The sequence below is a fragment of the Platalea leucorodia genome, assembly GCF_965183815.1.
Source record: "Platalea leucorodia genome assembly, chromosome: 9".
NCBI classification, from domain to species: domain Eukaryota; kingdom Metazoa; phylum Chordata; class Aves; order Pelecaniformes; family Threskiornithidae; genus Platalea; species Platalea leucorodia.
In genome coordinates, this window is record NC_138831.1 from 32,853,811 (window position 1) to 32,925,899 (window position 72,089).

Here is a 72,089-nt window from a genome sequence, read left to right on the forward strand (position 1 = left end):
AAAGCCCCAGTGAAACTGATTCCCTCTGTTTCACTTAATAAAATGAAGAAAGCGAACCTTTAGCTAAACATGTCAAATAATGATAACATTTTACTAACAGAAGTCAATGTACTGGAAATCCAGATCATGATTATTTTTCCTAATGTAAGAAAGTACCACGTACCCCTTTTCTCAGAAATCTGACATGGCGCCGCTGTGGATCAGGCAGCCCAGAGGGGTGTTGTGCTGCTCTGTTGGGGAGGGAAGGGTTGGTGAGGAAATAGTTAGAGATATTTGTGGACATGCAGCATGGATGTGCCTTTGTAGAGAGGTGAAAGAGATACAAGGAAGATGGCTCCTTGGGATGGGAACACACAAGAGGAGTGTTTCCTGGTGCCATGAGTGCACAGGGACGTGGGACTGGGAGGCTAAAAAATGGACACGGGGCACTTACTTAAAGTTGTGTGTTACCCCCACAACCTTACATCATGTTCCCTAAATTTATTACTTGTTCATATCTATCTGAAATATCCCAGATCAGGCATCTCTTACAGGAGAAAGGAGGTATTCTTCAGGCTCCACAAATGCAGGAAGGACCTCATGGTATCACTGCAATGCGCAAGCGTGCAGACAAATTTAGAAGGGGTAGAAAAGCTTCTGTTCCCCATGAGATGCCTCTGCACAGCACTGCAGCACCTCTGCAGCTCCTCGAGTGCGCAGCCCAGACCCAGTTAACTGTGTCGTGAGTTTCCAGGACAGGAGAGAAGCTGCAGCACTGTGCAGGAGCCAGTCAGCCCCAACCCCTCACTGCAATGCAAGACCACAGGCACGGGCTGTGTCCCTGCTTTGTCACCTAGTTCAAGAAGAAACAATATCCCTCTGCCCCCATCCCATGTTAACAGAACAGCTTCATCTGTGCAGTTCTACAGGAAACATTATAACAAGCATATTCTCAAAAAGTTACACAAATGAGGTAAATGTACAAAAGAACCAGATCATGTATTATGCTGCCCCAATTAATTTTACTGAAGATTCAGGGACGTGTACCCGTATGAGCTTACATCAGCAGCATGCTCCTTTATGCATTTGTGAGTAGATGATATATTTGTGCAGGCTAGTGATTGGGGACTAAATAATTTTCTAATATTCCTGCTAGCAAAATAGAGTTTTTTCAGTTGTGCCATGTTATTCTTATGTTTGTCCGTGCTCCTGAGAAAAATGACTGTAACGCCTTTGTTCAAAACCTTCCAGAGTTGATGTGCTACAAACAATGCTGGAGAGAACCTAAACGATGCCTAGAACTGTCTCTCAAGTAAAGGGTAAGAGCAATAGACGCTTTAAAATGTTAAAACCTTGTTTAGAAGTTAGTTGCAAGATAACTATGGCAAGTAAAACTAGTATTAGAAGGGCTGCTTCTGAACTGATCCAATGAACGGGTTTCTGCGGCAATGGTGATGTTATCTGCCGGAGTCAGCTGTGGTTTATACTGTAAAAGATTTCTGAGAAAAGGGGTACTTGGTACTTTCTTACATTAGGAAAAATAATCATGATCTGGATTTCCAGATACTGTCTTTCATAGTAGTAGTCTATTATCTGCAATTGAAAGACTGCCCTTTTTCCATTGGAGCAAAATATAATGAATCTCATTAAATGCTGTTATGGATGTGTGGGAATTGGAGTGGAGACTGTCATGAACACCTTTCTCTCCTGTGCAAACTTGAAAGACACAAAAACTGTTAACACATTCCTAAATATATCATTTCAGATTTGGACAAAATTTTACCTTAGTAGATATGAATTTCAAACTCCAGTGGTGGTAGCGGGGGCATTGTACTACTTTATATACATTATTTTCTTAGTTTGTTGTAATAACTTTATATAATGGCCGTAAACTAAAGTAAAAGTGTCCAACTTAGAATCCAAGGAGATCATAGTTGCACTCAGCTAAAGACTGTCAGATATGAGGGCAAATCTGTGACCAGTGTTATGCAGTATAGTAATAAAATATAGGTCTCCATTTTCTTGATTTTTATTTTAGTTCTGTAATTAGGAAGAAAGAATCTGTTCAAATCAACTCATTCATGCTTCATGTTGAATAGTGAATTATTCTAGTACTGTATTAATTTGTCATTACAGAACAACTCAAAGGGAATACTCCGTATTTTATTCTACCTAGGAAATCACTAGGAAAAAAAAAAAAAAAAGGGGTTTTTACACAGGAAAGACAATCAGTATTCAACTCCTTCCATTCTTGGTGGCTTAGTAATATTTGTCTGGATCAGTTCTTCTGGGAGGATGTGTGAGAGCAGGGTGGGAGGATAGTGAGAGATCTGGAAATGCAGAAGCTTAGGCAAGCATGGCAGTGAGAGCAGGCAAAGCTCTAGGTCAGTGGCTGGCAGATGGCTTATGAGCTGAGGAGGCTGCTGGCAGATGGTATTGACAGTGTGGACAAGACAAAGATTTTGGCTACAGAAAGGGAGCTTTGGAAAGACACTGGAAGTCTATCTTTCCTGATAAGAACACTGTCCAATTTGGATGCACATCACATCTTGTTTTTTCTTTTTTCTTTTTTACCAGAGAAAAGGTAGAGAGGCTTTGCTGCTGCAGAAAAAGTGACTGAAACAGAGAATGTGAGGTCTGTTATTTGGTCTAGCTCCCAAATTCTGACCATTCAATAACAACAAAAAAACCTTACTATGTGTAATTGGCACGTAATTATTTGTGATTACTAGTCTGATTCCTCTGCTTCTCTCACTGTTACTGAACTAATTACGCCTCTTATGCAACATTAGCAAATTAAATCATTCCAATTATCCGCATTTATTTCCTTGTGCTTTCTCTACTGCCACAGCTCCTTCTCATCACCCTGTGTGACGGTGCCTGTCACGCTTTCATTTGCAACCTACTTTCTTCTTAGGCAATTAGTGGGTGCTTGGGCTGGGTCCGGCTGTGAGCCAGTTCTGAGCCAAGCAAGTGCCTAAAACAGCTGCCTGTGCACCCGTAACTCAGTGTGCCATGGACAAGCGAGTAACGGTGATGGGTGATGTACAAAACTAGGTATGTACCCATGAATTCAGATGGCTCAAAGGCAGAAAGCTCATAACTCTCAAAGAGACTTGGAGAAGAGGGAATCACTTCAAACAAACGAAGAACTGGCTTAAAAAGTCATTTTAGACACACACAAAAGATTGAGTCGCAGTACTCAATTACTACTCAGTTTGGTGTTTGTTCACTTTAGGATGCCAAAATATGAAGGGCAGTGAACCTTTAAGCAAGCTGAAAATACTGTAGGAAAGTGCATGATCTGCTATGGAAATGTTTGTCAACAATGAAACTCTGAACTGAGTTGGCAGAAATGAGAACTAGGGATTTTAGAAACACAGCATGCCTTCTCCCTGGGTGTGGGAGGGTACCATCACAGCTGATGCTTTGCTGATGGGAGGCAGCTCTCCATCAGGCACCTAACAGCCCTTAATTGCCCTGATGAACCTTACCTGGGGCCTTCCCACCTCCTGCCCATGGCCCCGGGGGCCATTTAGGCTCAGCCTGGAGCTTTGACTCACAGTTTGATCTTTGTTGGAGGTGTGCCTCTCTCTAGCTACAGCCACGGCTGTATACATGCCCAGTCATGGGCCCTGCTGGTCTGGACTCCTTGGAGAGTGGCTGGCCCTCACCACACTCTGATGCTTGTGTGAGAATGTGGCTTGAAGCCTAAAGTTCAGATCTGTGTCTTAGCTTCTATGGAGCTTAGTTGAGCTTTTGAGAGTGATGGCACAAAACTGGCTCTAAGTTAAAATGGCTGGGTCCAGCCCTCACTTCCTCAATGCCAGGAACTTGCACCCGCAGCGCAGGCCCAGAGCTGCACCCCCTTCTGAGGCTTGCTGAGCAGCAAATGAACTCGTTTCTCCTGGTGGTGTGCTAGCAGGTAAGTTTGCTGTCAAAGAAGAGTTTCGCTTATTGCCCAGGAATAATTCCTGCTCTCCCCTGTTCTTCCTCCTGAAAGAGGCATTACTGTAGCTATTATCTACTGCTTCACGGGTTATAAAATGTCAGCATTACTGTTTCATGGGATTTAGGCCACATTGTGTATTTAAAATATTCTACTTCTGCTATAGTGTAACTGAATGTTACAAGGTGATACAGAAACGGCAAAGCAGAGGTGTGTGCCCACTCTGCTGTCTAATGAACGGCTGTCAGTACTGGGCACGAAATTTCTGTTCATCTCTGTGGGCTGGTTGTGGGAATAACGACCTGCAGCTACTACCCGTGGCATCTTCAGTTCACGTGACTGAAGGCTGCACAGTGCAACTAAGGGCTTGGGTACCACATCTGATAGAGAAGATAACTGTGGTACCTCTGGGTGCAACTTCTGTCTTTCAGTTTTCTGTATTTAATATGCTAGATCAAGAATAATGTCTGTTTACTTAAATATTTGACTGTAAAACAGCTTTTCTCTGTGCAGTTGTAGATGATGTACAGTTGCCTGTTTAGGTCTCTGAGTTGTAAGGTGAATAGATGGATTGAATTTCTTGTTATATTTTATTTCCTGCTGTTACAGCATCTTCCTTTGTTACTATAACATCTATTTCTACTGATTTTCAGACCAAACAATTTTGAATAGCAATACAACAAAATATGTATTTTCAGCATTTAACCTCTGGAGAAGAGCATGATATACTCCCATCAGAAGGGCCTAAGTAGGAACGATAGTAGATATGAGACAGGATTACAAAATAACTTTCCAACAAGAATCCAGTGAGCACTGGGAGAGAAGTTGGTGTTCTTGCTTAGGCCTTAAACTTGGTTTCAATGTTTGAATTCTAAAGGCCATAAAAATTTAGAATGGAATACAGAGCAAGTGTCTGTCCAAGCTTGAGCATTAAAGAGTGAAGCAGGGGGATGACAAGCATGGAGCATATTTGCATGTCTCAAACTTGCCTGGATGACTTTTCCATGTGCAGAACTGAGAATGGGTGAAAAGGGTTGGTAATTAGTCACAGAAGGGTTTTGTTTCCTTTTTTAATAGATAAGGACCTTGCTTTGTAGGAGGACTAGAAGCAGACGTTTAACTTCTTTGTCTTTACGAGATTTCCTCGAGAAACAATATTAATGTTTAATGTGTGCCAACAGGGTCTAATCTGGACTTCTTAGGATAGTGCTTGACAGAACACCCGTCATTGCTAGCTTTTGTGGCAGGACCATATTGCAGAAAATCCCTAAATCCTGCAAAATTTTGTCTTCAGGAAAACCTGACCGTGTACTGCATTAGTACACGCTGCAAGTATGTGGTGTTTGTCATCATCTCTGGCCTGCCACTACAGTGCAGCAGTGTTTAGCTCTGTATTCCAGTGCAACAAGTTTAAATGAGGAGTGACTCAAGTCACGCTTGCGTGTATCATAGTAACCTTGCCTATCGGTAATAGTAAAAAGCACTGTATGTTTGTTTGTGGTGACAGGTGATATTTAGGATGGATGGACAATCTTGCAAGGATCTTTTCCAGAATTTGACATCTGCAGATATATGAATCTGCAGGCTCATGAATAGGTGAGGAGTGTTCATCAGCCAGGTTAGTTAGCTCTGCAGCAAGCCAAGGAACTTCCCAGTTCCCTGGGCTTCTTCCTAGGAGAGTGTAAATGGTACAGAAGGAATTACTTTTACATCTTCATTTCTAAACTTGCTGCTTTCTGCCCTTTTGGATGGGAGCAGCAACTGCAAGACTTAGAAATCAGAGCCACGAGAAATACTTGGAGGACTTCTGTTGAGTGTTGTAGACTTTTAATTTGATCTTAGTGGGGACTGCTTAACACTTCTGTTAATTCTGGCAACTAGAAAGTAATTAAAAGCTTGTTTTTAAACTTAAATGCAAGCTGATGATTGAGTTTTATGTGGTAATAGTCTGCATAAACAGGTGAATTTCAGTCAGTGCTCACTAGTTGTACTGTATGAGTGATGTATTCTTAATACCAGAAACTAGCGTCATACGGGGCATGTCAGTGTTATAGCAGCTGTTAGTTCCACACTTTAATTTTTACCTGTTTAACGAAACATTCTGGCAGTTATGAAATGTGCCCTGCCAGTGGTTCAGTGGTGATTTAGTACTCTGCTTTTGAAAAAGTAAAGTTTTGAAGTTCCATGCTTGTTAAATTTGCTGGCATCTTCTTGACAAGATATTCTTGGTGTTAACTGCACTTCTCAGGTACTGCAATTCTGGGCGCATGATTACAATGTTTAGTGTGATTCTGCCATCCATTATCACCAACACCACCTACTTTTGCAGAGCTGTAGCAGTGGGCGTGATGCTATCTGGTTCACATTATTGGCCTACAATTCTGTACATAGGAAGAAAATAAACTTCAGACTTGCAATAATGTGTATATACATTTTAATTTAGTTTTAGGATTAGTATCCATATTGTTAACTTAGGAATGTTTTTTTTTTCCAATGGGAAACTACTTCCACCCGGAGAAGTACAACCCTTTCTTCCCATGGCCTGTGTGGCTGCAGCAGAGCGGCAGTGTTTGGTCAGCAGGTAATACTGTTCACAGCACACCAAAACCTCTTCACCTGCTCAAGATAGCATACAAGTTGGTGCTGTGTAGACATCTGTTTGTGTCACAGCCAGCTTAATTGCTGTGACCCTAATGAATCCTCCTTTCCAGTTCAAGGCAAGATGAACCAAATAACAAAAAAAAAAAAAAAAACCAAACATGTGCCTTTCAGAATAACATAAGGGTGAAGAGCAGATGCTATCTGAGTGCAACAGCCTACCTTGTAATCTGAATGGGATATGATATAGAAAAATTGTTGTAGATCTCGGGCATAAAGAAATCTTCATCAGTCCAATCATGTTACCATACAATGTTACCGTACACACCAGAGATGATGGCAAATTCTCTGTAACTGATGCTAAAAGATGCAAATATTGGCTGTATTTTGTACACAGTGATGAAAAGTTGTGACAGGGACCAAAGACTCCTTTTATGATAGCAGCCATCTGGTAAAATAGAAAGACATAATATTTGTGCAGGATGGCTTACAACTTTAAGGTAGGCTAAAATGCTGCCAGACTTGCTCTTGTTGCTCCTTTCTGGTCAAGCCCAGTCCTTCACTGTTTTATCTGCATACCAGAATGACTGATAACCAGCCTCAGGTCACTTTTGATCTCATATTCATTAGCCAATATTTATTTTCAATTAAACTATGAGCAGACTTGGTCGAAGCCATGTAAGGTACTAGAGTGTCTGCGTTGCAGGGTTTAATTTTGCTCAAGGATTAATACATAGGTACTTGGTTTCTTCACCTCCTTGTGACCTTTAGTGCTTTTAGAAGGGATGAGGAGGAAGCTCCTGTCTCTCGGCTACTTTTTGTTCCTGAATTCCTCACAGCTCATTCAGCTTTCATTGTTCTCCCTCTAGAATCCCTGTGCCAGCCTTTCAGCCCCTCTGTCTCCATTCACTATCGCTCCTCAATAGCACTTTGCAGCCTTCCTCTTCCATAGCAGTCCAGCTTCCCTTGGTGGCACAGGTCCTTTGCTTGGCCCAAAGGTAGGAGGCCACACATACATGGTCCCAGCTGGACTAAGGTTCCCTTAATGAGGCCAGTTATTCTGTGACAGGTGCATATATAATAGTTATTACAGAGAAGACTTTAAATTACAAAACAACTTTAATTCCCTTACAGCTGACCTCAAAGGAGCATGAGCTTAAATAATCTTGGCTAGATTTTGAGCTGCATAATGTATAAATAACCTGCATAGCAATACATAAACACATGAAGCTTATATTCAAGTTCAAATAGCCTTATTTCTTGCACTGTGATTGAGGAGCAGTAAAAAGAACAGGATCTTCTAATTAGGCAATTAGTCCCTCTGGGGGAAGGGACTGTTTCTCCATGCAGGGACTAATGTGTTTACTGACTTTATATCATGTTCTGTCCACAATACCGTAATACAAAGTAAGTGGTAGTTTCCTTTGACCTACTAAAAGATGAGGATAAGATGCCCATGATGACTTAATTAGATCTGTCAGCTGTCTTTAATTCTATTAAGCATGGAACTTAGGGTGGCTGGGTGGAAACAGCAGTTTCAGGCAGACTTTCTTACACTGCCAGGTTGGGTATGGCACGAATCTTTTTACCTTTATTCCTATTAAGCACACCTGTGAAATTACTTGAAGTTGCTTTGAGATTCCGTGCTACTGATGGCTGATATTCAGCCATACAGAAAGAAGATACCAGTGTCTTTTGAAAACTAGATTGGATGAGATTGGACATGCTCAACCCTCAGCTAGAGCTGATAAAGTGCAGTAAAAAGGGAGGAAAATGGAAGCCAATATTTGCAATAGTAGTTGAGTGCTGCCAATATTGACCTGCTGAAGGAGATTATTTCCTTAATTTTTGTCCTGTGATTGTCTTTAAGCCAGGGTGGCTGTAGAATAACGACAGACCAGCTGTCACTCGAGAATGGAAATCTTACAAAGCTTGGCTGAAGGCATGTGACCTTTTACTCTCAAATGTTAACATAATTTTGCAGTTTGTTACGTCAGACTTCGATTGCAAAGTCAGGTTTGACGTGAACTTACAGGCTGATACTCTTCTCAATTCTGCCTTAGGAGTTCAGGGGCCATCTGACAGCCTGTTAGGAGAGGTCTCTGCACAACAGCTATAGCTCCAGTATTTCAAACTAGGCTAAACCAAAAAATCATGGGTAGGGTTAGCTTTGCCTATAGAATGTAGAATGACTCAAGTCAACCAAGTCTGTCTTCAAAACATTTTTCTTCAAGTAGTTGCAGCGTGAGGAAAACCATTCCCACTGGAACTCCCATGGGGCCCCTGGAAGGGCTGTCAGCAGATTATCCAGCTTAACACGTCCTCCAGACCCCATGCCACATCCCACACTTCTCCCCCAAAACCCAGACAGTGCCACTAAGGTTCTCCTGTTGTCTTTCACTGCTCTATTCAACCTGCGCAGAAACCTTGGAGTGAGTCAGCTCCCCTGGGCATGTACATACCGTTCTGATCGCAGCAGCCTGTTCAGACAGTTGCCTCTCTGCAGCTGAGAGGACGTGCAGTCCTGTTTATGGGGCTGGCACAGCACCTGCCCTCCCCTTCAGGCGGGGTTCAGCTTGCCTTTGCATAAAGGATGAGGAGGTTGTCAAGACACTTGCATAACGCCTTGCCCTAGCCTGTAGGTTTTGGCCAATCTTGTCTCTTATCTGTTATCTCAAATAGTGTGGTATGTTCTCAGTGTAGCAGCCAGACTTCTGGAGAGAAGAAGGAAGGCAGGAGACTGGTGGTGGTAATGAGAGCTTCTAGTGTGCTGCCTTTCTTCTTCCTCTATCCCAGGTTTGTCTGAAAGCACAGGGAGAGGTGCTGTTTTCATAACTTTATGATCTGACTGGGTTTAGTAGCTTCACTCGAATGTGCAAATGTAATGGCTGAAAATATGATCGTGAATGATATTGAGTATTTAATGGTATATTGGGGAGATGCTGCAATAAATGAGCGAGTGCTGAGGAAGTCAGAATCAATGTACAGAACAGATGGGAAAAGCTGAAGGATGATTTTTATTAGTTATACAAGATACCACATGGAAATTAATGGGATTGTGTAGGGTGCATCAAATGCACTTATTTTGTAAACAAACCTTGATCAGGAAATCTATTTCTGGTGATCATTTGATATGTTATTGGTGTTCACAGTGGGAAGACTGGGAGATGTTTCTGCTGTATCAGCCATGTAGTCAGACTAGGTAACAGAAGCTTCTGGTGCTGTTTGTATGTTCTTGATTATATTGGCATAACCTGGCACATTGAAACAAGCTTGAAAAGACAGATATATTCAAAAGCTTTTTAAAAGCTAAGATCCTGGGCAAAGCTGAAAGATTTCATTGCATAGCTATTTTCTAAACTAGAGTGAGAAAGGTGCTTTCCAGAACTCTTTATTTTCACTTTGGCTACTTGAACTGCAAAGACCAGCAGTAAAGAATATTTTGTAAATTGCTTTCTTTACTCAGCTCTTATAAAAGAGAAAAATGTCCATCTGAATTTAGGCCTGTTGGGCTGCTTGTGTCACAAATACTTTTTACGCTTAAAATTTTTTCAATAGACTACTCCAGATACAAGACTTATTTGAATTGCATTTTGATGTTAACTAATGTATTTGTAATCTCAAAAATAAGAGTAGTGTCATAAACTAGGGCATTAACTAGGTAACTCTTAGGAAAAACAATATACTGTTTCAGTAGCTATTTAGTGTCCTTGAAACTAGTTAAAAGAAACAAAGAAATATTTAGTCCTAATTGCAAAATTAGCACAGGCTATGTAAAGTATTCATAATAAAATTCTGCTCAGAATTCAAAAAGCTTTTCAAATTAATTCACAAATGGACCTATATTAATGGACACTTTTGCAGCAGGGCTGGTATATGAGTTTTCTAAGAAAAGAATGAAATTACTGTCTTGTGAAATAGCCAGTTCTGGGTATCAAAATGGTTCTATTTTTCAAGTGCAAGTCTCATACCAGCCACAAGAAGTAAAGCTAATGTATTTTGTAAATTCAAATTGCAATATGAGATGTCTATTTTCAAGTAATGGCAAATAAGCAAAATAGGATCACTGCAAAAGCATGTGAAATGAATTGGTGTGTACTGCAGCAGTATCTATCTCAAACAAAACTGAATTTTGCAGAGCTTTAATTACTAGTTAACTAGATTCAAGATAGATCTGTATATAAGCTAAACAATAGATACAAAAGAGCATTATGTGGAACATAACATGCCTCTAACCATTGTTTGTTCCATTTGATTTGAAGTTCCACATAACAAGATGCCATTTGGACTGGAGATTTACTGCATGCCTTACCTTTAGCAGTTATGCAGAAATTTTTTAATCATTTATAGTCATTAGTCCAATTAGAAGATAACTACTCCTAAGCTTTATTTTTTTTCTAGAAATCTTTTTTGATATATATTTCATTAGAGCAGACTGGAGTATAAACTCACGGCTTTTGGTAGCTGGAACTGAATAACTGAAGTCGCTTACTTTGAATGCCTACATGCATTATTTACCTCTAATGATTTCAGACATAGCTTCAGCTATATCTGATTTATGTATATGCACATACATACATGTTTTGTAAGTATCTTACCCTCTATATGATCTTCGAGTTAGGTTGGGCAGTTACTGGGCAGTAAGTGCATCTAAAATAATTGTAACTTCTTGGGGATGAGGACTTGAGAGTTCATTTTCAGTGTGACTTCAGCAGTGCTCAGGTAGAGGACTGTGCTTGAATGTGTGGAAAGGAATATCCCTTTGAAGTTTTTCTCTTTGATATATGGCTCGGTACCGTAAGGTGTGTGGAACAGCCCGCATGTTGGTATGCTACCTGTGGGAGGGAAGGTAAATCCCACTTGTGTGGCTTTCTGTCATCCCTTCAATAAGGAGTTCCCAACTTTGGCACGGCAAAGACACTTTTCCTTCTAGCTTCTAGATTAATAGTGGAGTATTTTGCCTGTTGTAGCAGCCAGGAGTACACCTAGGTTGGCAGTGGAGACGCTTGTTTCATGTGTGATCTCTTGCTTACAAACAGGTAACCCAAGGCTGTTTCACGGTGAGACATACTGTAAAAATTCTTACATCTGGAGAGACCATCCTTGTCACTCTACTTAACCAGCTCATAACACATGACTCTGGCAGGGTCCAAGTAATATGTAGGGAACACACTGTAGTGAATGTGAGCAAGAAACAGCAGTTCTCCACTGCTGATGGGATCCTGGGTCAGCATCATGCGAGTTATTGCTGACAATTCCCAGATGCAGTGACTTAATAAAATGGAAACTTAATTAAATCACAGCTTAAGCATCTTGTCCTTTCTTCTGAGTGTCCAGAACAAAGTAGATCTCGCAGTGTAGGTGTTGCACAGATTACAATATGGTGTCCAATATTCTTCTGCTAGTAGTCTGCTGAATTAATTCCATGCTAAGATCTAGAGGATGCATTATTTTTTAATTAAACAACTTCAGAGAAATGAGTTGTGTTTGTATCCCTGTGCAAGCAATTGTAGCAACATAATAGCATGTATAAAAGAGCCCTATTGCTTTCTGCAATCAGTGGGTGTTTATTTGTGGAACAAATGGCATTTAGAGTTCATCAGAACATAAATTTGCAATCCACATTTGAAATTCAGCAATATCTTTCATCTGTACTCGCAAATATAAATTGCCCTCTCCAGAATGGCTCACATGAATTTCTGAGAAAACTGCCAAAGGAAATGGCTACTAAGGCACATTTTTCAAGAAAGAAGGAAAATTGCTTCAGAAGAATCTGCCCCATAACATTATGGAGGAGCTGGAGCACTGCTGCTTTGATTCATCATCCCAACTTTTTCCAGCTTTTCTCTCTCCTTTCCTCATTACCTTCGCTTGCAGAGAAACAGCAGTGGCTTAGGTGATTGAGCAAGTGACACAACAAGGCAGACAAAGCAGCCAGAGTGAGGGACTAGAAAAATTTGGTAGCGAGGGTTTCAGCCCTAGACAGGGAAGCAAGAGACCTGCTAGGAAACTGTAAAGCTCTCCTGGCTGCAGAGCAGGCCAGAAAGGACACTTGTGTAAGCTATTGGAGTATGTTAAAGGTGTAAGCTGCCCCAAACCATTGCAGTGGCTTATTCTCTTCCTTGCTCTCCACATTTGTGTGTATCTGTGGTATTTCATCTCAGGTCTATGATCAGTAAAAGCAGCATGGAATAAATTTTCTTTTACTGCTGAAATTTGTGGAATAGTGCAAGTTAGCAGGTTGTCTGTTGCTTTTTTTTTTTCTGATACTGCTAGTGGGGCAGAATGAGCAGAAAAATGGCAAAATGCTTGTAGTTTTGTGCTTGTTTTAGCTTTTGTGCCCTGGTCCTCTTTGTCCAGTCCTAATGAGGATGGTTTGCTGAGTTTGGGGCAGTCTTTCACCAACAGTAATGCAAACCAGGGTTTAGGAGCTTACACTTCCATCTATTCAAGTTAGGAGTACTGAGTCACATGGTATTTCATTGTAGCCTAAAAAGTGTTTACTTTCATAACAGAATAGAAAGTAAAACAGGTTGCTTAATTGAAAGTAATCCATAAACACTTACTATGAATAAATCCAGGAATAACTGGGCTGTTAGAAGAAAGATCAAAGACTGATTTTTACATTCACCATTGGATTCATTATAAAAATGCATGATTCATTACGCTTTGAGTGTCATGGGTACCTACTGAATTTGCAAATTAAGCAGACATCAATACAAAAAGAGGATGTATTTTATTGACATAAAGTAGCAAGTTGTGCCAAATTTAGAATATGAACTAAAAAAAATCTCACGCTTGATCTGATGAAAACATAACTGTATTATAATGCTTAGGTGCATGTAAAACTACTTGGACAAATGTGTAATAAGGGTCCCTGCTTTAAGTGCTGTGCTTCCTTAGATTCTTGTACAAGAAGAGGCAGCTCTTGTTCAGCAGGTGGGGCTTGTACGGATGGTAACCCAGATCAGTCCAATTCTCTCAATACTTGTTATATGTTGGTACCTATATTGCCTGAAAGCTAGTTGTTTCAAGCCAGGCTGCAACCACTACACAGTGAGAGACCACATATTGCTGTAACTTTAAAGTCCTGACTAAGATTTATTAGCCCAGAATAGGGAACAGACGTGATCATATCATAACAGTCTGGGAAAAATTTATTTAAAAAAAAAAATCTGCCGTTTGCTTTGTTCTTTATCACCTGGCAAATCCTGTCAAGGGAAGGTCAGTGGATGCCCACCCATCAATACAAGAAGGTGATAAATTTCAGATCATGTTTTGTGCATATTTCCCTTGCAAACACTTTACCTTGATGTATGTATGTTTTGTTTTTAAGTTAGATGCATTGAAACACACAATTCCTATCCCACAGCTGCTTTCTGTGTGTCTTGAGAAATAAATGTATAGAGTTTCATGATGAGATGTCTCTATGGATGCACAACCTGAAGTGTATCAGCATGAAGGAAATAGCAGAAGGGAATATTGTCCTGCTTGTATTCAGAGCAATTTTGGCAGGCTGTAATGGCATAGCTGTGTCTAGTTGCATCAACTCAAAGGAAAAAAAAAAAAAAACAAACAAAAAACAACCTGTGCTCTTAAGGGGACTGGGGGATTTTCAGAGTGGCAATGCCTTGGTTTGGAGAAACGCAATTTGAGGCAGGCGTACCCCACTCCTCTAGGGCACTGTTGGGGGTCCAGGCCCAGAGCCTGGGCTTCAGCCTAGGGCAGCCCTCTGTGCTGCTTTGAGCTGCTGCTGGGTACTTGCTCTGTCACTGGCTTCAGGCTTCCTGGCGGACAGCCTGCCAGTACTGGATTTACTTAGCGCAGATGTATTCCTGACCACATCACGTTCTTAAGACAGTCCTTAGGCCATGTACCTGGTGCTCCAAAGATAACCATGGTGTCTATTTGCCAGTGTAAATCTGTGGCAGTTTGCTGCTGGACTGCAGTCCTGTCCTTCAACCTGAGGAGGACACAGGCAGCACCAGATGGGGCTTTCTGACTGGTACAGCCAGATTTTTGGTGAGGTGGAAAGTAATACCTTTTCCAGCAGCTGTCGATAAAGTGGTCTTGAAGGAAATGTTAGCTCTGATGGGTATAGCTCAAACCAGCAGGGAGAGAAGAACATTTTGGAAGTGCCTTATGTAAGTAGCCTCCTGCATCTACAAATAGGTAGGGTAAGGTAACTTATCCATTAATGGATAAGTTAACATGTTTGTGGGAAACTTTTAAACAGCACAGTGGGAAAGACGAGTGTCACAAGTGACTCTAGAGACAAGACACCACAGGCTGGGTTTCAAAGATATGCAGTATTTAATTACTGTGCTGATATCAACATAATCACAGTATGCAGCCAGTGGCCATGGAAAACAGTTCTGTTTTTAAGTGTATTCAGGGAGGTCTGGATCAGGATACAGTCCACACAGGTGTTCAAGTTTGCTTAACAATATTATTTTTGAGGTGTGACTAAATAAAATTAAATATTTGCATAATGTCTTTTACCTGGAAAATTCATGTAACTACTGAAAACTAATTTAAAGCAGATAGCTGCTTTGACTGATCAAAAGCCCAGAAATGTCAAAAGCTGTGTGTGTTTCTTTGTAAGCTGTTGCAAGGCATGTGGTTTTGGTGGTGAATTTTTACCTCGAAAGGAAGCTCAGGCTGGTTGTTAGGGTATCTCATTGCACTAGGTGACAGGGTGTTGTAATGGACATGGGCACATAAAACATTGAGGGAGAAAGCAGGGTGTGTGTTACGGTGCATCAGCTACTCCGCAGTACTTGCCAGAGTGCGTATTCTTACTCTGCAGAAACCCTGATGTAACAGGTTTCCTGCTGGGGGAGAGCCTGTACAAGCTACGTTCTCCAGTTACACTGGAGAGGCCCATGTGCTGTGAGTTCACACCCCAGTTTACTTTGCAATAGTTCACTTGCATACTGAGTCCTGATTGCTGGTATTTGTAACAGAAATACTTTGTGAATTTCAGAGGAAATAAATTTTGAAGATATTCAGTTACCCTGGGACAATGCTTTAAAAAAAAAAAAAAATTCTTTCAAAAGAATTAAGTACTCTATAACTTTGGGGACTGATCAGTCTGATAAATGTACTGAAAAGTGTCCATAATGTTATGGCATAGGCATGCTAATATATTTCAATGTCTTTATTTTTAATCTATTATACCTTGCTGCTGTTAGACCCTTTCCTCCCTTCCCCATGGATAGGAGCTTTGGTGTGATTGCAAACAATAAAACTAATTCTTGGAGAGAGGAAAACATTGTCCTCTTGTGAAGGATAATCTCTTCTTATGCTGACCTTTCTGCTTGTGCTCTGAGAGATTACTGGAGGGTACTGGAAGTGTAATGTCTCCAGAAGAGAATAATTTTTCAGGCTCATAGTAAGCCTGACTATTGAGGCAATACATCGTCAAGGTGCAGGTGCAATTATATGCCAAAGTTGGTAAAATGTTTTTTACATATTAGCAAATTGGTTTTAAACTTATTCCAAGGCCATTCTTCTATTTTAGTTTCATGATGGAAATCAGCTGTCTAGTCAGTACGAATTTAAAGGAACACCTTTTGGTTTGCTCTTTACTATTATGAAGCACATTAGAACCTGCTGGACTTCTAGGGCACGTATCATGTCTAGAAAAGAGTTATTTGATGTAGAAAAATCCATTAATGAGCTTGTTCATGCTATCTCTTTATTACGGGTAATCTTTCAATCACATGATGTGAACAAAAATTATAAGAATATTTCTTTCAGCTGAGGAAATTGCCAGCCACTCTGGATGAAACTTTTTCTTTGAGCAGTTTTTAAGTTAAGGATAGGCGTAACAAAGAGGAACAGTTCTATTGTCCAAATGGGACTTGATGCACAGCTCATTCAGACTCAAACCCAGTATTTTCCTGATGCCATGAGGGTAAAATGCTGGTCTTGGCTGATCTTACAATGTAGCCATTGGCAGTCAAGTTGTAACTAGCATTATGGTCCAGGACTTGATTTGTTTTGTCTTTCTGTTCCCTCTAATCCTTTCCTTTCTATATTAGATATCCTTTTTCCCCCCAATTCTCAAAATATTTGTGCCTCTGAAGTAAACAGGCAGCATAAACAACAGCACACAATTTAAGGTATTATTAGCAAGCGGAAAAAGATACTCAGAAGTACAGACAATTCCAAAGCAGCAAAACCAACATGTGCAGACCTTTGAGCAGAGAAGGTGCTGGTGACACAAACACCTGATGATCCCACCTAACTGAGCATTTGACACAACCACTGATATTCTGCGGCTTTCCATGTTAGTTATGTTGGAAAGTAGAATCGTTGCTGTGTATCCAGTGGCTCCTCTGGCTGGCAGGATGACAACTGCAACAGACTGTCAACATCATGTGCTCGGCTCTACTTTTTCCCCTTAGGGTATTGCATGTTTAGCTCAGCTGGTAAAACCCAGCACATCTATACTTGATCTCCATTTGTCCTGATAACTACATGTGCTCAGTAGTATGCTTTTGGACTAGTGCTCTCTAGCTGTATTACACCTTTTACTGCAAATACTGCTGCAGCAAGGAATGAATGTTTCATTCTAGTAGTTAGAAAAAGTTTGAGAGAACACAGGTTTTATTTTTCTTCTTGGCTGCTTGCCGGTACCGTGCCAATAGATGACATTGGGCTGTGATGCTCTCTGATTTCTCACATTTAATTTTGGGTCCTACCTGAGGGGAAAGGATTACTCTGTACTTACTAGACAGGGCAGCAGTGCTTGTTCTTCCCTAGTTTACTCACCATGTGTCCAGTTTCTAATTCACAGCTGCATGCCAAGTTGAATCTTCATCTTTCAGTCCCTTTTTGTTGGTACCCTTGCTTCTCCTAATGTCTCCCATGTAACATGATGTATTTTTGAGTTTTAATGATCTCTATTTCATATCATCACCCTGCATCATTCTGTGCTATCTTAACTTCGTGCCCTGGCAACCTTCTCCTTGCAGTACTGTATGTGGTGGGGTTTTTTTTGTAGCTGCCATTACTGCACATTGACCAACTGATTCTAGACTGTTGTTTTTTCTTTACTCTTTTCGGGTCCAAGTGTGACCCTTTAATCATGCTTAATAGATAGTCTGGTGTTTTATTGTTCATCTGCTTGGAATCTATATCTGATGGCCACCTTTGAAGTCAATGATATTATGGGAAAACGTGCAGCATATCTAATTGTTGCTTGTCTTTTAACTACTGTAGTTTTTTCTCCACTTATTCCTATAACAATTGTTAGGTCTGCTGTGGATTTTAACCTGCATAGCTAGAATAGTGTTCCTACTTTTTCAACCATGGGCTAAAATATCTTAGCTTAAAATCACATCAGATTTGTCCCTCTAACATGGACAAGGCACTTGAAGGGTCAGAGACTCCTACGCTTACTGTGTGGATTGTGAATGCTCACGAGAATGTGTTTTCATTAACATTCATGGAACACTCTCATTCTGCAAACATTTGTGTGAACAGTATTTGTCAGAATCTACTTGTTATACCTAAGCCTCCAATAGAAGTTTAACATCCTAGGCCAGTGTTTCTTTCAAGGCTGTAACAGGTTATTCATTTCATCAAGCAGGCTGTTTGCAACACTTTATGTTTAACTGTATGTCAGCCATAGAAATCATGGATAAGCTACAAGATTGGCTTCTCTATGGGAATTCATGTTGGCTTGCACACAACTTCTTTAGCTAGCTCTATCACTGTACAGTTACTATCAAGTAGATACATGTGGTGCTGACAGCTCCTGACAGGAGAATGCTTTATTACATGGAAGTTTGCAAAGAAAAAACCTGAACATTAAACATGACAATCTTTATGCCCAGAAAGCTACATATTGGACAAGAATCCACAAAATTAATATTAATTGTAATAAAGTGTGACAATCGAGAAAGAATAACAGGAGATTCTGCTCATAAGTCAAGACCTCAATAGAATGGAAGAAATAGAGCCAGCCAGAGATGGATGATGGAAGAACACTGGCACTGAATAATTCATGAAAGAACACAGTATATTGCATGTGAGGTCTGGAGCCTTTTAAAGGCCTATGAATAGATGACAAAGTTCACTCAATTCAGGTAAGTAAGAGAGGAGGAGGAGGACGGATAATGTACATGTGATGTAGCATAAACTATTAATAAGAGTTAAAAGGTCATAAACTTCCCATGTCAAATGTGAATGATCAGGAACAAAAAATGCCAAAATATAGAATCATTAAGGTTGGAAAGGACCTCTGAGATCAAGTCCAACCTGTTAAATATATGTCCAACCTATACATATATGTAATATGTAATTTTTAAGGAAACAAAAGCAGATATGACTTTCGTGACAGCTTTGATAATTTAAAGGCTTGTTAGCTGCATGCTTTTGGCATTTAAGAAAATAAACTACTCCATTTTGTGAACAACATGTGCATAAGGTATTAAAACCAAGTATGGAGCACAAAATATGTGGGAGCAGTAGGTGATAATAATATAATGAACAACAGTGTTGTATAGTTTGGGTTATAATAGGAGGTGAGCATGAGAAGAGAAATTCTGCTTGGTGTGTGAATGTTATCATCTCTAATATTGTTTCAGGAAATTATGGTCATGCTCTTTAAACAGATCTTAAAACAAGGAAGTAAGGCTATGGGGAATTGACTAGAAAAGATGTGCTGAATGAAGATTCAGCTACAGACACAAAGGAGTATATTTCTGGGGAAGACATATTTCTGTAGAGAGACCACTTGAAAGAAAAATACGACTGAGTTTTAAGGCTTGCCAACAGGATTTAATATTGAACCTTAAATTCTGCTAGCTTCCTGGAAGTCAATAAACTTTGACCATCAGCCTTGTTCAGTGATCAGCCAGGCCCGTGCTCCCTTCTGGGGTTGTGAAGAGGCATAACTGGCATTTACAAGGGTCTGATGGATGTTTCTGGGCAGTTCCTTTAATTTGCTTAAACAGAACAAATCAAGTAATTATTGCAATACATAAGTGGGAAGTGAGAGAGGTCTCGGTTATTGTTTTATCTATGCAGTTATCAGTCTACCAATTTTCTGGCCAGTGAAGCTGTTGATTTTACTCTTACCAAGGAGGCAGAAAGGAAGGAAAATCTGTGGTTAAATGTGAGAAGGGCTAAGCAAGTAAACTCTGGGCTGAAAAGCATGTCCTTGCAGTGGTGTGGAATAGCAGCCTTTGGGTCACCTAGAGATGGTGGCTCACCTTGGATGGTGGGAGTGGGCCTGCAGTGGGTAGGCAGCTCTGAGGCCGGCAGCATAAACACCGCTTCCAGCTCCGCAGCGTGGAGGCCTGTGTGAGTAACAGGCCTTTGAAGCCTCGTTTCTTTGAGATCATTGCAGGACAGTTACTTTCCAACGCGACTATTCAAGAGTGTCTGCCTCAGTGACAAACACCAAAAGCAAATGAACCCATCCTAAGAAACAGTAAGCGCATGCAGTCTGTGGAGATTGGTACAGCTCCGGCTTGGCGAGTGAGGTAATGTTGTACTGACAAAGTTGGGTTTTTTGGTACTGACTTGGTATTCTGCTGCAACTTCTCCTAGTATCATCAAAAAGAGTTTTCATGAAGTCTGAAATTTACTGATGCAGTTATGATACGTGCTCTGTCAGATATTTGGATAGTAAACTGAGTTTATTTTACGCTGTCCTCCCTTTCTTGTTTCTGATGTGACAGATTTGTGTTAATGTACATAGTTGCACAGTAGTTGTCACAGCGAAGTGAGAAGTTCTGGCAGCTGAGTAAAGGGTATTTGGGAACTATCAGTGTTGGGAGTAGTGTGGGAAATAATTTGGAAGCTGGGTATGAGCATGTTGTTTCTGCCTTCGACACTGCAGGAGCAAACAATATAGTTTCAACTTGCAATTCAACTGAAACGCGTGGATAGTTCATGCTCTGTATTACTATTGTTTTGACTTCAACAAATCCAGGAAAGTTGTGTTGAATGGGTTCTCATATAATTAGTATTTTCTTGATTAACTACAAGAATTAAGGATGAAATTTTTCCATTTTCTCATTGGGGGTTGTAGCTAAGTGGGAGCAGTGACCTGTTGGTCTGCCTGCTATAACACCTAGAAACAATAAAGCAAAATGTTCCTTTTAGCAGGAGAGCTTATCTTTGCTGAAAGAGTAAAAATAAACATTGCCATTAACAACATAGAGTTACTTTACTGGTGTACTGCACTAGCTTGGATATATGGGCAAAGTGTTTAGAAGCTGGTTGTTTTTTTTAGCAAGCATTTGTATTTGAAGAGAGTTTAGGACAAGTAGTAGATTCCTTTACTACATCATGTTCAGCATTTTGCTGTGGTTATTTCTACTAAGGAGCTGAAACTTCAAAGTATGCAGAAATAGCACATCTAGAAAACAGGGAATAACTCCCTGGCTAGGGAGTTGGGAAGGCATCCATAATTACGGCAAGGTGATCACTGAAGACGCTTACTTGCAGATGTGATTGTAAGAGCAGATGGGAAAAGGCACTTAGCTGAAGAAAATCTGTTACTGTAACTGAAGTCTGTTTCAGCAGCATACGTTAATCCCAGCTTTAGGTGGAGTTAAGCTTTTGAATAATGAATAGGAGTTGACTGGCAAGATGGTCTTTTACACGTGTATATGCTAATGTAAATGTCATAATGCAAATTTAAGCACTCAAGAACATCATGTGGATTTGGGAAAATCCCTAAAATTCTAATTCCATAAGCAAAATATTATTTTGGCAGCACATGACAGAAATAATCTTGCTCCCAGATGTTTCATACTATTGCAGTTGAGACTACTTGCATGGTCTTCTTCAAGACAGTTCTAAAATAGCACAAAATCTTCTTGGAATATGAAGCAACTCAATTATACAATGAAGCAAAGAACCATGTCTGAACTCTTAACATTGCAGAGTCTTCTGGGGAAATACAATGGGGAACAGAGTCTTCACCAAGTTTTAAAGTATGTCAATTAGAGGACAGAGTGGAAGAAAACTCTTGAAACTGAAGAAGGGAAAGGTAGTCTTCTGTAGTTTTTATATGGATGCCATGGCATACTGTAGGCCTGCATTCTGAGGCTGGGTGCCAACAACTGACCTGGCCTTTCTGTAGCTGACACAGAGAAGTCTGAGTATTCAGACTGTTTCTTGAGCATTAAGACTTCTGTATCCTTCTCAAAGGAAGAAAAGTGAAAAATAATCTTACTCCACTTGGTTATATGCCTATTTTGTCAGCAAGTTCAAATGCAGTTATCTTTTTTTTCTCTCTCTCCAAACCCTGGGTCTTAATGGAAATCACTAGGTGCTGAACAAAATACACAGAAATACTTGGGAATGTGTTGATGTATTATTGAGAGGGGTGGGTATTATCTATTGCTCGTTCTTTAGAAACTCTGGGGAACCTTTGGGTAGAGAAATACTTTTTTTTAAAGTAATAATTAAATTTAAATGTTTACTTTTATTGACCTATGTTTTAGTGTCATAAACTGAACCACGTGAGGAGTGTTCATTACTGTTCAAGGTGATTCTGTACTGTTGCTTTAGTTATTAGAAGCTAAGGTGTGTATGTTTTATTGATCTAAAGCTGTATGAAGAGAGCCTTATCCTTTCTCCATCTAGAACGTGCAGGCAATACCTTTCAGGCTCATTCTGCTGCCTTTTATCAAGCTGTAGTAAAAGCTGTGATTATTCCCTCAATGTACTTCAGAGGTGGCTTCGCAAATCCACAGCTACTGCTGCAGAACTCCGCTGTCCTCAGGAGCGGGTGCAGAAGAAAGAAATGGACTTGGTAGGCAAATATGCCAATCCTAGTAAGTAAAGAAAAGCCATGCTGCAGTAGACCATCCCGTGCCAGATCACGCCTGCACACAGCCTGTTTATGTGGAGACGTGCAAAGCACTGAATTTGACTTATTTTCCCAAGCAATTGGTAATTAATTACCAAGTACTTTGCAAAGCAAATACAAAAATGAGGTGCCAGCTAACCTGAGTAGTTCTTAAAAGCTCTAACACTAAATTATCAGGGAATTAAATACTGGGTTTTCAGTCCTCTGAAACGGTTTGTTCGTGGCCCTGCCCTGGCGGGGCGCCGCGCAGGCCTCGCGCCGGCCGGCGAGCGCTCGGTCCCCGGCGGGAGCCCTCGCCGCGGGCGCTCGGGTCGCCCCGAGCCCTCCTGGCGCAGCCCAGGCGCTCAGGGCGGCTGCTGGGGAAGCACAGCGGCGGCGGCCGCGGGGAGGCCCCTGCGCGGCGCTGGGGCCCGGCGGCCCCGGCCTCGCCGCCTCAGCGCCACCTGGCAGCGCTGTCGCGTGCCTGAGCGCTTCCCGCCGCCGAGCGGGGACCCGCCCGGGCGGGCGAGCGCCCTTCGTCCCGCGAAGGCTGGCGGCGCGATTCGCCTGGTAAATTGGTATCAATTCAGTCACCGGGCCTTACTGGGGACCGCCAGGGTCAAGTGCGAACAACTTTGCGTCTTCCAGGGAAAGGCGCCACGGCCCCTGAGGGCAGGGCAGGCCCGGGCCTGTCCGGTCCGCCCTGCGAGGAGAGGTGCCGGGTCTGCCCTGCACCTCCCGCCGGGGAGGCCTTTCCTCTCGCCTGCTGTAAGGCCTGAGCCGGTGAACCCCTGCCGGTGCCAAGGTCAGACTGCTCCTGGGCTGAGGGAACAGCTCAAAAACTGCCCCTTAGCTGAGCCCCTCAACTCCCTGACAGGACTGGTTTGTGGCTTCCTCTACTCAACAAGCTTCTCTTCTGGTACTTTGACTCTTAAATGTGGCAGCTCAATTATGTATGTGATGTCGAAGTCCATCATCACCTTGCAAAGTACTTTTATGATTATTTTAATTTATGTCACTGTAGAGGGTGAGTGGCTTCTTGACATGTACTGCTTAGAATTACGTGGCTTTTCATATTTGGTTGTGGCTCTTCTGTGGTTTCAGTAAGGTCCTGTTTAACAGCTTCATGACAATATGGCAGTTGTCCTAGGAAAATGGCAAAGTGTAACAAAGGGAGAGATGTATGCACACATGGTGATGACACCAACTGTCACCTGGACTGTCAACATCAGTGACAGACTTCAAATGAGTCGTCTTGCTTACAGCTCTCTTAAGCTACTTGCATTCCTGTAAACTATATTTTACAGTAAATACACTGTTGTCATTTTTTTTCTGTGCTGCAGGGTAAATCCTACCTGAAGTCAACTGTGCAAGTGCAAGAGGGGATTTTCTCTGTGGCAAGAATCTTGTTAAAGATAGAAATTTTCACTGCGGACCAACATGTCACACTTCCATGAGCCAATTTCTCCTGGAATGCTGAGGACTTGTGTATGGTGAGTACAGTTGTTATAAGCAAGGTATGAAAGAGCAGGGTATGGAAATAAAGCCACAGACTGGAAATGAGGAGATGTAAGAACTTTTTATAAATATTATTTTATGTAGTGTATATTTTCTGGTTTTGCTTTTCAGCAGTGTGTAATTCTAAGTATTGCAAATGCTAAAAATGATTCCATTACCCACTGGGTGGGGGAGCACGACAACTTGTTCACACTGAAGTTTAATGGTACAAAGCCTAGCAAATTCACTCTCACTTCCATCTTTTCTCCTCATTTCTTCTGCCCTGGAGTTACCCTTATTTGTTTAATGTGTATGTCATATCATAGTGCCTTGTACAAAAACTTTGCTTGGCTACCTACTTGAATGGGGGAGTGAAGGGAAGGAGGAGGATGTATCCCCCCTCCTGCATCTCAGTGTAACAGTGGAGAGCACTTGCTAGGTATGCTTTATTTTTTTGGGGCGGTGGATCATAGTTTAGAGTGTGCTACAGCTTTATAGGATTAGCAGAGGCTTGAGGAGCACAATTTATTAAGAGCGCTCTGGCAGTACTGCTGATTCTAATGTTGTTTGCTATTATGAGTATAGAGAATATCCGATATCTAAGACTGAAGAGAACTTCTTGTTTGGAATATTAGAATATTCACCAGTAATAAAATAAAAATGCAAGTTGAGGGGAGGGCGCCGCCTATAAATTGATGTTTGGTCATACAATAGCCACCATAAGGGAGGGCTTGAATATAAGGAGCTTAGAGTGAGGCTGGATCTATTCCAAATACTTTTTACACTCTTATGAAAAATTTCAGGAAATAGCATGTTGAGCACTTTCAAATTTAATTTGGGGGGGGGGGGGAAATCAGAGTGCCTGGCTGAGATGTCTTGCACTGTAACAATAACATTCTTTTCTGCATGTCTAATGTAGTATGCAGTCAAATGGGTTTTATTTTAGACAGAAGCTAGAAAATGCTAGATTTCTTTTTTGAAACATTGTTAGATAAGAAACCTGGTTTGAGTTTAATGAGATCCTATAAGGCACTTTTTCCTGTGCCCTAATGTTAAATGAAGGAAAAGAGGAAACATTTTTAAAGGTCTCTTCCAACCTAAACGATTCCATGATTCTATGACTTTATTTTCATTCTTCTCCATATGATCCCAGGGTACTCAGTAAGCACTCCCCTTGCGTACTTCCAAGATAACATACCCAAGCTATATAACCAATGCTTTTCCTATGTAGTTAAACCCCTCTAATTATGGAAAGACACTAGCCTGTCCACAGAATGGGAAACTAACTCAAGCTGTAAGCCTCGCTTTTGACCTATTACAATACTTCGCACTTCTGTAGAGCTTTCTATAAGAGGTTCTCCGCATGCCTCGCAATCATTAACAAATTTAACTTGCCAGCTGCCTTGTGAGGTAGGTGAGTACTGTGTTAGTAAGCTGCTTCTACAAATGGGGAAACTGAGAGACATCATTTCTGCTTTATTGCCTGAAAAAGCACTTTGCAGAACATACAGAAGACATGCTTGCCTGGAGGAGATTACAGCATGGACAGATATAATATAACAAATGGATACAAAAGAACAAAAGAGATTGCGGTGAATGAAAAGAGGAGGAAGGCTGCAAGACCACGTGGTCACTTTGGGAGTGATACGCAAATCTTAGTGCTGTGGCCGTGGATTTTATTTTGTAAGACTTCAGATTTCTCAGCGGTGTCATCTTTGTAGAATTAAAAACCAGGGACAGGCTTGAGAAGCATCGTGGACACAGGTAAAATGATGCTAAGCAGCATATAGTTCAAATTGGTAGGAAGAAAGCAGATTAAAATTGGTTCATCTACCACAGACAACAAAATAGAAAGGCTGGCATGCTAAGACTTGAGTGAGACTTGGGTGACTCACAGTGCTTGGGTTTAAGTGTGGGAAAAGCCAGAAGTCTTTGCCTTCCACTAGCATAGTGCTAGCTGCTTTGCTGAGGTCAGCCCAGTGGGCTTGACCCAAAAGCTCATGCCAACAGTTCACTGGAGAATAGAAGCAACCAGATACAATACCTCTACTTCAAGCTGCCTTTTTTGCATTTTCTGAGTAATCAGCCTTGGGTGATAGACACTTACTAAACAATTCTGTGGAAAAGGGAATGTTCTTTCTGTGAGATGATGATGTTAGAAAGATCTGTGGGTGTTTCTGTAATAACTTTGGAAATCCAAATCTATTTCCCAGTGTGGCAAACTCAATTTGACTTTTGTTGTGAGCCTCCCGCTATTTGTGATTGTGTTAAATAGTTAAGGAGTAATCTGTAAACATATAGTCATGGTGGCTGCAAAGCTGGAAAAGGTTACCAAGGAAGTTCTGAAGAGTTATGAAAACCCCTTAAATTTTAAAAAAGCAAGGAGGGATCCATTAAAATTCCCGTGAGCATTGGAGGCAGTGTAACTCATGCTTTTGGAATGTAAAAGTGTACCACTATTACTTTTTGTTACATAAAGGAGTGTGAAATTTTGGATGATAATAATCTAAAATATTTGCTTTGCTGCTGCTAATGCTTTTGTAAAATACATTAGGTCTTGCATTAGCAGTTGTCTTCTGTTTTGGTGCCAGCAGATACAAATGCAACCTATATTCAGCAGCTAAACAGCGTTTCTCCTCTTAGGCTATGGAAGTGGGCCCTTTCCGCTATGATTTTCCTTCTTAACTAGTTAAATGCATAGCATCTTCTATCAGAAGATAGAAAGCCTTCAACACTGCAGAGAGGGCAGTGGTATCGATGTGTATTATTCAGGGCTCTAGAAATTGCTATTACTGTGTTTAATTTTCAACTGTAATACATTTCTAGATACAAAAATAAACAGATTGGTAGGCCTTCATCCATAGGATCAGCTTTGTAAAAAGTTGCATGCAGAGAAGGGGAAAATTGAGCTTGACTGCTGTGTGCTAGAAACTATTGGCTATATTTTGATTAAAATTTGTCACTATCATCACTTAATGTCAAATGCTTATTCAGCTTATGATTTAAAGTGATACAATGCACTGCATAATTGTAAGTAGGAGACATTTGTGCATCTGGTATTTAAATGGAGTATGTGTACTTTGCATTCCAGAGCATCCCTAAACACTGCTGTTAGAATTGTCATTTTAAAAATATGTTTTGTCCTGCTTTTAGAGCACATTTAATCTTTTCCCCATTAATCTGCTTTTTCTAAACCTTTCCCTAATTCTTCTGAAGGATCCCCCACCTGCTGTGCAGGCTACACAACACAGTGAATCTAATCATGTCTGGAATTATCATTTTTATCAGTTTAATCCATATTTTTCTGTTATTTGCTTTCCAAAGCCTTAGACATTTTATGTACTGTGGTGAGTAATGCAGCAATTGTGGGGGTTAGTGTCTTTTCAAAAAAGCAGTGACAATACAGTTAAGATAATCAATTTAGATTATTTTCTGGAATGCAGCATTAGTGTTCCATGGAAGTTAAGCTTGATCCTTAGATTCATGGAATGTATTTTAAACTTCAAATTGTAGATGAGTTGAGAAATGTCCCTGTGTGTGCTAGAGCAACTGTTTTGAGTTGTCCTGATCAACACTTGCACATTCTTGATCGTATACTCGGCATTCTGCTAGCTCTCTGAATTTGTTCACATACTTTTTTCATATGAAGTCTTATATTCATATTTTCTGGAAAGTTTTTATGAAATGACTTGCAGCTAAGACAGCAACTATTTTCTTGATGCTACAATTTGCTATCATGAAGTGCAGCTTCAAACATTTGAAGAAAGCACCAGCTTAATTCAAGCAGGCACTTTTGTGAAGCTCATCTGAATTTACAGTGGTCTAAAGATGAGAATTTGATTCGGTGTTTCATTCTCTTACTCCTATTACCTGTGTTGCTTAGGGTCATTAGTCAGCTGCTGGTACTGGCACGGTCTTTGTCTAACAAAGTAGCTGCTAGCACTACCCTGTACTAGTTTGGAAGAGGATGTTTTGCCATAGATAGGTGACATGCTTAGGAACAAACTAGATGGCTTCATGTAGATGCCATAAACAAATAGCTGTGGAGGTGCCATCCTGGTTTTCGGGTTTCATCCTTCCCTTCGTATATATCAGAGCTCCTTCAGTCAGCGCTGCTTTTTCTCTTCTGCTCCTGTCCTTCACTTCTTGTTTTGCTGTGAGGCTCTGGAAAGCTTGGCAACAGCTAGCTGCTTATCTACATTAAGGTCTAGTGCTGCTACATTGGTACGGCTGTTCTGTAAAAATGTAATTTAGCAGAATTCTTGCATAAACTGTCAGACTGTAAAACATTTGCAGAGGGCTATGGTTTGTACTATTTTCATTCAAAGCAGGACATCAGGGCTCCAGCCACATTTTGTTATCCATTTGAATAACTTTTTTCAATTTAAAGCGCTCTGTCTAACCACGAGCACTAAATTAATAGTAGATTTTCTCTCTGCCTAGTGGGAACACTTAATAGATAAATAAAAATCATTGCAGGATAATTGTAGGTGCTGTGGGCTGAAAGCCAAACCAGGCCAATTCAGCCTTTGAGCCCTGTCTGTCTGTCTGCTTTTCTTTTTTCCTTGCCCATCATAATAGGGTATTCAATTATAATCTTTTCTCTGTGTGCACAGTGGAGGTTTGCATACAGTGGCCCAGAGGCATTATTAATCTCAGTGCATTTGGAGAGTGAATGAAAAGACTAAAGGTTTAGGGGGGGAAAAAAAAAAATCTCTTCCCCCCTGTAGCTGTATTCATCACTTAGGGTCTTTGTCAAAAATGTACTTTTCTTTTTCCCTCCCCCCATTCCTTGGAGCATAAGCTGGAAATGACTCTAGAAGTTAAAGGACAATGGAAGCATTAGCACGGGGATTATGGATCTTCATGTGCAAGATGGGGGTTGCGGGATGAAGGTAGAGGCCTGCTATTGGTAGGATGGAAATTTAAAATATGTGGCTAGACCAGTGCTTACCACTACATAAGAAAGAAGCAATAGTGCAATCTCTATTCATATGAAGCTTTTCAGGCCACTGAAAAAAGTATACAAGGGCTGTTTCTCTAGCTGGCAAATAAATAATTGGGTTACAAGTTTAGTGTAAGGATCTAAAGAAAACTTTTAAGAAAAATAACATGTTTTTATGTTTGTGGTTTGTGGTTTTTTTTTTTTTTTTTTTTTTTCCCAATGGAAGAATTGTCTTTGAGTAGCTTGTGACTTTCTGTAATTGATTCAAAGTCCTCTGGATAGGTTCTATGAATGATTCTTGACTGTCTTTTTTTCTGACCACTTACTTGTAATACTCCCAGGGCAACTTTAGGGTTTGGAGAAGCTGAATGTCATGGCTGTTATTGAAAGGATTTTGGTTGAATTTAGCTGGGTACATAGCTCCATAAACTTGAATCAGGTGTTCAACATTATAGATCAATTCAACATGATTTTTCAAGGCAATTTTCTGCAACATAAGTAGCTTGGATCAGCCATGGAACATGATAGAGTAAGTGGCAAAGTCAGCCAAGTTATAATGCCTCTTTGATGTGGGTTAAGCATTCATAAATTCTAGCGGTCCAGATTATCAAACCGATAAACATTGCTCCTTCCTGTGAAGACACTAGATTTTGGTGCTTTATCTTTAACTTTGGTAGTCAAGCTGATTTGAAGCATTGCAAGTTAAAGGAGCATTATTGCATTAAAGGAGCATTATTGCTTCCTCTGTGAAATTCTTCAGTGAAATTGGTTCACCTCATCTGTGGTTGTGCAAAATTACTTGCAGAGCTTTTCCTAGTCTTCCCATGCAGGTCTAGCAGATGCCCTTTCATAACTGTAGTCTTTAAAACAAAAGTAGGTGTTTACTTTGTTCCTCATGTACTACATCCTTTCCAAATGTTTAGGCACTAAAATATTGTTTGGAAAGGTTTTCAAACTCCCGGATCTGCCTGGGCATATCTAAGTAGAAATTTCAGAAAAAAATCTCATTATTATGTTACCCATTGATATTCTCAGTGATATTTATGAAAGCTGCCTTTCTTATATGCTACTAGCCTAATTGAACAAGATTATAAATTATTTTAATGGCAAATAAACAAATGGTCCTTCCTTCCCGTGCTCACCCTGCCCTTTTGATAGAACTGCTGCAATGACTACTCAAAAGGAAAAAAAAAAAAATCTAAATCTGTTAAGGTGTCTTTAAAAAAACAAACAAAAAAAAGCCCCAAACAAACCGAGCTACCAAACTTGTGTAGTTCCTCAGTGGAAGACTTCACGCCTGCCTACTAGTAAACTGGTATTTTACGGAATCTGATTTAACCTGGATAATGCTTTAACAGTGTCTCCCAGCATAAAAGCTTTAACATTTCACATCAGGACCTTGATTTACTTACCATCTGCTCAGAGGTCTGTCATCAACAGAGATGATTTCTAGCTCCCTTCAGATAACTGGCGTTTGGCAGAGTTCTCCTAAACAGTATATAACCTTGAAGACAAGGAGTATATGATAACTCATGCATATCAGTTAACCTTTAAGTGGCTTAATAGTATCTTTTCCTAAATAAAACTGCCAAATACTTCAGTTAGGTCTTGGTTGTTCCTGATTTTTCTTTCTCCTCCTTTAAGTCAGAAAATGCCAATGAGACCTTGGAGGCAGTGAAGAAATTCTGTTTTATTTTTATTCACCATTAACATCCTTAAACTTTTCTTTTTGTCTGTATTTTTTATGGCTCTTGCAAGGGTGTTTCTATCAGAAGAGTTTGTCTGGAGATGAATGTATTTGTGGCAAAATAAAAAAGCTATTTTTGCTGTGTTATTCCAGTAAAGTCAAGAAAATTATTAGGATCAGTTTGTCAGAAGTCAGGCAGTCAAAAACCAACTGACCTCAATTTTAGCTTTAATAGTAAGCTTGACATTTCAGGAAGCTAATAATACATTTCTTAGACTGTCGAGTTAATGACAGAGTTAGTCATTAAGTTTAAAGAGCAGAAGAATATTTCTGTGGAGGAATCTGCATGCTTAAGAGTTTGCTTAGACTTATATTTAGATGTTGTTAAGACAAACTTACCAGTATTTGATTCAGACCTAAGCATGTAAGGAGTAGTTAGGCCAGAGTTGCTTTTAGACCAAGCAGCCAAAAACTTTTGTAAAGTAAAAGGCTTTCTGTTAATTTAACAGATAGTTATAGAAGTTAGTGTGAAACTACATCATTCAAAATTACAGCAGTGCTTGAAGCAGCATGGATTCTGTGAACAAATAGTGTCATTTACCAGTGTGCACAGAAGAGCGGCCAGCTACCAGATGATGTCTCTTCCAATATATTGGATCAATTACAGGACACATGGGAGGTTTCTTTCTGTATGTTTTATTTTTATTTGTACTCTTTGTTCAGAATCTGCTTTTTTCTACATGGCCTTTTCAACTGATTGGGGGGAAGATTTTTAGGGTAAGCTGGCTAGTTGTTCTCTTCAGACAACTGGAAAGAGTGAGTACTCCAGTTAGTCCAAAATCAACTAGAAAGAGCTTGTGCTGTGACCAGAACACTATGTTCTACCTAGTTAAAATCCTTCTCTGGACTTCTTATATGAGGACAATTTTGATTTGCTCACTGTTCCCATTTGTAGCAATAATAAAGAAATGTAGGTCTGGGCAAAAAAATTAATGCAGGTGAGTTTGATATCTGCTCTTCTACCTGATCTTTTTCAACAGGTTTCAACCTGCAGTGCTCAAACCCCTTGGTCACTGGAGGAACAATTGCTGGAACCTTTGTCTCCTTAGAGGAATCCTTTTCACCAAGACTTCCTCATAACTTTTTTAGCCTCATCTCATTAAAAACTGTCAAAAATAGGTCAACTTTGCTTCCTCCTGTCGAAAGAAGCACCAAGCAGTTACGGAAGATTGGTGCATGAGCCACACTTCGGAACGGGGACATGCATACTAGTAGGCATGCTGCATCCAGAACAAGGCTCAATGTATTGCTCTATAGTTGAGGGCTTGCATTCATATATGGTTTTTTTATTTGGGGAGGGGGGTGTCCAGTTTGGGGTGAAAAGAGAGGTAAATTATTGGTATCGTTGCAACCTTGCCTCACTTAATTCCCCCCCACCCCCCCCAGCATTTTTCTAGCCTGGAATGTCTGTATGGCTAATGGCTTCTTTACTATACTGTTAAGAAACAAATCAGAATGGAGGGTAGCTTTGAGGAAAAGGCTGTGCGCATACCACGTCTAGGATTGTATACTACAACAGAAGCAAGCATCCATGTTTGCTTTGGTGTCCCTTTTTCTAGATGCAAGTTAGCAAGGATTTTTCCACTACCCTTTGAAATTTACATCCCACCACAGCAGCTGGTAACTTCTCACTGAACTGAGTGTCAAGTTGATGCAGCGAAGATCCGGTAGCAGATTACTTTCTCCTTTTCCATGTATTTGACCAGTTCCATATTGGTTGCTGACAGTAAGTGGACCTGTCAGGTGTGTTCAGTGTTTCAAGCAATTGAGTACATTCCAGTGCTGTCAAAGTGATGATGAACCAGTAGACACCTAGCTGTTGTTGAACTGCAAAAAAAAATGGACTGGGGCTTACTTGAGCTCCTGTTGGACATGTAACAGAAGAAAAACATAAATAATAAAAAAATCCCATCTAGGTTCATGATAAATGATTTTCAAAGGGAACACCAGACATCTCTCCTACATGAAGGGCTAGTAGGTCCACAGAGGCTCATCAAAAAGTCTTAAGTGTGTTTGCTTCGTGGCTTTTACCTGGAGAACAGTAATGGAAGAAGGCGGCTGTGAGGCTTGCTAATGTGAAGCTATATATGCATAGGGAGAAGTAGGTGAAAGGATTAAAAGCAAATTTGCTGAAGACACAAACTAGCTTTGCACGTTAGCAGCTTCCAATAAACATATGTCAAAAGAAAGAGCTTAGTCTAAATAGGACCACCATAACTGTTTTTCACATACAGAACACAGAGGTAGAGTAATTAGCTTAAAGTTATATAACAATGCCAATCTGCTTTTAGGTCTTGGGAGGCCAGTCAGGAATTGAACCATGAACTATCATTCAGTCTTTATTTCTAAAGCAGCTGAGTTGCAAAAGGAGACTTTTAATGCTTAATTCATCAAAACATTCTGCAGTAATCTCTTGGATGGCTTGGATGTCAATTTTAATGGCATTATGCCTGATGTGCTTTGTTTTTCTCTATTGAAGATGAGAAATTGAATAGCATAACTCTGAATGGTGTCCAGGTGCAGCAACACCTTTCTGTATTGCTTTTTGAATTCCTGACTATGCACTAGGACTGCAATTAATTTATAATAAGGTTTGGCACAAAACACCATAATTTGGCTCTGAAAGAGCCAAAATTAGCTTAGCCATGATTAGCCTATGAATGTTTCTATACTGCTAGTGATTGACAGGAGTCCCACGGACTTCGTACTACAAATAGATATGATTTATCTATTAATGAAAGTTGCTTTGTTTACTGCTAGGCGTGTTAAAATAAGAAAAGCCACTTTGCAAACGCATTGTTCTTGAAACCCTTAAGCTTGTTGGTTACTGCACAAGCAGTATTCACAAGGATCTGTTTGTACTGTAAACTACTGTCATCTCTGCCTATGCGCATGTTTTTTCATTTGTGGATACATATAAGAACAGGTTATGAACATCTTTTATGTGCACAAGAAGTGGCCATTTGCTATGCATGAGATGAGTTTCTGTACCCCAAAGTGTCTTGTGACAGAGATCAAACACAATATGATTTTCTGCTTGTAAGGTGTTCAATCTAAATATCTATCAAAAAGCTGGAAGGAATATATAGTTCTGCAGAAATCGTAGTTTTCTGTTCTGGCTCTATTGTAGAATGCATCAAGAATGTATTTTGACAAAGTTTGGCATGTTGGTGGGATTTTCAGAAGACTTAATATCTGTGTGGCAATGACCTACAGTGGGTGAGCTTGAATGCTTAATTCTGAAAATTGATGTAAGCTTGGAGGAAGTTGGAAAGAAAGCAGAGTATACCATGATCAAACCTGTTTCTCTTTGAGACTAGTAGTTCATTGGTACTAGAATCTTGGTGTTTTTTGTAATGTATTTTCAGCTAAATTTCTGGTTTTGTTTCCTTCCACTATTCAAATTTCTTCCTTTATATGTACATTCTATACTCTATTTTTTTATCATGCTCTGTGAAACTCAGTACTGTGTGAATCTTCAGGCAATCTCTTTATCTTACTTTGACCTTCTGCAAGGTATCTCTTCTGTGTTTCTAACCGTCACCTACACTAATACCTTACATTGCTCTGACAGCCTTCAGAGCAAGGAACATGTTACACTGAAACATCTGTAAATGTAAACCTCTTCAAGTGTTGTATTTAAAATAGGAAATCTCCCTTATGTTAAAGAACTAAGGCTTCCAGATGTAAGGCTGGGTTAGTTGCCACATTATCAACCCCTCTGAGCTGGTGAAGTAGCACCAATGATGAGATTTTTCGTCTGCAAATGGCTGAGAGAAAGAAAGAATGAATTGTGAGTGGACAGAAATCAATTTCTGCTTGCTGATCCTCCTCTGGCCTGTGATTCTTTAAGTCATTCACGGATGGCATAAATTAAAGCAACCTAAAGGAGCCAGAATAAATTAGGGCAACCTGTCTCAGAAGTAAGGAGCTGTAACTAGATATGTGACACCACTCCCTTTTCCCATTTCCATGCTGAGTGGAGCTCTGGCACAGAGGGAGGGTCTTGCCTGTTCTCTTATTTTGTTCAAACAATTTTAGGTGCCAGAGATACAACAGCATAATTATTTCTTCAGCACTTGATATTCTTTTGATACACTCTTTGTATTTAATTTCCTAAATAGCTAGTCTTTTTATCAAATGTCCTGGGTATGTTTCCCTGATTTACTTGCTCATTTAAGACTCTAATGATCTTTGGAGCTGCCAGTAGTATTAGATGATTTTGTTAAACATTTGGAAACTGTCCCAGTTTCTGCTTCACCTTCAGAGGAGGTGATCTTCTGTTTAAAGTCCTCTATTGATCTTTTCTCTTTTAAAACCTCTCCAAAATGCATGAGAGCAGACTGAAAACGTAAATCAGGCTTATAGAAAATGTATTCTGGTATCCTTACTAAAAGTAGGTAAGTAGAAGGTAATGCAGTCTGGTCATGAACTACCAGCTAAATGAAAGGGACTGGATCTTCTGTCATCCTGTCTGTTACTCTAGATCCAAAATCTCACAGCTCCACTCACAGCATGGTTTCTGTCTGGAGGTTTACTCTTGGAGCAAGCATATATACTAAATTTGTGTTAATTGAATTCAGTTGGATTCTTTATTAAATAGATATTCATTCTGTCTTTCTTTTCAAGTAATTCTTGCAGATCTTTTGCGTTATTTTCAACTTCTGGGAAGCCATTTCTATATAACAAATATTTAAAGGTTTTTAATATTACACAAGCTTTGGAAAAACCATCTTCATTCAGAAAGTATATTAAATTCTGCAAGACACTTTTTTGACTCAGAAGTGGGCCAATCTTCCTAGGACTATTTTGAATATTTGGATGGTTTTCCATGTTGTTTTATGTATTTCCAGTGTGATCAAAGTCTAGCTAGAATAGCTAGTACCATCCTACCAAAAATCTACTCTTTAATTACATTTTGCATTAGATATTCATACTATGGTGGTAAATGCAAGCCATGTCTTCCTCTTCAGAGAAAGATTAGGTAAGGGAATCTCTGCGCTGCTTCTGGTTAAGAAACTTCAGTGCAAATCTCTGAGTGCCTTACGGATGACAGGAGAAAAGATTTCAAATAATGTTGATTCTTGATCAAACTTGATTTTAATGAAAGTCCCTTCTCAAAAAGAGTATGTAATTGACCTGTCTTTGTTCAGCCTAATGTGATTGAGAGGCGAATTAAATAATAACCGAGACACATCACTTTTTTAAGCATACAGAAACAGCTACTGTCAAATATGCAAACATAGAAAGGAAGAAAAAGCCTCAGACTGCTCTTTAGTTTCAGCTGAGATGAATTACATCAATAGATCTCCACCAATTCTGAATCTGTTTCAAATAATGTCTTCAGTATAATAAAAATATACTTTCTTATTACAATTCTGAATGTCAGGAGTGGCTGGGAACAAGTCTGACTAGAATAACAAATTGTCACTAGTCAACTTTCTAGTGGGTGTCAGTGGGCACCAAGCCTATTATGCTGCAGGAAATTTTCACTGTAAATGTGTTAAGAGGCCCTTTGAGTCCCCCTGGCTTGCTGAGTCTCCCTTGCTATATGCATTAGAGTGCTATACTTTACAAAAAGGACCCTGTCACACAGAACTGAAGATCTAAACAAGATGAAATACAGGCTAAGGATCAAGAAAACAAATTTTGAGGTAGATGTCTTGCTGCAATCATCTGTTTGTTGCTTTATCAAATATTGAAAAATACTGAGAATGTGTTATAATTATTTAGAAGGCATGCAGGCAGGAGAGTTCTGTTCATAAAACAGGGAACCAGACCCAGAAGAAATAAGTTTTGGAGCACCTTGTAGGAAATGGCCTGGCATTCTGGGGACAAGAAGCTGCAAATAGGAACCAGTGCTGGAAAAAGCCTGTGGTGAACTTGGAGAGGCTAACTGCTAATCACAGATTCAGGTCTGCTGAAGATGAGGCCCAACTCTGCCCTGCTAATACAACACAACTCTATAAATCATTAGTTTCGATTAATATTCTCAATATAGCTAATATATGTATTTCTTAATTAGCCTTACAGTTCTGGAGAAATGGTGCCTTGTTGTGTTTAACAGAACAAATAATAATAATGCTAAATAATTTGATAGCCAGAAGATGCTAAAAACCTGTCTGGGACAATAAATATTAGCTCTGGATTCATTAAGTGAAAACTGCTTGAGTTGAGCAATACTTAGTTTATAGCAGTAAATGAAGAATTAGCTGGATTATCAAAGTAAATGTGAAAGGTAGTTTAGATCTGTAAGGGGTGGAATAAGCCTTCTGCTGTATTAAGTGCAATTAAGTATTTATCTTGGTAAACAATAGAGAGTCTAGAAAATAATCAAAAACCTGTAGTCTGAAGTGCATATAGCAAGCAATCAAAAACATGGCTAATAAAACACAGAAATCAGTACTTCAAGTGAAATAGCCCACCATAAAATCAATTTTAACACCATGAGCTGCCAGAAAGTGGGTTTTTTTTTCAGCTTCAATTTTAAAAAGATAAACCCCATTCATCCTGGGAGGTGTAGAGTGGTAGGTCTTCAGAGCCTGTAGTTGCCGTATTTTGCTTCACGCAGCTTTTATGCAATGCTGGGTAAAGAAAGGATGTGGTCTATACTATATAGTACAGAATTTCTGTAAGGATTCAACTAGTTAGTTCCAGTTAAACATGACAGCTAAAAGGCAGTGACCATGATTTGTGCCATAAGTAAACAGAGCAATTTTATAATCAATTCATTGACTTTGTTGCAACTGATGGAAAGGCTTTACAATCAGCACAATATGTTCAAATCATCCCTTTCTCACAAAAAAACAGAGCAGCAGGCTGTGCCTGCTGGAGACTGTGCAGAGCCCTGTTGTGCAAGCCAGTCAATAAAGAATTACAGTAATCTAATCCTGAAGAAAGACAAAAGTGTAAATAGCCTTTTCAAAGGCTTCCTGAGATGGAAATGACAACTACTTGGCAATAGCCTTTTCAAATGATCCAGAGGTGATGATGTAGTGGAGATGAAATACTTCTCTGTGGTCTAACGTGATTCTCAAATGTTTCCATCTCCCAAAGAAAGCACTTGATTGCAAACTGCAAAAATATGTGGTGGAGGAATAACCTCCTTTGCGCTTCACAGCCAAGAGGCAGCATGACTGCCTTGTTCAAGGGAGGTTTGACACAGGGGATTGAATATCCACCAAAAATGCTACTGCTGATGTTATTCGGTCTGCGTTTGTAGGAATTACGTGAATACTGCCTAGTGAGAGAATCATCCCTCTTTGGGCCACAGTGTGACATATATACCCTGTCCCTAACGTGGAACTTTTTTCTTCTTTAGGGTGCAGAAGGGACTCGCTGAATCTTTTACAGTGAGCAAGATTAGGTTGCGGTCTTTGCTCCATACAGGGCTTTGAGCTGCACTTTTGGACAACTTAAACCTATCATTGCTGATTTTTAAAAGGCTTGAGAGAGTTTCTCTTAATGTCATCTTTGAAAAGACATTTTCCATTTCATACTCAGAGTTTTTAGGAGTCTAATGCTATCTGATGGAGCAATGAGGTATCTTGCAATCACAGTAAGAATTTGACGCTTGTAGTCCTCTGGAAGAGGAAAACCACACATTTTAAATTAACAATAGAAGGAAAAGACAAAAGTTACAAAATAAAATCCTTACTGAGGATGAGTTAATCTCTAATATATTCTATTTCTGTTGTTAAAAATTTGAGGTAGCTCTTGAAACTATACAACAAAGTCAATCTGGAGATGCATATTAACTAAAAAAAAAACCAGGACTGATTCTCTTGTAACTCCAGTTAGGGTATTCACTGCAGAAATTAACATTCTGAGTTTTCTGAGGGCTAACCCTAAATAAAGCAACTGCTTTACTCCATTATGTAATTTTAAAGGACTCTTAGTTGTAGAATCTTTCATTCTTAAAACAGATAATAATTGTAAACCTGTAAATCACACTTCCACTAGAACCATTCTGTAGCAGCCCTGAGCTCATGGGATTAGAAGGAAAAAATGTGTGCTAAGCCTTTGCTGTCTTCAGCTTGTTTGCTTCGTGCAGCTGAGATCTCCCTCTGCATAGTAGATTCCCTGGTTTGGCAATTATTCTTATCATGCATGTCTTCTGGGATTCTTCTCTGCGCTGTTCTCCATGATTTTAAGAGAGGCTCTGGAAATAGGAGCAGTGGTGCTGGAACTGTGGCCAAGCATATGGACAGAAGGAATATAGAGTGGATGGACTGAAATACTAAAATAAGCTTCAGGTGGAGACTGTCCCTTGTGAGAAGTCTCTAAAGTGGTAAGCTGGAGGATGTGTTTTGCTTTTGCCTGTAAAGAGCTTGCCTTTTTCATGGAATAAGCAGGTCTCCAGAATGTAAGACTTACATCAGAGCCTGACAGAAAGAGGTTACTTTTCCCATTATCAAATATGGGCCAAAGAATCTTATTCTTGAGCTACATCCTCCTGTGTTACTTTACGTACCTCCAGTGCTTGCTATTTGAATACAAACGGAACCTTGTAAGGGAGAACTTAGAATCTGTGAACGTGTCTAGCAACTTGCATGCTTCTACAGACATCAGAAAACAGATCAAAATGCAATTATGCAAACACTTGAATTTCATACCAACTCTTTCAGATGCTGCTTCCACTAAGCTGCGGGTTCAAGTATCCAAACAAATTGTGCTGAGATCTTGAGGAGACAAGGATGGGCCTGCTTCAAAAGGCACAAGGCAGCTATGGACTTCCTGTAATACAAGCAGTGGATGTTAGAAGTCCAGCTATATAGTATCATTTCAAGTGTTGCATTTTATGTAAGATGTATGCATTCCTGGGGTCTGCTTTTTCCTCAGCTTTACCTTATATCCTATGTCTGCCTATGTCTATTACTTTTTTTGACAGGAAGAGGAGAGCTGACTGTATTTGGAGTTTTAATCAGAATACAGTGCTCCTTTTCAAAGCCGCCTGCTTAGAGAAACAATGAAGATGGCAGGGATCAAAAGGGTGGGGAAGGGGTGCAGCTGAGTTTATGCTAGATATGTGACACAAACTCTATTGTGGAAAATAAGACAACTGTTGAAACTTCAAGGTTGAACCAGAAATAGGAGACAGGTAATAAAGCTGAGATGGAAAAAATATTTCAGGAGAATGAAATACATTAAAGATAACTGGAGAAGGAAGAAGACCAGTGAGAAATGGAGTGTCGCAAAAGAAATTATAAGAAATTGTCCTGGTTTCAGCTGGGATAGAGTTAATTTTATTCTTGGTAGCTGGTGTGGTGCTGTGTTTTGGGTTTAGGATGAGAACAATGTCGATAACAGGCTGATGCTTTGGTTCTTGCTAAGCAGTGCTAAGTAGTTGCTAAGTGGTGCTTACACTGGTCAAGGACTTTTCAGCTTCCCCTGCTCTGCCAGGTGCACAAGAAGCTGGGAGGGGGCACAGCCAGGGGGGCTGACCCAGGCTGGCCAAAGGGCTGTTCCATACCGTATGGCGTCATGCTCAGTATATAAGCTGGGGGAGTTGGGGGGGGGGGGGTTAACGATTGCTGCTTGGGGGACGTGCTGGGCATTGGTCGGTGGGTGGTGAGCAATTTGTACAGTGTATCACTTGCTTTGTATTACTATTGTATTATTGTTTATTATTATTACTATTACTACTGTTCTATTATTTACTTTACTTTCATTATTAAACTGTTCTTCTCTCAACCCATGAGTTTTCCCCTTTTGCCCTTCTGATTCTCTCCCTGATCCAGCCGGTGGGGGAGTGAGCAAGCAGCTGTGTGGTGCTTAGGTGCTAGCTGGGGTTAAACCACGAGAGAAATAAAGGCTAAACCAGAGAGACCAAAAAGTAAGACAATATATGCATCCCAGAGTCCTGAGGGAATTGGCTGATGTAGTTGCCAAGTCACTCTCCATGATATTTGAAAAGTCATGGCAGCCAGGTGAAGTCCCTGGGGACTGGAAAAAGGGAAATATTGCACCCATTTTTAAAAAGGGTAAAAAGGAGGACCCTGGGAACTACCGACCTGTCAGCCTCACCTCTGTGCCTGGGAAGATCATGGAACAGATCCTCCTAGAAGCTATGCTAAGGCCCATGGAGGACAGGGAGGTGATTCGAGACAGCCAGCATGGCTTCACCAAGCGCAAGTCCTGCCTGACCAACCTAGTGGCCTTCTGTGATGGAGTGACTGCATCAGTGGACGAGGAAAGAGCTATGGATGTCATCTATCTGGACTTCTGTAAGGCCTCTGACACGGTCCCCCACAATATCCTTCCCTCTAAATTGGAAGAGTATGGATTTGATGGGTGGACTGCTCGGTGGACAGCAAACTGGCTGCATGGTCGTGGTCGCATCCAGAGGGTAGTGGCCAATGGCTCGATGTCCAGATGGAGATCGGTGAGGAGTGGTGTCCCTCAGGGGTCCGTACTGGGGCCAGTGCTGTCCAATATCTTCATCAATGACGTAGACAGCGGGATCGAGTGCACCCTCAGCAAGTTTGCAGATGACACCAAGCTGAGCGGTGCAGTTGACACGCCTGAGGGACGGGATGCCATCCAGAGGGACCTGGACAAGCTTGAGGAGTGGGCCTGTGTGAACCTCATGAGGCTCAACAAGGCCAAGTGCAAGGTCCTGCACCTGGGCCAGGGCAATCCCTGGTCTCAATACAGGCTGTGGGGGATGAAGGGATTGAGAGCAGCCCTGAGGAGAAGGACTTGGGGATACTGATAGACGAAAAGCTGGACATGAGCCGGCAATGGGCTCTCACAGCCCAGAAAGCCAACCGTATCCTGGGCTGCATCAAAAGCAGCGTGGCCAGCAGGTCCAGGGAGGTGATTCTGCCCCTCTGCTCTGCTCTGGTGAGACCCCACCTGGAGTACTGCGTCCAGCTCTGGGGTGCTCAGTACAAGAAGGACATGGACCTGTTGGAGAGGGTCCAGAGGAGGGCCACAAAAAAGATCAGAGGAATGGAGCACCTCTGCTATGAGGAAAGGCTGAAAGAGCTGGGGTTGTTCAGCCTGGAGAAGAGAAGGCTGCGGGGAGACCTTATTGCAGCCTTTCAGTACTTAAAGGGGGCTTATAAGAAGGATGGGGACAGACTTTTTAGCAGGGCCAATAGCGATAGGACAAGGAGTAATGGTTTTAAACTAAAGGAGGGTAGATTTAGACTGAACACAAGGAAAAAATTTTTCATTATGAGAGTGGTGAAACACTGGAATGGGTTGCCCAGAGAGGTGGTAGATGCCCCATCCTTGGAAACATTCAAGGCCAGGCTGGATGGGGCTCTGAGCAACCTGATCTGGTTGAAGATGTCCCTGCCAATTGCAGGGGGGTTGGACTAGATGACCTTTAAAGGTCCCTTCCATCCCAAAGCATTCTATGATATATAGAGTGAAGTTAGTTTTATTGAAAATAACTGGAGTAATGAAGCTGTATTGAAACATGGAAGAAGCAAGGTGCTTAAGCATGAAGATTAACTAGAAAATAATTTTTAAATCCACAAATTCATTGCAATTTTCCTGGCATTTGTTCTTACTGCACTCTTCTGGTGCCTGTTTGCTTTATAGTTATATGTGCTTATGAAACTACCATTTTAGTTGAAACAGACACTGGAAAAAAGCACTGGTAATGTTGTAGAGACAATTGGTAAAAATACTAAAAAAAAAAATATGCAAAAATGATCATTTCTTTAAAGTTTGGAGACTACATGGCATGTAAGGCAGGAATTACGCTCATTGCATGATTTTTTTTTTGGTATCAGGTAGGAATATAATGGAAAAAATAGTACAGTATTGTATAATCAAAGGCTACAATATTTTCTCATGAGAGAGTAAGAGTAAACTGATGGCTTCTTATTCTGATGTTTCTTTGATTTTTTGAAAACCAATGTTCTTATACTTTGTCCTGCTTTTTTGCTTAGTTTGGGTGTTTCTGGCGTTACCACCTTATCTTTGTTATGAAAATCTGGTATGGCATTTCAGTACAACTTAACATTCATATTTGATCTCAAGGTAAACATTTGCTAAAACTGCATTTGATAAAATGAAATTTGGAGACTCCTTTTAAAATTCATACTGGAGGAGCTGCTGTAAATAAGTGTTTCTTTGTAGCATTAGCAAACCAAATACTGAACTACTAAGGACTCTGAAAAGAATGCTGACTATAAATTGTCACTGAAATTTATTATTTTTCTGAAAACCAGTTCATCTGCCTCAGTTTGCTCAGAGTAGGTTAAGTAACACCAAGCAGTATGATTTCAATGATATGGGTATGCATACAGTCAGGTCATTGTGGCATAATAAGTAAACGTAAAAAAAAAAAAACCCCACCCTTATTTAAGTTAATGTTGATATAAAATCTGTGTTAAGATGATCTCTAAATATTTAAGACACATTTAAGAAGTTTGATGTTTAAAAAAATCTGAAGAGAGTTTTAAAACAAGAAGGATGATGAAAAGTATTAATGAAAATATTTTTATAGTTGAAGATTTTCTGGGACTGCTTTCTGTAGGCCTGAATTTTGAAGTCTTTATTCATTGGTATAATGACCGAGAAGAATTTCTTAGGAGTCTAATCAGTAAAAAGTTCCTTTAGGTATTTTCTTGTCTATATTGTATGAAAATCACATGGAATTTAATTTTGCAACAGGGAATAGAAGATGAGGCTATGATAACACAGGGGGTAGGACAAATAAAATTCTTGCTATGGGTGCTCCTTAAAAATTAGAACTGAGTCTATCAGGGCTTGATCTAAAGCCAACTGTTATGTGAAGAGTCTTATAAATTTTACAGTCTGTGAAAGTAATGATTTGGAAATGTGTTTGCACGAGGAAGAAGAAACATTAATGCCTTGGGGTAAGAATGCAAGAAGTTTTGTCTTTTTCTAAAGCTCTTTGAAGAATGTCTTAGACAAGGTGTTGTGATGTTTGCACTCGAGTTTTGGGAAATACGGAAAACCTTAGTTCTTGCAGTGTATCTTTTAACTAGATGCACTCAAATAATTCTGTTTGGGACCACAGTTTTACCTCTTTTTAAAGTCAAAAGCATTTGCGTCCAAGTTTTCTCACTAAAGGACAGGATGAACTGTCCAAATTATGCAATATGTAGAAGTTTATCTGTGTGGCTTATTTATCTCTGGTTTTTGAAAGATAAAAGGAATTTAGCTTGTAGTTAAGGATAAATTAGAGGAGAACTGTCATGACCTCTGTTAATGTATATTGCATTAGTTTCCTTAAAATACTCCTGAAGTTTGAGTCTGGTGCAGGAAAATGCCTTTTTTACTTTAAAGAATTTTTCAATTCTGTAAGTACATAGTGCTTTTGTGTCCATTAACTTAATAATAGCTGGTAGTGCTTCCTTCCTTGAAGGCCTGGTCCCAGTCTCTTTTTCTACAACCAGACTGAATGTTCACAATATATCAATTGAGGATAACACTAATACAATTTCTGCTTTCCTTACACTCTTAATTGTAGTAAGAGAATTGTATGTGAATGTAGCAAGATGTCTGGGAAGTATTTCTTCTGCATTCAGTCAGGATTTAAACAAAAAGGAGAACATTAAGTCGGGACCAGGTAATCTGTATCTGCCCTAGACAGACCATGCTGTGAGTGAACGCTGGAAAATACTGGTTAAAGTCAGGCTACCAATCTAAACAGACATTTTCTGTATGAAAATGTGTTAAACCAGCTAACGAGCTTTGGAGAGGTAATAGGCTCATATCCATAATACTTAGCTTAGAAATTACCTACTGCATATGTCTAGCAGATGTTTTTACAGCAGAATATATTAAGGAAATTGAAATCTTCTTTTGAATAACTTGAAGACAAATCTTAAATTCTCAGTTTTAATATTGCTGTACGTAGCTATGAAAATCAGGTATCTTTAGACTCGCGTATTCAGTACGTCCTGCAAGTTGTTTGGCAAAACGCAGGTTCATTCTAGTCAATCTGCTAAACCCAGTTGTGGAATACAAGCTCAGATAAGAAGATGCCAATATACTATCATGTAAAAATTAAAAATTATGCATGTAAAATGACCATCTCTTCAATGCAAATGGCTTCCTATAGTGATAGTCTTTGTGTAGAATTTCCAGAAACAAAGCAAGGAGAGGGGTGATCTATAAGTTTTATGGCACACTGGCTGAAAAGAAGTGACATATTTTGAAATTTTCTTGTAATCTCTGGTTGAATTAATATTTTCTAGAGACTGTAACTCACTGTGTAGTAATGGTTTTGTAATGTTATTTGACCACTGAATAGATGATAGTGATCTTGAGGTAAACAAGCCTTTACAAATCTTAATGAACAGAACTATGAACAAAGTCACATTTTATGTTTTTGGAATAATCAGTCAGACATATTTTCACCATCTGGTGGTGTTTGTTAATTTGTAGGTTGGTAACACAACTATTCCTGGAACATCATTGCACAAAAATGCAAACAGGGCCATAATGAAACGGTGAAACTCTCAGGGAAAGTTTAATAAAGGTGAGTTCTTAGTGAAAATACCTAGTCAAGAAGCAGAACTCCAGTATGGAATAAAATAAAAAAGCCTGAGGAATATGGGCAAAGGGGTGGGGAGAGTGAAATCTGTCAGGTGTGTGTGTGCAGCAAAATAATACGTTGCAACCATGTGTCATGACTGACAGCTTTGTAACTCAACGTGGTTGTATGCGAAGCGGAGCCAAAGTCAGTTGCCTAGCTCACAGAAACAGACAATTCTGAAGTCAGTGGAAGTTTTAAGTTAGTAAGATGGGAGCTGGGGCAAGGCCTTTGTATTCTCAGTCTTTCCACCTGAAGCTTTAGGTTGAAACAATTGTGAATCACTGCCAAGACGAATGTATTTCATATGAGTCTGGGTGAAAAGAATGAATTGTCTCTTTGCCCTGGGACAAATACCCACATGTCAGCAGTTCCTTCCAGAACTTTAGCTTTGCCTAGGTAGCTGTCTTTATAGACATGCTAAACTCCACTTTCTTGCATGGTTTTCAGGTATATCAATACACCTCGTTTCTAAGAAGTTAAGCCTTTTAATTCTGTATTAGGTCAGAGAAAGGGAGAAGATTACGCAGTCTCTCTGTCTCCCACTCTGTTTCTCTTGTACCTTCCCCAATTTTGATTAAGTTTTTCCCAAGACTTCCAGTACTTGTAAATATGTGTAGTAGCTGAGCTTTTCTCATCAAGCATCTGTTGGGGTCAGAACTCAATCAGATGAGACACATCAATGGCCAAACCAGATGCATGAAATTCTTATTAAACTTCTTTTCCTCCAGGCCTGAGAACTCTGCTTACATTTGCCTAAATACAGCTATGACACAGCCTACCTTCTTATTTTGACAAGAAACTTAAAACAAGTTTTAATTAAGACTATTTGATTTTTTTAGAGTGCCTGCGATATTAATATTCTTTGTCTGACATTTCAAATACTTTTCTCATTGTAATTTCCTCAACTGAAAGAGGTTTAAAGCAGCAAAGAGCATAAATTATATCTTGTCTTATACTATAAACTTTGAAGTGTGAAAGTTCTCCCAAATGTACCTTTTAAAAACCTCTTTTGTGTATGAAAAAGTAGCATTGATACATATTTTGAGTCAGATAAAAATGCTGAATATTATACTTTTCAGCTCAGTGGTTTTCATTATCAATGGTAAATATTTAGATTTTTTTTTTTTTTTGAGTCATACCACTTGTTGTACATTCTAAAAAGAATTATTTCAGGGAGTGTTTTCTGGTGCAACTGTGTAAGACTAAGATACAATAAAAACCAGGAAAAAAAACCCAAAGACTTTCTCAAATACTACTGTGTCTGTAATTCTTATCTGAGCTTGGAGGTACACTATCTTTATAGCAATGACTGCATGGAGCACAGCCTGTTTCTCTTCTGCATATCTGTGGCAAATCTGATGTCAAGTGGTGAGTGTCACTCAACTCAAAACCAAATGCAACAGTTTAAATACCAATTGCAAGTAGACTACAATCACAGGGACATGTGATGAAATCTCATCATTATCTCATTCATGAGATGAAAGCATTTACTGGATTGAGATTGTATATGACTTATGAGGAAGTAGGCTAGAAATCTTGAGCTTTCTTAGCAGCCTCATGACAGTTCCCCCCCCCCCCCCCAAAGTAATGAGTTGAATCTGGCCCATTTTGTTTAAAAGTAGAGCTGAGCAACTAAACCAATTCAAGGGCACATCCATTAGATTTGAGCAAAACTTTCTCCACTTACTATGGGCCTCTTGAGATGGATTGAACTATGGTCAAATCAACGCTAGTTAGGTGGGTAACGTTGGGAGGATAATTTGCATCTAAACCTGGGAAGTTTCTCTGCTCTGTAGAGCTTGCCTCTGAAGGTTCTTAGCTAGGGCCAGTTCACAGTGGGGCTCTCACCGTGCTCCTCTCAGCACCTCTGCTTCCCCTGTGTATACTGCAGCCGTTTTTGTGAAATGCTGTGAGGAACAGTGTCTGCTGGCTCCCAGCTCCAGCTGAATTTTAACTTCAACAGAGGCTGGGAATATAGAAGGATGTGGAGTCCATTGCCCATCATAAAGAAGCAAGTTGTTAATTTGCTTCTGAAAAGGCACTGGCTTCCTACTCACAGTTTCTGCTTATTAAGAGTTCAGCAAGAGCTGGGAGCTCCTGGCACTCAAAGGTGTGATGGTGCCAATCAGCAAGCTTGTCTCTGTGGAAGCAATGGCTGCCCCTGAGCCATTGTAGGCATGGGAACTGCAGCCTTATGCTGCTATGGGATGGACTTTTTTGGTGTTGGGGGGCTGGGAAGGAAAAGCTGAACTGTGACATCCAAGCCAAACTGTAACCGGTTACTGCAGCTCTCTGTGCATGTTCTGGCTGCCTTCCCCCAGAGGGGCAGGTATTGGTGACAGTGATATTTGCACCTTAGTTCAGGCCACTTAAAGCAAATTCACTATGTAATCAAGTCTGTTCACTGCTTTTATAAAAGGAAACAGTTCATAGGTATGTATCTTACGGACCTGTACGTAACTACCAGGTTATAGACTCACACCATTCTCTTTCCTTCTTGTCTTCTGGGCAGTGAAGAGAGCTTCAACAACGGAAGTTGAAAGTGTATGTACTTTATGCTCTCCTGTGTAAAAGATGTGGACCTCAGGTGGAAGAGGAATTGGAGGTGTCCTAAAACTTTTGTGAGAGCTCTAACTGCTGAGCTATTAGATGAAGAAAGAGTTCTTCCCACAGCTATTTATAAAAGACAGGTGTACCCTCCGTTTTATGATAGAAAAAGCCTCAGTATTGGAAGTTCAGAGAGTGGGGGCAGCTGTCTCCCTGCAGTGAGGATTGCTCACCTGGTGCCTGCAGCCTTAAGACATCTCTGTTACTCTGTGTGAACCTCATCTCTGTCTAACCCTCCTTCTGCATTGTAGAGAAACCCTGAACACCTAACTGGGCACTGGGGATTGTATTAAGTCTAATTTGACTGTGAGTTAGACATTGTGAAGCTCAGTGTCACTGTGCTTAAGCCTTTTCGTGAATTCTGTTCCAAAGTCTCATGAGAGCTTTTGAAAATACTTAATTTTTTTTTAAGCCTGATTTTCAAAGGTGATACAGGAGCCTCTACTGAAAAGGGACTTGAACTTCATGATCTACAGCCAATCAGCACTATCCAAAAATACTTCTCAGGTTTTGCTCCAATGTAACCATTCTCAGTATTATGTGTTAGTCTATCTTGATATGACCTCTGCAAGTAGTCTTCATTCTCATCTTCCCATTTCATACATTGTACCAATGCCTTTGAGAAAAAGCCAGATAAGCCAGTAGAAAAACCTTTATTCTGAATAAATGAGACATAATTGAAACTTCTTAGAAAAATAAATGCTCAAAACATTCCCTTGAAAAACAAGAGTTTCAGGACATCTGTTGTTTTTTCTAGACTTGCATAAACCGGGGTGATATTTATGAAGATGTGTAGCTCTCCTTGATTGAAAACCTGAGTATCAAACCTCATGTGTATCTTTATCCAAACTTCGCCATACTACTATTAAGGTGTGACTTTCTACATGCATAAGGTAGCCTGTATTAAGTTGATACAAGGTCATTGACTAGAGTGTACTTTCCTAAGTTGTCTTAGTATAGCTGAGATGGATGCAGCTACTTTTATCTATGAAAAGTGATGGAAGTAAAAACTGAAAAAAGTAGCAAAATGAGTGGTTTATTATGATTACCAGAATCCAGAAAGTGCCATTTAGTTTCTTATTTATCTCTTTTTCAGTAAATCCTTTTTCTCCCTTTATGAAGACTAAAACCTGCTATTTTTCTCCCTAGAGATCTTCCTAAGGTTCCAGTACAGAATGCAGTCCCATCTGCCTCTTCTGGTTTCTTTAACGGTGCCTAGAAACTTTAACCAGGGGATGATTTTTCCTTTCTGGGAATGCTCAACAGATTAATATATGGTTGTTATTCTAGCTTGTATTTATTTATTTTATCACATCATATAAAAGACACCCGCCAGAGAAGAGGAAAAGCATCTGAATCCCTTATATGGAGAAATAAATTGAGAAAGCTGCAATTTTAGCTTGTGCAGCATAACTAAACCCACTAATGAGTTAAAGCATAAATATAGAATCAAATAACATAGAAGGCTTTATGCTCAGTATTGAAGCATCCATCGATCTATATGCCTATAGCCCTATACTTTGTTAGAACCTCTTAAAATCTAAGTATGATTCAAAATTACACTTGAAAGTCTGCAGCTGGAGCATCCTTCTAAGTGTATAAGAGATGCTTCTAAAATGTAGGAGGTAGTTGTAGCACACCAGTGGGGTAATATCCCGGCTCAGCAATTTTGCTTTGTCCCTCTGAGCACTTCAGAAGCAGAAAACTTGATGAATATCATCTCAGACACAACCCAACCTCTTAGTACAATTCCCCAGTGCAACTTCAGCTGGGCAAGCTGCAAATCACAAGTTCTAGCTCCTCTTCAGCTTGATACATCCATATACAGCACAAAAGTAATTCTAGCTGGACTGTTCTTAAGATCTAAAAGCACCTCCTTAGCTTAATGCAAAAGGCACTGGTCTGTGGGTCTGACAACAGCCAGCCTCTGATAAGGTCCTGCTGTTGTTCACAACTTGTTAGACAGCCTAGACTCGCTTCTTCAACTTGCTCTGTAAGTGCAGGTATCTAGATTGAAACTGTGTTTGCACATGTGAAAATCCTGGTGTTTGAGAAGTCTCTTTAAGATAAACCCAGCTCTGGATTTCTTACTCCTTTCCTCCATTTTCACATGATCTCAAGTGTACCCAGTTTGGGGAACATTCAGGACATAATGCAAATATAATTTTTTTATTTCTGTGTTTGAAAACAACTGTAAAATTGGAGTGAGTGGAAAAGCTGCTGGGATAACTTAACGTGCTCGCTACTGGGTTTGCGTTACGTTGCGTCTGACTACTGTGTTTTCTGAGCATGAATTTTGCTGTTTGTTAACGAGTATCAGGATCCTTCCTAGTTCATGGATGCTTCTGAGCATTTTGACTGACCAGGCAGAACACTGTCTACAGCAGGAATTTGCAGAGCATGGTCATGGAACGACATACTTGCAATTGCCTCTCTCAGGAGCAAGTGGCCTGCAATTAATTTTGCCAAATGCATTGCAGTGGCCAAGTTAATTTTGGCTGTACTCAATAGACTACTTGATCACCAAAGCTGTAGTGTATAGAAGTTCTCTCCCAGCTACCCAGGGACTTGTGTGAGGGCCTGTGTTCCAGACACTGGAGCAGTCAGTTGCTTAGAGCCTGCATTAAGGCTTGCGTGTTCCTGATTCCAGAAGAATCCCCTCCATCCCGCTAATTTGCAAGGCAGGGAGAAGATAGGGAAAAATCTATTCCAAAAGGTATGCTGACATTGGGAATGCAGTAATTCTTTATTTCTGAGGGTGTAGGGGGAAAAAACAATACTGTCTGACACACGGTTTTGGAGTGGCGTGGTTCCTAGCCTGTTGCTGATTAGGCTTTCTCTGAGTAAAAAGTGGGGGAGTCCTGCTTGCAGCACAAGACTGTGGAATTGCCTCTCATGAGCAAGCCTGAGGGCGATGGGGGAGCAGTAATCCTTTTCTTCCTAATGAAGCTACAGAGGTGTGCGCAAGTTAGTCCATCCAAAAATTGCTCTTTCTGGAGTTAAAACAGGAAGGGAGATAATGCAGAGTTTGCAGATTTTTCTTTTTGTCCTTTTTAGGAGTCTAGAAGCGTGGCTCTCAGTCCATAATTAGAAGAATTGTGAGAAACACTCTGGTAAATGATCAAATGTAAATGCACATCTTTGAATGATGCCAGTAGTATTGTGGACCCATTTAGTAATCTACAAGGCTTCTTGGGGGGAACTGCAGAAATTTACTAATTAGCTTCATCTTTTCAATGTGTGGAGAACATATTGCTATTAATGGGTTTCATAGCACTTTCCAAACTGCACTGCAATCTGATCTTTTTTTCTTTTCGGAGGGCCAGTTGCTTTAACTATTTTCTCCAGCATTTAGAGATTTTGTTTTTCAGAATGTTCATCAATAGCTGCTACTCTAGTTAGGCACAGGCAGTACAAACACAAAACTCCTAGTCTTGCTCGGCTGAGCTGGCATAGCAGTACATGAACTGCTTGCATTGGGAACCTGCTGGGATAAAGAAAGTAGCAGTGACCAAGCACTGAAATATCAGATTCTCCAGAGGCAGCGGCACTAAAATTGAAAGCATTAAGCACAATTTTGCTTAAATATAAAGTAGCTGCACACTAACCCTTTCTGTTTCCTGGGGATAATAATAATAATGTTCCAATTCAGAATGAAATTAAAATCAAACAAAACAATTTCTCTCTAACAAAAAGCGAGTCTGTGGCAGGGGTGAGTCAGGACTGAACTCTTGAAATGATAGAGAGGGTTTCATGCAGGAGCCTCTCTCCCTTTCCCTCTTACCAGGGAGGGATCATAGGCAACAGACTTACGGGGTGAGGCAGACAACTTGTTGCTGGGTAAGTCATGAACAGCTGACACTTATTCTGTATCTTGGAAGCTGTGCATGCTGTTTGGATGTGTTAGACCAACAGTAGCATGCTTTAAACTATTTTCCTAAAAAGAGTTTTTACAGATTTGGGGTAAACCACTTGCTTATTTGAGTAACAAGCTAATTCTGTTCTTTCTTCTTTCCTATAGATAAAGCACACTATTCTGTCAGCTACAATTTTAGTTCCCTCCAACAGCAGGGAAAACTTGGGTCAGATTCATCGAAAGGGATAACGGATAGTTTTCACTTATTGCATACTAATGAATAGCTGGCTCTTATTATTTATCTACCCCACAAATTTAATTAATAGCTTGAAAGCTAATTATTGAATTTCTGTATTTGTGGAGAACTGTGCTTCAGAAAGTGCAGGTCACTGACTACCACAGACAAGTTTCTGTGTGTATTCACTTAAACGTAAAGTAAATTTACTTCAACAATGCATGTCCTCATTCATTTTTCTGTTTGCCTCTAATGGCTTTCTGCCACCATTGAAGCACTTCAGAAGGTGGGCACAGTGTGAATTCAAGACAGTCACAAACCAAGGAACATCCGGATAAAATCTTGAATATATGTATTTGTAGTATCACATATCACCTTGACACATCTGGGAAAGAATCGGGATTCTGAAAAAGCTGACTGGTATCATGGTTAAATGGCTCCTGATATGACTGACTCCTCTCAATACACTGCTACAGCTGCTGGGCTTTGACAGTTCTGAGGTGGTTCTCCAAATTCTCCCAGCTGTAGGTCAAGTCCTACTTTTTGAAACCCTGAGCATGGAGATCAGAATAGCTGGAGCTATTCCCATTGGGAGTTTGTGGCTCAGGTGAGTAAGCAGCTCTTTTAAACTGGGATGTTGTTTTTTAACAGCAGAAACAGAGCAAAGCAAAAGGGAAAGAGGAGAGGGAGAAAAGATAGTGAGGTGGAAGGGCTGTGATGAACAGGTCTGTCATCCCTGAGGCTTGCCATTTCCCTGGCCTAACTTCCTCAGAAGCTCAGGCAGGTTGCTGCATCTGTGTCAGTCTGCCTGACAAGAACAGAGGGATATTATTTAACTATTTGTGGTCCTTTTGATCTCTTGCTTCCCTGTACTGGCAAAACGAGTACTGTAACTTGGCTGAAGCTGCTTCACAGCTAATACTGAAAGCATTAAATGATTCCACGTACATTTCCAGCAAGGGGCTTGTTCTGAACCACTGTGCTGTTTCTTCTGTGTTCCTGATGGTCCAGACACTAAACCACCAAGTACATGCAGCGAGCAGTCTGATTACACAGTGTGTCTATACATAGGTATATGGACATACACCATATTCCCAGATGAACGCAACAATCATATAGAGGATTGTTTTTGTCGTGGCTTCTTCTAACTCTCCTCTTGGTAATTCCATAGATCCTGTTAGGGGAACAGAAGTGGTATCATGTGACCAATCAAAAAAGGCAGTTCAGTTTTCCAACAGTGAAACAGTTCTACTGTAAAATAATATTTTTGGGGGGAAAAAGAGCAAGGTGAAATAAAGTGCAACTGTCTGACTATCTTGGTGCCACTGAGTTTCTTGAATTTGAATCAAAGCTTTAAAAATAAGGGGTATTTAAAAAGAAAAAAAAGTAGCAGACCGTATATTTTAATTTAGGCTTTTGTACTGCTCCAAAGGAAGCTTCAATAATTCAAAAATATTGTGGTTTAATAGTCCATTTTCAAATCAAGAATATTAAAGACCATATTCCTGGCATGTATGAGGTCCTAGTTCAGCAAAGCATTTAAGCATGTATCATGTAAAGCACGTGCTTAGTTTCACTCTTCATTAGCTGTATGCTTTCCCAAGCCTTACTTCTCCAAAAACTTAAATCTTTTCATAGTATAAATATGTGTAACTCCATTGACACTGAGTTTTTTGCTTTCCAGATGTTTTGCTTGCCCATAAAGTCTGAGGTATACATTTATTAATTGCGTGTAGCCAAAAGGGGCACACAGATGTCATTACCTGATACAGAAAATATGGAGCAAATGTATGGTTGTCCTATGTCTGTGTCTAGAGGGTACACAGTTTTGCTTATAAAAGGGTTGTAGAAGCATCTGCAAGCATGGCCATTTAAACAAATATTCCATCTTTGAGTATTAAAAATAATTACGGGCTTTTAAAAAAAATTCTGGAAGCTTTTTGTGATCAGTTTCAGAACTGATCCCCCCCCAATCCCTTTACTTTTGGGGGAAAGCATTTGGAGAGTTGGACTCTTACCAAAAAAAAAAAAAAAACAAAAAACCAAAAAACAAAAAACAAAAAACCAAAACAACCAAACCACAAAACCAAAAACCAAAACCAAACAAAAAACTCTCCTCCACAAACCAAAGTTTTGCAGAAAAACCTACTGTGGTAATCAGTACATTCATCTGGGGAAAAAATAGAGCTGAGCTATTTATTTATCTTTAATTATAAGTGGTTAAACAAGCAGAATAGACTTACAGTTCCTACTGAACTTAAAAAGACTGTGATTTGTGCCAGCTAAAAATTAATTAGTAAAGAATTTTTAATTCCAGCATCCTAGGCCAAGAATCTATTCCTTGATAAAGATGTCCCCATGGAATAGAGTTATGAGATCAGATTAGAAGGAACATAAACTTTGTATCGCATGAAGCTTGTACTTTGAGCACCAATGCAAAGAGCATGCCTAAAATAATTTTTTTTTTGGTGTTGGAACATAAGCTCACAGCTGACCAGACAGGGGCCCAGCATGCCAAATGAAAGAACACAAGATCCCCGAATATAACTGGAAGATTCTGAGGTGGAAAAGTATTAAGGGCTTTTTAATCCAAAGTAAGAAACTGTTCTCCTGGATTTGTTCGTAAACCTGAAATAACAGAATAGCTAATACCACCCGTTTCTGAAGAGCATTATATGCTGCTTCTCCCCTCTTGTTTACTTGAAGCAGAGGGGCATGAAGTACTTGTGATAAAAGCCATACTAAATATTTCTTATTCTTTAAACCTCTTTCCCCTAGGTTTGTTAGACTTTGGTATTTTTTGAGGTGTGGATAGAAAGTGGGGAAGACTTAAAATTTCACAGTGAAAAACAACAGTGAACAGTAGATAGAATTTTTTTTTTTTTTTTTTAAGAAATATAAATCTTTTGGCTTTCAAAATCTAAACTTGTAGATTTTAAACCTTCTCCCCTTGGACAAATTTTGTAGCACTAGGGAAAAAAAAGAGAATTTAAAGCTAGTATTTGTTATGAGTTCAGTTTTATGTTCAGACAATCAAAAATTCTTAAGTAGAGCTGCTACATTGTTTTTTGCATGTTTGTATTGATTTATGAAAAGCCACAAACATTAGTAAGGAACTTTAAAGTGAACCACTTTTTGTTCCTTTGAAAATTGTTCACTGATCTTTGCTGTTCCTTATCATAATTGAACATTACCATAAAGGTCTTAAAACTTTAAGTCTCAGTGGAGGGGAGGCACAGCAGTAGTTTTCATTGGTATATGTACCAGGAAAATATCAGTGTATTACAAAGATTATAGATAATTGGAAGAAGAGTAAAATTATATTAGTGTAAAGGTAGTGCTGTAAATATTAAATTACTTGCTTAATCTATTTAAATTGGAGGCAAACGATTGCCATCATGCTAAGGTGAGAAAAAGCATACTGTTGCCAGTAAAAATTTGTGTTGATTACTTTGAGTGACTAATGGCAGGCCTGCAGAGATGAAACATGGTGGAAGCTGCAAAAAGAAACTGGGAAAAGTCCTGTGGACACTTCATTAATGTGTCCATAGGGTAACATTCATAAAGGATGTGGAAAAAATATATTCTGTTTCATATAAGTAAGTTGATTTTCATGTTAGTTATTCACCACCTAGGATTTTACCTCATAGGTTTGTTCTGGTTTTGGTTTTTTTTAATCTTCAGTAGTTTTGCCTGAGTTGCTGCTTTATGTTATTTTCAAATGGTGGTTAGATTTCTACAATAGCAACAAGGACATGAGCCAGCAGTGTGCTCAGGTGGCCAAGAAGGCCAATGGCATCCTGGCTTGTATCAGGAATAGTGTGGCCAGCAGGACCAGGGAGGTGATAGTGCCCCTGTACTCGGCACTGGTGAGGCCGCACCTCGAGTACTGTGTTCAGTTTTGGGCCCCTCACTCCAAGAAGGACATCGAGGTGCTGGAGCGTGTCCAGAGAAGGGCAATGAAGTTGGTGAAGGGTCTAGAGCACAAGTCTTACAAGGAGGGGCTGAGGGAGCTGGGGTTGTTTAGCCTGGAGAAGAGGAGGCTGAGGGGAGACCTTATTGCTCTGTACAACTACCTGAAAGGAGGCTGTAGCGAGGTGGGGGTCGGTCTCTTCTCCCTAGTAACAAGCGATAGGACGAGAGGAAACGGCCTCAGGCTGCGTCAGGGGAAGTTTAGGTTGGATATTAGGAAATATTTCTTCACCGAAAGGGTAGTCAGGCCCTGGAACAGGCTGCCCAGGGAAGTGGTTGAGTCTCCATCCCTGGAGGTATTTAAAAGACGGGTAGACGTGGTGCTTAGGGACATGGTTTAGTGGTGGACTTGGCAGTGCTAGGTTAACGGTTGGACTCGATGATCTTAAGGGTCTTTTCCAACCTTAACAATTCTATGATTCTAAGGATCGCTGAGGTGATTTATGAAAGAATCCCATGCATTATGGAAGAGAGTAAAGATAAAAAGAAACATAACATAAAATTTGCTGTAAGTGATGAGCTCAAATGGAAGAGTACCCCAAGAGTCTATGGAGTATGGCAGATTTTATTTTTGCTTTAAACTTCAAAATAACTGTGTAGGTTATTATGAAGGCTCCCAGTCACAAGATTCAAACGTCAACTAAAACAAACTGTGTATAGCAAAGAGCTTCTTATTTTGACTATGAAACCTGCAAGGCAATTATTTTTCAAAATGAGAGAATATAGCGTGTGTAAATATATTTGTGAGAATGTTTTACATAGCCTGTTTTTGCTTTTAAAGAAAAGTAAAGAATCTTTCAAGAAGAAAAAGAGGAGAAATGCCGTACTTATTCATAGGCTTGGAAAGATTCAGCAATAGAGGGCTAAGATCTTGCATTGCTAGGCTTATTTAAGCTGGAATTTGCTATTTTTCTGTGTTCTTTGAATGAGAAGGAAAAAATCTGATGTTTTGATATATAATTTGCATCATTCAAGATGTAAATAAAAACCTCTGGCAAAAGAGTTGAAGGTAGTAGCTATTTGGCTAACAACCCTGTCCAATTTATTTAAATTAAAGATGGTTGCAAATAAACAAAATATCAAAAAATCCACCCTTGAAATAATTTTTTAGATTGGATGCCCATTTTGTATTTTCTTCCTTGACTTTACAGAGAGGGACCGAGTGTGTCAATGTGTGTTTCTTCCCTCCAACATTATCTTTGACTTTTAATTGATAAAAGTTTTGAAAATTATTCTGTAATAGGTTCTTTATGTTGCTGTTTGTAGATTGGTTAATTGTCTTGGTGGTTTGAGAGACAGAAGTTGCTTTTTTTTTTTTTTTTGTTTGTAATATGGCAATGGGCATTGCCATAAGCAGCTGTTGGTTACTGAGATTCATCCTGTGAGGGGAATGCATCCATAGCCATGGGACAAGAAGTATGTTCAGCCAAAATGATGTGAAAATAACTTGCCAGTGGTCGAAGTCCTTGTTGTGGTAGAGCTTCTTATGGCCTAACACTGACATAGGCCTCACAACACTTGTGCTAAAGTCACAAACCTGAGTATGAAAGCCATTTTTAATGTTACAGTAAGACCTAACTTTTTTCATGTTGATATGTGAATGGCTTTGAGGAGAGTTGAATCTCCTAGTTTAAGACGTGCTGAGAGCCTCTCTTGATGCTATTACTGAGTAGCCTATTTTACATTATATGTGTACTTCTGTAGTTGAAATTGTTAAGAATCACCATGTTGATTGTACAAAGGCTACAAAGAGCAATCAGTAGTTTTACCATATCCAAAATGGACTGGCTTTTTCTGGCTAGAAAAATCCATAGTTGGGTCAATTTAATGAACTCTATTTTGTGATTTATTTATTCAATTGAAGAAGAAATTGGAAAATGTGCGAGACACTGATGTTCCTTTTTAAATGTGTTCAAAAGTTTCTTTGTTTTTTAAAAAGGAAAATATAATTTTACTTCGAAGCATGTCTAAACTTCACTTTTAACAAGTCAAAAAATCAAGGTGCAAAATGCATCTTTTAATTTCAGGTCTAATTCAATATTTTCTTTGATTAAAAGGTACTTTCCCCATCTTATTTTTCATCACGGGGGGAAAAAAAAGCTGAAAAACAATTGCAAAGCTTATTTTGGATTTTGGTGCTTTATAGAACATGAAGACAGCTCTAACAACAACCAAATTTTTTTTTTTACACTATTAGAACTGTCAGTTGTGAAAGTTCTATAGGTCTGCCCCCTTCCCTCTCGTCTCCAAACACAAGGAAAAATGGAGCTTTTCCTTCTTACCATACCTTTTTTCCATTAACACATTGGAATATATTCACTATGAAATTCTTCTTCCAAGGATTCTTTTTTCAGCCTAATACTTGAAGCTGCATATTCATCCTTCTAGTCTGTATAAAATCTACAAAATGTTGGAGTTACTATTATAAAAAACAGAGGCTGTTGTGTTCTATTGTGGAATGTTAAGTTCTCAAAGAGTTAAAGCAGACAGGAGAATATATGCTTTCTGTAATGCTGGGCATGTTAGTTGACCTTTGCATGCAGTAGATGGCTTTCCATTTTTCCTTGAAATAAAAATATTTTACTAGATACAGTGTTTAAATAAATCAAATGAGGCTTCAAATTATGTAAAACCTGACTAATTATTTTAAATTAAATTGCAACTTTCACTTCTGCCTTTCTGGCATAATTCAGTTTTAATGTTCATCTAAGCTGTAATGTCTCTGCTGTGTATTTGGGCTGCTTGAATAAACTGATGGTCAGTGTAATTTTTTGGTACATGTTCAATGAAGGCAGTTTTGTATTTCTAAGCTAGCTAGAAGATAAAGTTCTGTGACCTGGAGAAAAAGGAGGCAAATCAAAAGGTGTACAGGCATGGCTCCTTATTGTTGCAATCGGATACCTGAGAAAGCTTCCCACCACCTGTTCAGAATGTTTTCTTAGATGGATGGGTTGTGGTGGAGTGGGAAAAGGCAGATAGTTTCTATCATAATTTCCCCGCCTTCCTGAAGGTACTGTGTTGGAAATGGTTGTGAGTTAATGGTGAGGTGAAGTACACGACTGTTCAGCGTCATGACTGTTAAAAGGAAAGCATGGCAGTGGGGTAATAGGTTTGTGTGAGTACTTCACTGTGGTTGAGTGTCAGTGTGGGTATGCTGTTCAGACCTCAGATATGCTGGTATTTTTTTTGTCATCTTTCTTCCCAGATACTTAGGAAAAGTTAATCACAAAGAATATTACTTGGCCATGTTTTAGATTCCTGCAAATATGCAACTTTGTGTTTCAGCTTAACTATCCCCTTCTGTTAATGCATTAGACAGTTTCTAGAAAGTATCTTATTTTACATGTTAGTGCACGGTAATACAAGGTAACTTGTAGCTTTCCTATTCAGGATGATTTGGAACTATGCACTTCTAGTCTGGTACGCTTTTGCTTGGCTAGTGCAAACTTCCTTAATGATTTTGAGTGAAAGTTAGCTTTCCAAATGCATTTGAACTCTCTAATATTTTAGGATCTTAAGGAGAAGGTATTTTTTTGCCTTGCTTTAACCTGCTTTTAACCTAAACACATTTTTTGCACAAAAAGTATGAGTTATCAGTCTGATATAAAGGATGAATTCTATAATAAATGTGGTTATTTGAGGGAACAGCTGTTGAGTAAAAACACAATTAAGAAGAAGGTACTGTAGCAAGAGTTAATTAAAAAACAACCACCCTACTTTGGACCGGGAGTGATCAAGATTTCAGAAATGGTGTCTCATTTACTGATCTTCAGTAAAAGAGCTTCCACTTTCTTGAGCTGAAAAATGTATCTTTGGATCAGATTTTTCTCTTCCCTGTTTCCCTGCAACTCTCCAGAGAATATGGGCAGGCTGAATTGCTCCTCTAATACAATTAGCTTACCTTTGTGGGAGGAAGAGGTTGTCTGCAAGTGTATGTAATGTGAGAGAGGTGTTCATCTTGCTAAGGGAAAATATTCAGTAATTTTTTTAACCATCTGCAAGAAAACAGCAGCAAAGACAGCATGCTGAGCAAGACAGATATCTCTGAGCCTTTTGCCTTAATTCATTCACAAAAAGTATTGAATTCTTAAGAACTGGCCTGTGCTATTGCTGCTTACTCTTTGTATCAGGAGATGCCGATTGCGGACATAGTGCTGTACAGATAAGCACAAAGGATTCATTACTTCATATATTGTATGCTTCTCCACTTCAGTTTCTTTCAGAAATAGAAAATCCAGTAAGGAATGCATCCAAATGGCAGGAGAGGAAAGTGGAAATAGAGGCTTAACAAACAATGAAAAGCAGCTCATAGTCTACACTGTGAGTTTGCAGCAGGAAGGAGGAGATTACACTGAATCTGTGCTGTGCTAGCTAGTTAACGAATGCTCCTCAGTCTTTAAAACAAACAAAATTATATCTGTGAGTGTAAGTTCCAGATCAACTGTTTGATGAGCTTTCCACTTTGCTTAGAGATAAAGGCTGTGGGAAAGGGTCCACTGAAACTGCATCCAGTCACAGTGCCTCCAGCACAGTTGTCTTATTTCTCTCCTATTATTTCTTATTTTGTTTTCATCTAGAATAAGGCAGAATGCTGTTAAAGTAGTATTTAATTAAATTACTGCCAAATATTCAGCTTGAGTAATTAGTTCAGGTTCTATTCATGTAGTTTACGAGTCTGCCTGTTTTTGCTGAAGCTTAATGGGGTGCATAACTCTGAGAAAGTTGCTTTCAGGTATTATAGGCTGTATGTGTTTCAAGCGGAAGCAGTTTCTTGTCCTACTGTAAAATTTAATTAGCTAAAGTTTTGTAAACCATTAAAAGATATGCCACAGAATATGGTTACCAAGAATAGATGCATATGATTTAAATTCTGCTTTCAAGATTGGTCTATAAGCTGAGTACATCAGAATTGTACTAGGTGACTCCACTGAAGACCTAGTGGATGCCCTACTACTTGCATGACTCTGAAATTTGCTCTTCTGAATGCCCTCAACCTATGACCTTTTGCTTTCTCTTTTCCTGCGAAGACATCGAAACCACAGACGGGGGATGTGTCCAATAGAAGCAAATGCGCCTTAGCCCTGGCAATTTGTTGCACAGGAGGAGAAGCTGTCACTGGAGGAATTTGGGGGAATGTCACAATGGAACACCTAAGACAAGAAATGCCACCAGCACCAAAATATCTCGCTAGTTCTTTTTGTGTGATATTATCCAAGCTTTGTCCTCATGATTATTGAGCTCTGCAGCAATAGGCTCTCTACAACTGCTAGGTTGGAGCTAACAAAGCTCCCTAGGAGGGTTTGACAGTCCCCTTTGACATGTGCATGGTGTGGCTGGAGTTCACCGTAGTCCAGATCCACAGAAGGGGATGTGGGCTATTACATACTTCCTGGGTCGGGAATGTACTTTGCCATTCTTTTTACGGTGGGGTATTTCCACAGCTGTATTAGTTGTGTGCATAGAAGACCATTATTGACTACCTCAAATTCCAAATATGCTTGCACATTAATGGACCATGAACACTGTGGCAAAATGGTGGTGTACTATTCTCTTGTGAACTGTGATTTTCTTCTCTGTGTGTGCTCTGTGTACCTTGTGCCTGTCCCACAGGAGAGCGTGCTGTCTGTAGCGTTTGACGGTTGTGTGCGTTATGGCTTTTCTGCCACTTACTCTGTCACTGTGTCAGTGCTCTGAAAAAGTGTTCATATGATCTTGACATCTTGTCTACTCCAGAATTGCACAAGATTTGTGTGATTTTTTTTTTTTAATTAAAATTTTAAAAACTATTAATTTGTGTATCTACATGGAATCAACAAAATCAACAGGAAATGTTTGGTGATACTTGTCCTTTTTTTCCATTACTGTTACTTCTGGTAGGAGCTGTTGCAGGTAACATCTGCTGCAATTTCTAAAGCCCTTTTGAATCTAACCAAACATTTCTCCTCAAGTTTTTCAGCATACCTGTCTTTGCTGCTAATGCCATCTCACTTGTTTAAACAAGCTTAGTGATCAGAGTTAATGAACCATTTTGGTATGGGTTGGAAGCTAGAAAAAAAAAAACCAAAGAACGAGCAAGACCTTTTCTGTGCCCGGGAAGTATCTCAGCAAAGCAGCTTTATAGAGAGGGAGCTTGATGAAAGTCATGATGGTTTTCCTCCATTATATAAAGCTCAAGTGAACTGTCACCCTATTCTTTCTCATGGTGCCTTCAGGTTTTTCGGGCACCCTCTCTTTTTGCAAAAGAGCAAAGCTGCTTTGTCTCTTTGCTTGTGTAGGTGCTACAAAAACCCTCTGACTGTTGCCTCTACAAACATGCTACAAGTCTGTCCTGCTCTAGCTCGTTCTTATTGCTAGTGACTTATGAGAGAGATGTTGTTGAACAACATAAAATCAATTTTTCTTCTCTATTGATTCAGATATTCTAGGCACTTGGGTTTACTCCTCTGTGATTTCCACATCCCCCTCCCCCCAATTTATTTTGAAAAACAAAGGTCTACTGTATGTTGCCCTATTGTAGCCTTCAGTGTTTCCCTCTCTTCTTTTTCTTCTAAGAAAGTAAATTGAAAAATTGTTTAATTTTACAAAATGGGGGAAAGATACACTAAATGACAACTGTATAGCTAAGGTAGGTGTACTAAATCTCAGCAGACTTTAGCAGGTAAAAGGAGAAGAGAAAAAACCACCCCATACTCTCTGATAATTTGAAGTATCTGCAATACTAAAAACAGTCCTGCAAAACACTCACGTGAGTAATCCTTACTGTGGCAAGTGGTGCGATTGTTCCCAGTGCTGGTGAAAGGCAGTGGTCTGGCAGCTTTGAGGAATGAAGTCCTTTTTTTATTAGCCGGGCAAGTTTCCCAACACACACTGCCTGGTCAGCCTGCTTAAACCCTGATCTGAAGAGGGAGGGATAAGCTTTCTCTTAGGATAACAGGCAGTTCAGTTTCCACAGCTCACATAATTCTTGCTTCTATTTGGAGGCTGCCAATTAGTGAAAAGTAAAGGGAGAGAGTTTGCAGGAAATTGCAGCTCTAATCCACCAAACTTGCATCAGAGAAGGACCACCTCGCTGCCCTCTGCAGATTCCGGCCAGACCATGCCAAAAGACTGTGAACCTGTCTGTGCCAGCATGTCTTACAGTGTAACGATGGGACACTCCCCACAGCCTCAAGGTAAGGCACTGGGAGCAAACTGTACTCCTGCCTCCCTCTTCCATTTTCACTCGCTCCCCCTCCAAGTCTGCTGTCTAGGAACAGCTTCTTATCAGGATTGAGATGGTTTCGCTTGTCACTGGTGAAAAACACTGTAGCCTTTTGTGTCCATACCCCGGGCTTCCAGGCCTGGCATAACTGAATACTTAATTGTTGAGAACAAGCACTGGCTTACTCAATGGGCAAGGTCTGCAAGTCCAGCTCTGACCTCCTCAAATTTATTCACACTCTGAAAATAAATGCAGAATCATTCTTAATGCTACTCTATCTTCTGCCATCTCTGCCCATCCGTCTCAGATGTAGGCAGCCAACAGGTAATCAGAACTATTGTGGTGGGGTTTTTTGGTTTTTTCCTCCTCTCCAGAGACGGGTAATTGGAACTTCAGGACCTCCAAATCAACTGACCCAAGACTCTAGCCTTCTGCTAAAAGAACTATCAGCAGTGCAAGATGTCATCCAATTTGTGGACAAGCTCCTGGGGCAAATAGGATTCATGGTACGTTTCACAGCTGTTTGTGAGCAGCCACCATTTGTGACAGAGCAGTGCAATGCTGATGATTAGACTGCAGAATGTGGATTTGTCCAGGGTTTACCTACACGTTTCATCAGGTACCAGCACCAGCAGTGTTGAAAGCCATAACAGCAGTCCTGTTAGGCACAGGGTGGCATATCAGCTGCTTGCACATAACCCAGTACCATTTGTCAAAAGCTTGTACTGCTACCAGCACAAATATTGTGGTCTACTCAGTCAGGCCATGCTTCCAGTCAGAAGAGTCAAAGCAGACAGCTTTGGCACCTTCTGTGCAGGAGGCAGGAGGGCTGCATGAAACATGGCCTCTGTTATACAAGAGGGATGCGTTCTTCAGCACCCTGTTTGTGGCAGCTGTTACTTTATTTTAAATCTGGTAATGGATGAGGAGTTGACCATTACTGAGACTATGAACTGCACAGGATGCTTGCAGAAGTCAGACCAGATCTGGAGCTTTTCTGGCACCTTGCTAGTCACCTTTTGTCCTGTGTCAAAGCGTACTTCATTGAAAGAGAGGTATTGTCTGAAACGTTGCCTTCTCCGGCTGCACAGCTGCTAAATGTGTGGTTCTTGAGATGCTTAATACAGCTGGCATCTTCTGATGCAGCTTCAGCTGAAACAGTCGTGGGGGAAAAGCCAGCCCTGCCCAGAAGCTCTTCCCGCCAGCACTGGGGCTGGAGATGGGAGCTCCTCGCGGGCCCGGTGACCTTGTTGGACGGGCCCCACGAACGCGTCGCGCCGTGGGTCCCGGCACCGACGGAGGTCGGGCCGCCCGCCCCGGGCGACGGCAGCACCTTCTCTTCCCCCGGCCCCGCTCGGGGGCCGCGGGGGCCCCGCGGCCGCCGCCCCCTCCTGCCGCCGCCCCCGCGGGCGCCCGCCCGGCCCGGCCCGGCGCGGCCCGCGGCTGCCCCGCGCCCCGGGCCGGCGCCGGAGGGCGGCGATGGCGGGCGCGGGGCGCGCGGCTGGCGGCGGAGCGCGGGGGGTGCGGGGGCGGGGGGGTGTGCAGCTCTCGCTAGCGCTGCTTGTGGTCACAGCCAGGCAAGCTCACATCCCATCTGGATCACGCTCGCTCTCTCCCTTCTGCTTTCCTACCATAGAGTTGCGCTGGAAACAGAAGATAGAGGGAGTGTAGGAGCTCGCCATCTCCAAGCGATCTACATTGGGAAAAACATGGAGTCCGCTCCGGCAGCCCCCGATCCAGCAGCCAGTGAGCCGGGCAGCAGCGTCTCCGAGGCGGCCGCCGGCGCCAGGGACACCCCGGTGAACCTGGAGCCTGCCCGGAAAAGCGATGCGCCGGCTCCCGTCCGCAGGCAGAGCTACTCCAGCAGCAGCAGCAGCAGAGGTAGGGAGACTTGGGGAAGGGGGAGGGGGCCGGGGGAGTGGGATCGGGGGGTGGGTGGGAATAGGAAGAGGGGGGTAAGAGAGAAGGGGGAAATGCAGCAATTTAATCCTCTGGTTTATCGCTCGTGCTTGTTGAAACCGGGCACGCAAACAAGCCACGCTTCTACCCCCTGCAAAACCTTGCAAACTTTTATAGCTTCTTTTAATTGCTGCAGGAGGAGGGACAAATGCAATGAAAATATTGAGCGGTGTTTGGTGCTTTGCTGTCTCTCTCCTTTATTGCCTGTGGTATCCGGATGGGTACTGTGCCCCTGAAATTACATAATTTTATAAATATATAAAGCAACAGCGGGAGTATTGGGATTCAAGGGAACAAACTTTTAAAGCTGCAGTGTCCTTCCTCCCCCCCCCCCTTCTCCCCCTCGTCTGTCTCCTTTTGACAGTTTCTCAACTGGTGTGCTGTGGCTTGTTGTGAATGGGGGATCTGTGATTAAACAGGAGATTTGCGGTTTGCGGGTGACTTACTCACTCTCTTGCGCGCTGTTTTCCCTTAATTCATTTAAGTGTATCTTAAAAATGATTTCCTCGCGGAGCGGATGATCTCGTAGCTGCTGTTGTTTCTTGAAGGTGCACAACTTTGCAGAGGGTCTCTCCGCTCCCGTGGATTCTCCTTCGCTCCCCCCGGCCCCCGAATACAACGCCGCAAACAAGCCAACGAGCCCCGCTTTTCTGTCGCTAACTGCCAAGCCCTCTCCTGCCTCAGATTGCGTCTTACAGTCTTGCGGGTCAGCTCTGAAGGTGCTCAGGCGGCTGAAGTTTGGCATCAGCTCGGCAGTGCCCGAGCCGCCCCGGCGGCGGGAGGGCTGCGCGCTGCCCGGCGGCGGGGCGCGGAGCGGGGCGGAGGGGCGCGGCGCAGCGCGGCGGGCAGGGCGCGCTCGCCCGGCTCCCGCCGCGGGCAGGGTGAGGGGCGCCGGCTTCCGACGCCGCCGGAGTTTGCCGAGACGTGCGAGAGGGCGGAGGCTGCCGCTTTAATTACTTGTAAATAATTTATGAAGCGTTGCTCCTACGAGAGGGGGAGCGCGCTAGAGAGGCTTCGCTGGGTAAAATCAGTCGGTGATGGGTAAAAATTAATTAAATAACGCAATGTAATAATACACACGGCTGTTGAAAGAAACGACGGGCGGAGAAAAGTGCGTGCCCGGCGGGAGCGGCAGCCCCCTCGGCGGCCGCCGGCGGGGCTGGGGCGGCGGTGCCCGGCCGCCGGCGGTGGGGAGACCGTCTCTCCTCGGACGGAGGGATTTTTGGTTGTAGGTTGGAATATGGCTGATCATGTGTTGGCTTGTGTTTTACAGTATTTTTCCCCTTTTGGCCACACCCCCCCTTCCCAGGCAGCTTCCCACTCAGGGAATCCGCGTACAGTAAAAGCCATCGAGATGACACACGCCGAAACATTTAATTAGAGGCGATTTGCGAGCAGGGAGCGCGCAGTTAGGCGGATGCCGAGGCGAGGAGGAGCGGGCTTGGCCGGAGGAGGCCGGGTGGCCACGGGCGTGTGTGCAGGGAGCTTTTGGCTGCGCGGGGTATATTTAGAGCTTGCGAGAGTGGATTTGGAATGCAAGCGCCTTATGTAACGAGGTTAATCAGAAACACTGGAGAAAATTTCCTTAATTTGTCGGGAGTTTTCTGGATGTTTGCGGAGCGGCCGTAGTTCGCGGGTGTTACACAACGCCCCCCCCGCCGCCCCGGCTCTCCCGGCCGAGGGCTCCGGCGGCGCGGGCAGATGGTGCTGCCGGGGAGCGGGGCCGGCGGCCGGCTCCGGCGGGCGTGGGGAGGGGGTGGCTTTGGGATCCCATAAATTATGTAACGCTCGGCTGTCGTTTCAGTATGGATGCGAGAAGGAGGGGGGGGCTGGGAAGACCAGGCGGCTCGGGTGGTTAGGGTGGTTTCTCGGCGGTCCCGAATTGTTCAGGCTCTGGTACTGCTAACCTGCTGACCCATATGTCCCTCCCCCCCCGGGATTAAATCGGGGGGGGGGGGGGGGGTGTCGGGCACACGCGGGCACACGCTGACACTCGCCCGGGCTCACACTCGCTGCGCGCGGGCAGGCGCTGGGTTATGTAACAGTCTGAATGAAGAAGCGAAGGTCAGTGATGGAGGCATCCGTGTGCGACACAATAGCGAGGGCTCGCGGGTGCTGGGGCTTCCCAGGCTGTAAAGTGAAATAAAGCTTACGGCAGTAATCGGCGTATGGTTTTGAAGGGCTTGGGAGGGGGGAGGAAAAGGAGAGTGGCAGGGATTTGGGAAAAAAAAAAAAAAAAAAAAAAAAGAAATGTTTGGGTTTTTTCAGATGATGTAATGGAGTTGGCAGAAAATACAAGTCTACTCCTAGAGTGCAAACAGTAAGAGAATTGGAGCTGGCGTTCTGTGCTAATGTTGCATAAATTAGTGTTTTGGAAATAAATTGACCTACACACTACACACCAGCTGATTATGCCTTTCTAAGAGTTAAAACCTGAAGATACAGAACCATGCAGGAAAACACGACAATATTAACGTTTTGGCCTCCTTCAAATCAGGGCTTGATGGATTAGGTGTTAGGTGTCCCTATAGACTTGTAGCTTTTTTTTTTTTTTTTAAAAAAAGCTATTGAAGTAGAATTTGATTTCTTGCCTTTTTTTTTTTTTTTTCATATGGTCCTTTATTTCTTATGGCAACAGTGTGACCTCTAATGTGTGACCAGTATAGGTGAAATTATTTTTAGAACAGCTACCTTATAAACTCATATATTCAGCTCTGTATTGAGTTCAAGAATTTACCTGTTTGGGTTGTGATTCTGCAACGTGTTGTAAGCTGGCAGATCTGGACTCTTGTGCAATCTGTATGGAGGAGTGATACAGATATATAGATACTTCAGATATATGTACACATGCACACACCTCTAACTGTAAAAATCCTTATTGTTTGACTTAGCAAACCTTTTAAAGCACTAGAAATATTTATTTCATATCCTTTATTTTCATAACTGCACCTGCTGCAAAGCTGCTGTTGATACTTCAGAGTTTATAATAACCAGTTTACTAAGGGAATGAATTAAAAAAAAAAACTGAAGAAAGGGCTGTTGATGAAGTAGGGAAAGTTTGCTGTAGAATGAATTCTTAAGTGAAGCTTTAGCTATTATAATGCTAGCATTTTGGAACACCCTATTCCTTGATATACATACGTGTTTGGAGCGCCAGATCCTTACATAACTTGATTTTTATTTTGCTAAGGTTATGCTGTTTGTATTGCTGTGTAGAACACTTAACTGAAAACATAAATTCAGGAGTTATCAAAAGCACCCTTCAAATGGAGAATTGTTACCTGATTTATTTAGTGTACGGGAGCATGCATGAATATGTGCATGTTTTGGAAAATTACCTGCAGTCCAATATCAGAACTGATTGTTAGAAAATTGACACCATCCATAGAAAAAGCAGGAAATGGATAAAAAGTCTGTTTTTCCCCCCAAAGGATATTTTTACTGCTGACACTAATTGTTAAAAATTTTCCTAAGAGCAGTCACTGTCCATCAGGTTGAATTTCTGTCCGTGTGTGTTCTGCAACAAGGGTTTGTGGTTTGCCATGGTTAGTAGAAGGAATGCTTCACTCACTAGCTCTGGCTGTGGACTGAGACTGTTAAGTGGCATTCATTTCACTTTGCAGCCTTTGACCATCCATGGAGTTCTCCCCATGCTGCAGTCTAAGGCTTAATGTTCTACTAGTCCCCTTAGAAATAGTCGTAATTGAATAAACTATATTTTAATAGAGAACTATTGACTCATTAAAAATGAAGAGTATTTAAAAAGCTTTTTAATCTGATAAAGAATGCTCTGTTTTTTTGGAACTGAGCTCTTTGGTCTCAGTGGTAAGTCATTCAAGAGAGAATGTCTTGCCGAAAAAAAATTAAAAGCAGCTCTTGCATCATTGGAAGATGCTGTGTGTAAATATTTTTATGATGCTTCGTATTTAATAATAGAAGGCTGCAGCTATGTAGGTACTTGTTCTTGTTTTCTCGCTATTGAGGTACTGAGAGTATTTGCTTTTTTCCAGAAGCCTTTGGAATTTATTATCATGTCATCTATTCAGCCTGATCCTTTCTCTACTGATAGATGGGGGGGGGGGCTTGCTTTTTGTGTTTTGTTTTAATTTGAATGATGCTCCACAAGGAGGGATGTGACATCATTAATAATGACATCAGTAGGTTTGTGGTGTTCTTTTCTTTAAAAAATCCTTTATTGCTAGATTTTCTCCATTTCTGGATTTAGACTATTCCACGGAGCATAGTCATGGTACAAAATTTCATGTCTTGTTTTCAGGAGGACTCTTGGAATTTTATAAATTTGGATGTTTTCTCTAGACTCTTTGGGTTGCCTTTGTCATCATTGGGGACTATTCTGCATGCACCACTGATTTAGCCCTATTTTGGTAAATGAGATGTGCTATGAATCCTTTAAAGGACAACATTGTTTTAAATGTTTGTAGCATAGGAGCAATAATAGCAGCAGTATGTTGTTCTCTTAGGAACAATGCAGTTCTCTTATTTCAATAAACCGTAACCTATTCTCTTATTTTATTTGCTTGAGAAACATCTCAGGAGCTCATAAACCAGTATGTAAATACTGTTATCATTCAACCAAATGCTGTAATTTTACTAAATAAAGAACATGTTTTGTAATGGAGATTAACGGGCTATGTGACAATTTCAGTTTTGGGTATAGCACTGCATTTGAATGGAAAGGGCAATTTCAGCTTTGGGAGGTTGTCTGATTTTTTTTTTTTTTTTTTTTTTTCCTTCTAGTATTTGTTTTCTAAGCTACAAAAATGTGTGCTGGGGAAAATCTGGAATGACTCAGTTAATCTCGGTGGATTTAATCTGAGAGCTATCCTAGTGAAAAAGAGAGGGTGAAAAAATGCAACCTAGTTTTAAATTACTGCTATATCTGTATCACTCTTGACATTAATTCATGAACAGGTGATCCGTTGTCTGCTGAAATATTTTTAAGAGTGTGTTTTCAGTGACGCACTGTTGTAGGAACAGGTGTAAATAAATAAATAAAAATTAAAGTTGGGGTTTAAAGTTGGTCTAAATGCACTGGCAAGTCTGGGTGCTGTGTAGCTTAAGGATTGTTTACAGACTCTGTGCTTCCTTGCTTCTAAACGTGAAGCAAAGGAGCTATAGTTGGAGGCAGCAGTAGCTAGCATTGCGCAGTTGTGTAAGGCAGGGGAAGGGAAAGGGGAATGCTGGGCCCAGATAGTTTACAGGGAGCTGTCAAAACGGAACAATACACTTGACTTAGGGCCTTCCATTTCTGTACGGTGAGGCAATTGTCATCTCCTCAGCTGTCTGTCCATCCTAGACCTTTTAGCTACAAGCACCTGTACCATCAAAGACTTCCTGTCATCTCAGTTCCTTGGGGCAGGATGTTGTGGGAGGGAAGCAGTGGCTGCTTCTCAAGTGGAGCTGAGTTTTTTTCTCTGTCACAGTACACTTACACCAGGACCTGAGCTTGTCAGGGAGATTCTGTAGTTTTCTGAAGTTCTGTGGCTTTGGTAGAAGAGGAAGTTTCTACAGGTAAGGTGTTGGAGTAACTTCTGGATGTGTGGAAGCTTCCACACTTCACATGCAGATTTCTGCTGTCTTGTTTTCTCTTCCTCTCATTCTTTTTTCAAGTATCTTGCATCTCACCTATGGCTGAGGCAGTCTTTGTAGCCTTGATAATCACTTCTGGATATGTATTTTACAGAACTGTTAATTTTAAGATTATATATACCCACAGCTGGCAGACAATCCGTGCCTCCTTACCTGCACAGATTCTTACAGATATGTAGAGGAGGGCCCTGCAGAGCAGACTCTAAATCCTTTACCGTTACACAATTCATGTCATAAACGGATCGAACCTCATTTTAATGGTTGTTAGCTTTTTTGGCCCTAGTGTTCTGATAGCACGCTCTTCTACGGCTTTGCTGTTCTGATGATTAGAAAGCCTCTTCTCACTTCTAACTAACTGCGTTCATGATCAGTTAGTTCGTTTGCTTGCTTCTTTAAATGTTGGTTATAAAATCTCCTTGGACTGGAAATGAAGAAGAGGCTGGTATTGTATTTTGTGATAGCTAAACTAACATACTGAGCTCAGTTCTCTGACTCATGGTTTAGCACTTCAGCATATCTGTTGTAGATGGTCTGTGCTGATAGAAACAGGAGAATAGCTCGGGCTGTATGTCACGAGGAGTTAATTGTCTAATTTCTTGAATGTAAAGGTTGTGAATTATTCTTCATACCCTTATCTGAAGACTCATCTAGGTATGTTTCATTCTCAGCAATAACTGAGCTCTTCAGAGACTAAATGTATTAGGGTGTGTACTTGTATGAAGAAATTGTGGGGCTTATTTTACAGCAGTTTAATCTTATAGTTTAGGCTCATTGCACTGTTCATTTGGAAGGATCCCCAGGTGTTTTAAACACTATCGGGAACCATTTTGCTTATTACCGAAATTCAGCCACTTCTTGTGTGGAATCTGACAGCTGTTTAATGGTGCTCAGCCATGCTAAGCAGATCAGAACAGAAAGTGAAGATACCATACCTGATTGAAACACTCAGAGGGATTTTAGGTACAGATAATATAATTATCTGCATTGGAATTGGGTCAAACAGCTCTATTCCTGTAGAAAATTACTAGATATTTTCAGTGGCAGTGTATGGTCAAGAAATTGGTTTGAAATACCTTCCTGAAAACAATACCCCCAGCAGTGAGATAATCGAAGATCCTGCTGCTTACTCTATTGTGATCACCAGTTGCGGTATGATCAATGTTTTCTTCAGCTATTTCTAGATGTATTAATTGTTTGGTCCCATGCTGGTATGTGAAATCTTACAAACGGGGGTAACAACTGGAATGTTGCAAGTCTTGCTTTGTAAAGCAGATCACCGTACAGTTGTGTTCTCTAAGTAGTGAGTTGCACTGCTGTATGTGAAATGTGCTCATATTAACAGAGGTTTTAAAAATGGTTGTAGGGAACCTGTTGACACTAAGCCAGTAGGGGATGGGGAAGGTGGGTGTCACAGCTTTTTCTTTTGAGGATGTTGGGGAGTATGGGGAAAACATATGACTCTTTTCCAGTTGTCTTCAATTTCCCATATAATCTAGCAAAACAGAATATAAACAGAAGATCTGTAAAGGATGTAAAGGAACAAAAGTTAAAATTCATGATTAACTGAATGTACATAAATGTTCCAGT